The sequence below is a fragment of the Populus alba genome, chromosome 16 (genome assembly GCF_005239225.2).
Source record: "Populus alba chromosome 16, ASM523922v2, whole genome shotgun sequence".
In the NCBI taxonomy this organism is placed as follows: Eukaryota; Viridiplantae; Streptophyta; class Magnoliopsida; order Malpighiales; family Salicaceae; genus Populus; species Populus alba.
In genome coordinates this window covers 6,876,517-6,948,605 of record NC_133299.1, presented here as the reverse complement: position 1 = coordinate 6,948,605, position 72,089 = coordinate 6,876,517, and the positions used below count along the sequence as shown (strand labels likewise).

At 31.7% G+C, this 72,089-nt stretch overlaps 6 protein-coding genes across 8 annotated transcripts; 4 read left to right on the top strand and 2 right to left on the bottom strand.

Moving 5' to 3' along the window:
- Nucleotides 1-10,029: 10,029 nt before the first annotated feature.
- Nucleotides 10,030-11,222, top strand: LOC118038428 (protein GL2-INTERACTING REPRESSOR 1). Of its 2 annotated transcripts, none has more exons than XM_035044774.2 (2): nt 10,030-10,537; nt 10,635-11,222. In XM_035044774.2, exon 2 carries the CDS (start codon nt 10,671-10,673, stop codon nt 11,019-11,021), a length of 351 nt encoding a protein of 116 aa, XP_034900665.1. In that variant the 5' UTR covers nt 10,030-10,537; nt 10,635-10,670; the 3' UTR covers nt 11,022-11,222. The 2 variants fall into 2 exon arrangements, with proteins under 2 accessions (XP_034900665.1, XP_034900664.1); XM_035044773.2 differs by having other exon boundaries at nt 10,033-10,460.
- A 19,414-nt stretch (nt 11,223-30,636) lies between these two features.
- LOC118038430 (ubiquitin-conjugating enzyme E2 variant 1D) lies at nt 30,637-33,535 on the top strand. Its single transcript, XM_035044776.2, has 4 exons — nt 30,637-30,804; nt 31,652-31,791; nt 32,584-32,709; nt 33,180-33,535. Exons 1-4 carry the CDS (start codon nt 30,771-30,773, stop codon nt 33,318-33,320), a joined length of 441 nt encoding a protein of 146 aa, XP_034900667.1. The 5' UTR covers nt 30,637-30,770; the 3' UTR covers nt 33,321-33,535.
- Nucleotides 33,536-36,772: 3,237 nt separating this feature from the next.
- On the top strand, nt 36,773-38,005 carry LOC118038441 (probable CCR4-associated factor 1 homolog 11). The gene has a single exon (XM_035044791.2). It carries the CDS (start codon nt 36,984-36,986, stop codon nt 37,854-37,856), a length of 873 nt encoding a protein of 290 aa, XP_034900682.1. The 5' UTR covers nt 36,773-36,983; the 3' UTR covers nt 37,857-38,005.
- Nucleotides 38,006-43,590: 5,585 nt separating this feature from the next.
- On the top strand, nt 43,591-45,491 carry LOC118038431 (transcription repressor OFP13). Its single transcript, XM_035044777.2, has one exon. The coding sequence runs from the start codon at nt 43,904-43,906 to the stop codon at nt 44,705-44,707; it is 804 nt and encodes a 267-aa protein (XP_034900668.1). The 5' UTR covers nt 43,591-43,903; the 3' UTR covers nt 44,708-45,491.
- A 10,734-nt stretch (nt 45,492-56,225) lies between these two features.
- On the bottom strand, nt 56,226-57,204 carry LOC118038425 (transcription repressor OFP6). The gene has a single exon (XM_035044770.2). The coding sequence runs from the start codon at nt 57,067-57,069 to the stop codon at nt 56,476-56,478; it is 594 nt and encodes a 197-aa protein (XP_034900661.1). The 5' UTR covers nt 57,070-57,204; the 3' UTR covers nt 56,226-56,475.
- Nucleotides 57,205-62,781: 5,577 nt separating this feature from the next.
- LOC118038432 (uncharacterized) lies at nt 62,782-69,503 on the bottom strand. Of its 2 annotated transcripts, none has more exons than XM_035044780.2 (14): nt 69,344-69,503; nt 69,181-69,267; nt 69,027-69,100; nt 68,847-68,918; nt 68,728-68,756; nt 68,590-68,640; nt 68,041-68,091; nt 67,697-67,753; nt 67,507-67,589; nt 66,861-67,008; nt 66,616-66,666; nt 66,047-66,151; nt 64,710-64,848; nt 62,782-63,275 (listed from the first exon to the last, which is right to left on the bottom strand). In XM_035044780.2, exons 1-13 carry the CDS (start codon nt 69,409-69,411, stop codon nt 64,711-64,713), a joined length of 1,014 nt encoding a protein of 337 aa, XP_034900671.1. In that variant the 5' UTR covers nt 69,412-69,503; the 3' UTR covers nt 62,782-63,275; nt 64,710. The 2 variants fall into 2 exon arrangements, with proteins under 2 accessions (XP_034900671.1, XP_034900670.1); XM_035044779.2 differs by lacking the exon at nt 62,782-63,275 and adding an exon at nt 64,384-64,602.
- Between the last annotated feature and the right edge of the window lie 2,586 nt (nt 69,504-72,089).

Below are 72,089 nucleotides of genomic sequence, written 5' to 3'. Positions count from 1 at the left end.
GCATATTTTTCATGATATACATGTTTAGAGGCTTATAGTCTATACTTGTATTTTCTCTAATCTTATATTGGACATCTAATTTAATTAGAATGGTTTTTGTCTTATTAAACTAAGAAATTCTTGATCACTAGTTTTATTAATCCTAATATTTTTAAGAATTACAAACTTAAGCTTTATTCTTAGCATGTTTTTTTTGTTTAGTTTTTACTTGTGCGTATGATATTATGTATGGTTTTTTCATAAATAACTAGTCTTGAAAAATCTTATCATGTGCTTTGATACATGTTAAACATACAACCATAAAATTAATTTACACTGCCAAAATTCTTTATTGGTGTACAAGTTGTATTTCCATCAGTATAAAATCACTGACGGATTTACTGATGGAAACATGTTATCAATGAGTGTCTAATTTGGGATTTTAGATATGTCAATAATTTCGTTGGTGATTTAAATATCAATAGAAAAACCAATAGAATATCTATATCAAAGATAAAAATATGCATCGATTATTTTTTTGTTGGCCTATCCATCAATAAATATTATTGATGGGGCTCTGATGGACTAACCATAGATAATAGATCGTGTATCACCAATGAATTGTTTGACATAATCACTAACATACAAGTTTTGTTGGTGAATCCATCAGTTTATGTCAAAACAATTTGCAACTCTCTGTAATTATTCGAGGAAAATAGGTTTATTTTAGTGACACAATCACCAAAAGAAATTTTATGCAAGTTGATGATTTCTTTAATGTTTTAGTAATTTGTTTTTTTTAATACATTCTTATTTGGATCAAATAATTTGACATTAAATGGTCAATTAAACAACTAAATTAAATTGAAGAGCATATTTTATATTATTAATTTAACTATGAAAATCAATACAAATGTCTATATAAATAAAAAAGAAATTAGAGCTACATGTTGAGGTGGAGGTGGAGGTGGAGGTGGAGGGCGAGGATAATCTTGTAAAGGTTCATAAAGGGAAGGGTAATGACTAGACATGTATGTCATCATCTTCTCTCATTGCTTCCTACTTCATTCTTTATACCGCACCTTTATTTTGGTCATTAGATCTTTAACCAGCTTTTGAACGACTTATGATGGTTGCCTCAAGCTGAATTGTGGGGTGCCTATGATTGAGACACTACAACTTGACTTTATATCTTAGGTCATATTCATAGAAATACCATACAATTAATTCCTATCAGGTTCATTAGTTGATACAGCATCTAAGCACAACTCCAGGTCGTATCCCATATGGGTTGAAACGTCCTCTCTATATTTGGCATGTATGGTGGTGTTATATTGTTCCTACCAAAAAACAAAAACAAGTAAAAATGTCAAAAAAAAATATACAAAAGGTTTCAAAGTTTACTTTCAATAAATGCCTCAACTCGGTTGTCTGTAAATTGTTGCACTATTTTCTGTCTATCCCCCATTTGCATGTGTGTTCACAAGCTATATAGCCTACAAAATAAATCATTAGTTAAACACTGTCACAAATAATCACTACCATTTCAAGAAAAATACCTAAAAATAAACAAGTTCTTACTAAGCACTTTATATGGTTAATGAAAGGAAATGACCCATCGATATATTTGTTAATGAAATCGCAAGTCTTTTTATTTCTATTTGTGAACCCATTCTAAAACCGCCTCCTAAAATCCTCTGACATTAAGAACTCTAGATATCTCTCTCAATTACTTTTAGTGATGTGGGGAGGTCTAAAATTATTTCACAACTCAAAGTCATCTATCTCAACTCTTCTTTTAGCATAAATGTGTACGTCATACCAAAAATCATGTAACCAATAAAATTGTGATATCTACTTCTTTTTTTCATTGTTTAATTTATACTTTGATTATTGAATGTTCTTTACTACCTATTTTTCATGATTGTATCATTTAATTACTAGGAGGCCTTTAGTTTATTATTTGTTGCAATGTATTGTCATGTTAGATATCAAATTCATAATTGTTTGATCTATCTAATCTCTAAAGAAACTAAGATTTAATAATTTGCTACGTTAGAAAATAGTAAATCTTAGGAAGAGTTTTTGATAAAACTAAATACAACCGCTTGTGCTTGTGTTGTTTTGGCTTCATCAATCTATATAACTTTCAATATATATATGTGTGTGTGTGTGTGTGTGTGTTTTTTTTTATTGGAAGTTTTGTTTTTAAACAGAAACTTACATATCTTAAAATTAAGTTTTAATAAACAATAATAAATTAATAATTTTGAAATAAATGTTTAACTACATTAAACTTTTGAAAAATCATAGAAAAATATTTATAGTAAAAAAAAATTAATGAAACATATATTTTATCTGTATTAAGAACAACATCCACATTAGGTTTATATATAATTATTTAGAAAGCAATTGTTAATATTACCATAAAGGACACTAACATTATTGGAAAATGGCACAAATGGATATTTATTTTTTAAAAAATTATTTATAAAGTGTTAAAATAGAACAAAATTCAATGCAAGGCGTGAATGGGTTGAATATGCACGCTTGACCCATATGCAAATGCAAATGAGCCTGGGTCTAGAAACCAAGGCCTATATACATATATTTTTCTTAAGAAGAATAAAAAAAAGGTCATCGATCGAAGGTCCTTACACCACACATATTACTAGAGATTCAGAGGCCATCGAGATGATTCGAATGTCGCCTTGGATTAAGCCATTATTTGGTGATTGAAAGCCTTCTTACATACCACCGAAATAGCGTGGACGCATTCCACACATTGTCATCATTTCAAATTTAGTCTTTTAAAAAATATAATGTCATCTAAATAACACAAACGGTTTCACACATTGGTCATAATTCCAAGTAAAGTCTTTTAAAATGATATTTTATATTTTTTGAAAGACTAAATTGCCAGCATTCAACTTCATTATAACAAAAAAAAAAAAAAACCCATGACGAAAATACAAAAAAAACACTTGTATGCTAGTTAAAGAAATTTTGCTTTTAAAAATAATTTAGTCATTTTATCATGCTTTAAAAAGTGAATAGTTGAAAAGGCCATTTGAGACTATTTAATTTTTTCTTTCTTTCTTTTAAGGGTATCTTAATCATTCCATTATGCTTTAAAAAAAAAGACATACATGTCCTCGATCAAGCTGACAATGACCAATGGGCTATGCAGAAAGACCAAATTACCCTTAATAGTAAGCCCATTATTTTTTTATGAAGGGTAAAATGATAATTACACTATTTTGATGAATAATGATTTTTGTCTAGGAACACAATGAATTTTCCTTGCATTTTTTTTTTGTTATAAGAAGGAAAAAGATTGACGTGTTCTAAAAGAACTTTGGAGAGAATAAAAGAACTATTGCTTTTTAACTCAAAACTACTAAGGTTATTTACTTTAAAAAGTGGGAGATAATTTTGAAATTAATATTTTTTTACAGGGATATTTTAGAAATAAAAATAATATATATTATTTATAGAAACATGTCTTTTCTATATTTTATCTTATAGAAATACACAAACTTACTCTAATACTATTCTATTGACATTTATTTTTATGTTTTTGTTTTTGTTTCTCTATAAAACATGTTTTTATCTTCATTATCTGTCTATATCTCTTAATCAAATGCTATTTTAGATATTTAGATATGTGTATTTAGGTATCATTTTGCTTGGGAGATGTTAGTCTAGTTTAGTTTAGATGTTTTATTAGTGAATAAAAGTAAGTATTCATAAAATATTAATGTATTCGAATTAGTTTGAACATATATCTATCATGTTGAGGTGAAAATATCATCCCTCCAAGCAAGAATATTGGGGCCCTTAGTGGCAGCAGGAAGCTTATCCTTAGAAAATTGCTTAATTTTCAGTTGATAATTATAAATGGGAAGGCATTGAAACTTTCCTTTATTAACCAATGAATTGATTGTTTTGTCCCCGTGACGGCTGGGGATTAAACGTTCACCGATTCTTACATAATTCTAATTAATAGTAAATTAATCCTTAATTCAAACAGGTTAATTAGATTATATAATTCAACCAATCGGCTGCAAGCTGGATTCAAATTAAGGAAGTATTAATTATTTGCAGCAATTAATTACTGCCCTTCCTTATCCACCTCTGACGAAGTCAAATGGCATTCTTCGTGTACTTTTAATGGTCAAACCCTACTCAACTCTTGCATTGATACCAACACCAAATTGCCAGAATTGTAATAAAAAAGGGAGTACTTTCCATACTTTGGCACCATAATATCAACTAGAAATTAACGAAGTAATAAGTTATGTGACGATTAGGCATTGATCATATCATATCCTACAAAGTAAATGTAGTAAACAAGAAAGGTTTTCTACTTTCATGTTAGTTAGGTTCAAATGTGATAAAGAAGAAAGGTTTTCTTCTTTAATGTTAATTATTCAGCTAGGGTTTTGAAACTAGTTTTGCCAACCTTTGCTATTGGATGCCAAACTCAGTATTAATTACACAACATGGACTTATTCCAATGGTAGAAACGGTCGACATGAATACAAACTTATCCAAGATTGCCTTAAAAATAAGAAAGACCGATGAAAGAGCTCTATGCAATTTGGTCTTTGGTGTCCATAATTAAAGATACAACTTCGTACCCATTAACTTAAAGCATTAAAATGTTTTTCATTTATAATTGCATTAAAATGATTTTTTTTTTATTTTAAAAAAATATTTTTGATATTAGTGCATGAAAATGATCTTAAAATACTAAAAAAAAAAATTGATTTAAAATAAAGAAAAAAATAAAATAAAAATTTAAATTTAAATTTAAAAAAAAAAACATTTTTAAAACACAAAGATAAATGTAACCTGAAATTATTTGAAGCAGAAAACTTGCCACCGTAGCTTGCACGCTAGAAATTTGTTATCGGAGAAAAACAAATAGTATTTATTAAATGATTGAGTAATGAGGAAAGGCCATTTTCGGCTTAAAATGATAGTGTTTTAAAATAAAAATTTCATATTGATGCATTTAAAAAAAAATTAATTGTACAAATGCCGGGCAATGTGTAAATGATCTTATCTATGATGTGATTGAAAATAAACATAAAGATATATGACCAATAACTATTAAAACCAAAAACTGAAAGAATAAATTAATGCTACCCTTGCAAACCAAAAGGCAACCGATCATTTGTCATCAAGATATGATAAGTAAATTAAGCAAGGTCACATATATCCTCAAACTCCTGTTTTGAAGGGAAAAAGAAAGAGGTTAAAACAAAGCCTTAATTTATTCTCTACTCATAATCACACCATTACAAGAGTAGTGATGAAGCTTTAAACTCACTTTACTGAATTTGAGCTTGCTTTGAGGGTGATAGCTTATTGATAAGGTACTTTAAAAAAAACTTTTTGATGCCAAAATTAATTTGGGTTTTTTAAATAGTGATAATACAAACAAAGTGAAGAGAGAGAGATAAAAAACCATCTTTCTCTTATTAAAACTTGGCCTTTTATATCTAAAAAATCTAGAAAAAAATCTTTCAGCCCCTAAGATGACACCCTTATTCCTTTGTTACATTTACTAGTAGATTTGTCATAAACCTATAGCTTATGATAATAAAAAGAGATTAAAAAGAGAAGGAGAAAGAGAAAAGAGAAAAAGAATTTGGCTGGCCATGACCCAACCGAGAGTGATTCACCCTTTTATCTTATCATCATCAATTGCCACTCAAAGTAAATTATTAATAGAGTGTTGTTCAAAAAAATACTTTATAATGGGGAGGGGGGACAAATGATATATCTAAAGAATAACATTAACTTACAAATAAAAATGATGAAATTATGGCTGATATTGGTTGGAATTAAAGTTTGCATCTATGTTAGGAATCACATGACATCTTTTACATAGTTGTGTACGTGATAAGACCGAAGAACTTGGTCCACCATAATGATGACAATTATCTAAGGAATGTTAAAACATCTATTATTATTTCACATGGGCATGTTAAAATAACTTAAATAGTTGTTGGTAAAACTACTACTATAAGTAATCATTTCTTCTATTTTACTTTAGCTTCTCATTCTTTTTTCTTCTGAATTCCTTGCGGTGAATCCTTTATGTTCAAATATATAGGCGAGGAACCTTACTCTTATTCTATTAGTTTTTCCATTTGCTTTAAAGTATGTCTAGCTGGATTAAAAAAAAAACTTTTAGTAGAGGTGACTCTAGAGTTGGTACTTTTGTCAGTAGGAATGGAGGGCTAGATCTTCTCATGAGGTGTATCTGCCTACCTTCTATACCTACACCTAATCCACCTCAACCTCATGACTCATATAAAAGCATTGTAGCTAATAATGCTATTAATCAACTAATAGCTAACATGTGGGCAGGGTCTAATTTTAGAGCTTCACTTCCCCGTAAAAGACTAAGTAGAACACCAAAGGTAGCAACCAGAAATATTGAGATCACAACACATATGTGCATGTTTAAACTTGTATATTTCTTTCCTTATTTGGTTTTGTTAAAGATATAATATATCCTACTATAACCTATTTGGAGGTGAGTTACACCTGAATGTGTGAATGACTATAACAACTTTTGACAAATACTTAAAACTTAAAGGTCAAAATCCTATTGTTGACCTACTTAAATATTACTACAACCTACTTATTTCTATTGAAGATATATATGGCATGATTTTTCATCTTTTCTAGGAAAAGAACACAAAATCCCTTAAAAGATATTTATAAGGAAAGTCATTATCAATACAAATTTGGAGGAGTAATTAGATCATGTAATGTTATAATGGTTTTATAACCTCTACTAAGAAAGTGTGGGGATGTTATCTAATTTGAAGATTTTTTGTTGCAAATAATGTTACTCCTCATTTGAGTTCAAATTAAAAGGATGTGTTTTGAGATCTTTCTAATAACTGTCAATATTACCTTTTTGGTTGGCAGAAAGGTGGTACAAGAGATATTTTGTCATATTTCTAGTATTTTGTGCTGCTTAATTGTTATACTGATATTTATCTATGTTGTATACATGTGGGCCCTACTTTTTAAGACGATTAAAGAACCATAAAAAACAAGCCTTGGATGCCTCATTTTCATTATTATCATTGTTGTCCTCTATAAAGGAAGAGAAGAAAGAGTCTCGAGAGAAAAAAAATCTCTTAAAAATACAGCTCAAGAGAAGAAGGAGACTGTAGAAGAACATAAAGGAGAGGCAATAGGTGAAACATAACAAGAGAATGGTGAAATGGACACCGATTTGATATAGGAATAGTTGGGAGTAGGTATACTCTATGTTTGAGGAGCAAGAAAAGACGTAGTTCCCAGCCATTTTTTGGCTTATAATTACTAAAAATAAATTTATACTTTTGTATGATTCACTTTTTTTTTTAATTTCATCCTTCAACATTTGATTAGTTGAAAATTGAGCTTTGAGGTTTTTCAAATTTGGTGCTTTTGTTCAAATGATTCGAGTCACGAGCTTAATAGGTTAACACAAACAAATTTTTTTTTTTTTTTGGTTTATGAATTTAGTTTCTTGATTAAGCTCGAGTTTAAGATCTCGCTAGTTATGATTTTAAAAGATTAAATTAAGGTTACTTTTTTATATTATTAAATTAGTCAAGCTTATTAAACTCAATCAACTTAATAACCCAAGTCTCAAATTTCTTTTACTTCTTTAGAAATCCTAGCATCGCTTTAACTATGTTCTTCTTACGTCCAAATTTTTTTATCATGGCCCATGGTATTGTGTCGATCACTGATATAAGTTTATTCGGGTCATTTTATTTCTATATTTTTAAAATTGAGTTTTTTTTTTTTTTTTTGCTTTCAACCTTCGATATTAGGTTCATTATAATGGAGCATTTTAATTTATTTTTATATGAATTCCATGGCTTTATAACGATCTCACACCACATATCATGAGTTCTCACATGTTAATCATTATTAGCTCAAGTCAACACATAATGTATTGTTGTCTTAATATTTTTTTTTAATATATATCATTTAATATATCATCATTTAAGCATTTTAAAAGTGTTTATGTCATCATGCATAAAATTTGTAACTTTTTAATGTCTTAAAAGAATTTAGGCCAAATAAAAAATAAATTGACTCACAATATATCTCTAAGCAAAAAGCTAGTTTAAAAACATGACAATAATTGTTGTTTAATAGATCAAATGCATAATCTCGTGGATATCTTATAGTTGAATTAATCCCTATTTATTCTAATAGATACGAATGTGAATAATAATAAATAAATAAAAATCCTAATCAAGTTAGGGATCGTATTCTCTACCTCAATGAAGCTGCATATTTAATTTTATAAATAAATATAATACAAAGTCTTCAATAAAAGTACTAACATTTTTTTTCTTGATTTGCTAATATAAAATGCGTTTGTTTTCTTTTTCTTTTTATTTATTTGCAAAGACAATATTATGAATCACTTTTTAATTTTTTTTTGAAAGATTAGCTATAAATAACCTCTAATTTATATTATATTTAGTGTATATGGATAATGAATAATGCATTTCAAATTTGAAAGTCCAAGACTATTTGAAATTATCATTAATTATTTTGCAATTTATCTTCCATATACGGAGGTGGGATGAAAGTAAAATTGAGTTCACGAAGGTGAAGATAGAGAGAGTTGCTACTCCTTTTTTGAGACATAAACAGTATTGACAGCGATAAAGACAATTTTTTTACTTAATTTCTTATAGAGCCATGAGAGCTTCACTCAGCGAATCTCTGATTTTCTCGCGTGAAGAGACGTTGATTTGATTTGTCCAAGGAGGGCAGTGTAAATATTATAAATAGAAAGCCCTAGCAGGCAAGGAAAGGCTAATCAAAGATTTTATGTACGGGGTGTTTGAAATTAGAGTAGAAATGATAATTTAAAATATTTTTTTATTTAAAAATATATTAAATTAAATTTTTTTATTTTAAAAATTATTTTTTTTATCGGTTGTTCGATAAATATTTACACTGTTGATTCAAAAATTCTATGCAGAGTTTGTTTGAAATTATAATAATAATGATAATTCATAATATTTTTTTATATAAAAATATATTAAAATAAAAAAAATTATTTTAAAAAATTTATTTTGATTTTAATATATCCAAATGATATAAAAACATTAAAAAATAATTTTAAATAATTTTTTAAAAATAAAATATGCTACATCAAATTCTCAAGCACACTCGTGAGATGTCCTTAGCCCATGCTGCTATGTTCTTCAGAATTGTGAGACTTTATGTTACAGACTTTTTTTCATTTCTGCCTAACTAGAATTTAAGGTATATTTTTTTAAATAAATATGTATTTTAAAATATTATTATCGTTATTACATACTGATAAGTGTAAATATCATTGTTACTATTAACTCTCCGACAGAATTATAGATGGTATTCTGTAATAACATAAAAAACTTAATTTAAAATAAAAAAATAAAAAAAATTAACTTTTTTAAAAGTATTTTTAAAATATAAAAAACAAACGGGCTCGGAAATAATTTACTCTATGTGAAATGTTTTAGCTTCATTTGGAACTGCCCAAATTAAATTAGAATTTGAGTGATAGAATGAAATGGTAGTATTTATTAATTAAGGGAAATAAAAATACAGTAAAGTAGAAGGATGATTCTGATAATTCACAAAACTTTTTGAAAAGAAAGCGGGTCACACAAGGGAGGGATGGAGGGAGAGGTTTTGCTTTTTTTTTTTTCCTTCTCTTCTCCTCTGGTGGCTAATTAATATGTTGGTGTTTCCTATGTAATTTCTGGGTGTAGCCATTTAATATCTTCTTGTTTTTCTTTAAATTTATAGTGCGCTGTTGGCTATTTAATTTAGGTTTAGCTGTTATAGTTCCTTTTATTCCGTTGACATTTAATTTCTTGGTGTTTTTTTATTAAATTCTACGGTGGCGATAGCTCTTTCTTGAAAATGATATTGGGCTCTAGCAAATTAGCCTTAAAAGCAATTGTGTTTTTTCCTGTGGTCTATTTGCTCTCACACTACACTTTAAAACACCGACCCTTCCTCCTCCTCTAAAGCAATGAATAAATGAATTCTTGCTGCGCTTTTGTAATTGCAACATTAACTCCAAGCTTCCCATTTCTGCTTGCTCCTTGTGATTTTTCCATTCATTAATACATTTTCTGTTCCTCAATTTACACTCTTCTTCTACCGATACTTCAACGCAACTCTCTCTCTCTCTCTCTACACCCTCCACTTCTCTCCCACCATTAAGGTAAGTTTTTAAAATAACCCCACCTCTCCCCCCTTGTTTCCTTATATATAATGGCCTGAGATGTCCAAACCCACCACCACCAAGTTCATGTTGATGGTGCTAGAGGTGCGAGTCTCGATTCAAGCCTAGCCACTCTCCATTGATCTCTTTCATAATACTACCAATCTCTCTTCTACACAAATCGAATTAGAAGAGCCCCCTCCTCTCCTCTCAGGTTGGCAAAACTTCCTTGGCATACACGTGACTCCTTTGGACATGGCATAACTTGGTTTTATGTGACCTTTCTACTAGGCAAAACACTTTCTGTTAAGCTCTGACAAATTCAGTCCAGATTTTTATCAGTGTTTGTCTGTTGAATTAATCTCTCTGTTTGTGTTTTTTCTCTCAGGCAGGTGAGATAGACTACAAAAACAAAACGCCAAGGATGAGTCGAAGAAATGGTAGCCTCCCAAAGCTTGACCTCAAGCTCAACCTATCACCACCAAGGGTGAACCCGAGAGTGGAGTCCCCAGGCCGGTCGGCAACAGTGTCACCAACATCCCCTCCAAGCTCATGTGTGTCGTCAGAGATGAACCAGGATGACACTCTCAGATACTCTAGTAGCCCTGAGGCTACATCAATGGTGCTTGTGGGATGCCCAAGGTGCCTCATGTATGTGATGCTCTCTGAGAATGACCCTAAATGCCCCAAATGCAAGAGTACATGGCTGCTTGATTTCCTCCATGATAACAACACCACCACCACCACCACCATCATGAAGACAAGGAAGAGCTAGAGTAGTGCTAGCTCCCCTTTTAGCTAACTCTGCTACTATTAATTAGGCTTATATAGACTCCCCCCCCCCCCCCTCTCGTTAATCTTCTTTTTATCTCAGGTAGTGCTACTTGCGCTCCACTTTTTAGCTACTTGATTACATGTTACAAGAGCTAAGTATGAAAATCGAAAAAGCGGAGTGCCAATAGCACTACTTCTCTTTTGTTTCAATCTCTTTTAATCGTAGATCAGAGCATGGACCATGGGGGCACAGAGTGGTGTCTCTGTTTCTTCTGTTTTAAGCAGAAGAGAATATAAACGAGTTAACAGCAGCTGCTGCCCAAATTTTCCTATCAAATGCCCAGTATTCTCTGCTGTCTCTCTGTCTCTCTCTCTCTCCCTCTCTCTCTGTCTCTCTGTCTCTCTCTCTCTCATCTATTGATTTCTGGGTTTGATATCAGTGCTCTGTATCCAAACACAGCAGCGCCGCATCCACAATTCCTTGTCATTCAGTTCCCACTGAGATATGTGAAAGTACTCTACCGTTGATGGAAGTGGGCATGACTCGAGTCCAACATAGTCATGAATACAAGCCCACGCCATGGCCGAGTGATCTTTGGGTTGCAAGGAATTAAAATTAAAATTAAAATTAAAATAATCCTAAAACAGAGCACTTTTATGGTGTCTAAATTCATTGTGGATGGCACGATATTCTTTTAATGATCCTCTTTGCTATTTCATTCTCACACCAGATGTTTACATCGATTCGTACGTTATAATTTATATTTATTTACACCGCATGTACAAGGTAACTAGAAGTGCTTTAATATGTGAATTAAATATCAATTTTATAAAAAAAAATATTAATTTGTTGTTGGAAAAATTAAGAAAACAAGGAACAAAATTAACAAAAAAAAATAAAGCATTTTATTTTCGCTGCTCAAGAGACACGGGAAACTATAATTTATCCCTGAAATTTTATTTTTTAACATTTTTAATAATTTTATGCGCAAGTCTTAAATTTTATTTTGTTTATACTTTATTTTTTATATAATAAGGAGAAGAAAAGAAATCCAATGAAAAAAAAGAGAGAGAAAAATATTTAATCAACCATAATTCAGTAAAATAAATATTAATTCTAATATCGGTAGATTTGTTTTAAAATGTGAAGTTATATGGATATGATCTGAGATATCATTGAAAAAAAAAATGTGTTATCAAAAGATTTATTGCTATTATTTCTAGTATGAAATGAGTTAATTATCCACTTTGATATCTTATTGAACAAAAATGATGATATTGTTCCTTCATTAATAAAAAACTTTAATTTTTAAAAAATATTATGATCATCCAATAAAAATAGTTTCTGTTTTTTCAGATGAATGATTTGAAAACATATTAGTTTTTACAGCTGATTGCAGAGTTGATCATTCAGACCTTTTAACCTATATATATGGATCTCGGACCTATGAAATAGAATATTTCCAAAAAATTTACAACTCAAAAATTAAATCTAAGCTTAAGAAGTTCTTATGAACCAACCTATTTTTTTTTTTATTGAACCAATTTTATATTATTTTGTTTTTAAATTAGGTTTGCAACCGTTTTTATGATTTTTTTTTAGGTGTTTTAAAATAAATGTTTTTTAAAAAAATGTTTTTTTTTTTTATTAAAAAAAAAAAAAACTCAAATCTAGCTTTCTTGCCAAGAGATGGACAGCACATGGCCTCTTTTAATATTACCAAATTCCAACCACATCTCATGGTGCAAATACTTATTTTCATTAAAACAAAACTAAAAAAAATCCAATTTTAAAAACTACCCTGCGATATTTGGTGCGCAGAAAATCAGTTTAGAGCTCCTTCACCATGTGACCATGACACAAAAGCCTCCAGCAACAGAGGAGGTGTTAAAAGTTGATACATTCTACACCCTTAAGGCTTAAACTATACTTGGTAATTTCGAAGAATTCTCTTACACTCACAATCCCAATATATATATATATATATATATATATGGAAGTGACAAATTTATGAAACGGTAAATCTTTCTATCCCCATGTACACAATCGAGTTCCACTCTATAAAGAAGCTTCTAACGGTCTTCTTCCAAGATGCATGCACCTTCACTTGACATTTACATTTTTATTCATGGAGTATTTGGAGGTGTGGTAAATAAATTTTTTAAAAAATTATTTTGATATCAAAATAATTTAAAAGTATAAAAAAACATTTAATTTTAAACAAATAATTAATTCAAAATTTGACCAAATAAATTCCTATTTAAAACACAATACCAAACAAAACAGATGAGCATAGTAATATCCATCTCAAATGACAGTCTCGCATATGTCAAGAACACGTCAAGCTTCAAAAGGCTATGTATTTTAAGTAGATGAAGAGGGTGGTTCTAGCATTCAAACAAGGGGGGCTATATTAGATTGAAAGACCATTAAAAACACATAAATGCTAGAGTAATTGAGACAGTTGAGAATAATGAAGGGTATTACGTCAGATGATAAATACAAATTTAATTCCACCTTCATCCCCTCTCTTTAATTTCTGCGTTTTATTTTCTTTAGCTTTCCTTTTCATTACTAAATCTACTCATCACTCACTGCATGCAACCTCTCTGGTGCCATCTTCTCATTTTGGTAGATCCTCCTTGTGTCCATGTTCTCCCCATTCAATTCTCCTCTCTCCCCTTTTCTTTTCAAGCCCTCCTTCCTTTACTCAACGTGTACGAGCTCTTTAATCTCTCTCATGTCTCCCTCTGTCTCATGTTGTTAGTGTTGAGATTTTAAATTTCAAAAAAAAAAAAACATAGGAAATATGAAGGCTACCTAATCCCATGTTAAATAAGGATGTAGCTCAATTTATCAAATTCTAGATTTGCTTTTTATAAATTACCAGTTTGAGTTCCATAAACTTCAGAGTCACTAGAGACTTTCATAATTGTTAATTTCAGGATTTGTATGATTAGTTGAAATATATACAAACTAAATATTTAAACATTCATGTTAATTTTTTTTTTTTTAAATACCATGTATTTAGAACATTATAGGGAAAAGATATGGCAAGCGATACATGTTTGTATCCTCAACTATACTGTAATAGCTTTATTGCGAGGTTGAAAGAACCTTAAAAAAAAAAAAAAAAAAATCAGAGTCAGATAATTTAGCCTAGGCCATGCATACATTAGAATGATCCAAGGAATATAATATAATCATGTCGCAAATCAAAGGCATAAACATGAGAGAGCCCGCATTCTAAAATGAATGCAAGGGACCACAAGCATATTAAGAAGCTGATATTTAAGGATAAGTGTATGGATTAAAGTTTTAATTATAAGAAGAATGGCCGTGTAAAATGAGATTTAATTTTAACGAAAACGAGTAATTTTTTTTTATCTAAATGTTGGGTTAAATTAAGATTTTACAATCATATTGTTCCTTAAGAATTTAACCCTTAATGTTAGTTAGGATTGGGTGAAAAATAATTTTTTTTTCCTTTCGCCAGCTGGAAAACAGAAAAAGATTCTTCCATATTATCCTTTATTTAGTCAAAGGAGTGAACAAGAAGACAAAATCAAGCATTTAGTTACTCCATTAAAACATCTGGCAGAGCATTTAATCAGCATATAGGAAAAAACTGGGTGTATAGTATCTTTATTACAAGGGAGGCACCCCCGTTTCTCTCCAGTTAAGCAAGCATTAATCCTTCGAGCGACAGGTTTCAAGATATGACAAATTACTCCCGACTCCCAAAGCCCATGCAGTTGTCGAAACTTGGTGCTCCGGTGAAACGGAAAAACTTGAATCTATAGTGGGTTTCCCTTTGGTTTCAAGCTCACGACACCTGCTATATCATGGCAGTTCTGTGAAATCCATAGACTGTCTGGTTTCTCAACTTCATGGCTGAAGAAGCGTTTTGCATGGCATACGCAAAAGGAATACTTCTTTAATAAAAGGGAAAGGAAAAACTCACCTTCCATAACACCACAAACCTAATAAACAGCTCTAAACCGAGAAGAGCTTTCCATTTTCTAAATAATGGGTGATCTGAGTTCATTAACATACAGCAACAGAGAGTTGACAAAGCCCGCCGGTCGGGGTGAAGGGCTATCATATTTGAAATTTGAGGCACACATACAGATAACCACTCTAGTTCAACCAAAAGAAAAGAAAAAAAAAATAACTATCTTGCTTGATTTTATTTAGATTCTTGAAAGTTTAGTTAGAAATCCCAAGAATGATTTTTATATTATTTTTTAGCTAAGACTAAGAGATGGAAAGAAGCTGGCAATTTACTCCGAACCAGGAGTCAAACATTCAACGCTGAAAAAATAAATTCGAGATCTTCCTGAGAGTGTATGTAGCTGAAAACATTCAACGCTGATCTTTCACAAATCTTAATCTCCCCCTTTGATCAGGTGAAGCTAAGAATTTCAGAATCTTAAGTCTTAACACCAATAGTACTCTGAAAGCAAACAAATTGATGGATTGGAGACTGAGCATTCCGAACATGGCAGTATCCTGAAAGCTCTACCTTCCTTTCTGTAAAGGTAAATTCTTTGTTCTATAACATTTCAGCAAATAACAACGCAGAATTTCTCCATGCAGACTCCCGCACCTCATCCTAGCAAGTCACCATTTGTGAATTTTGACAAAGCTACTTATCGTATGTTCGAATTAACCTAAGCTAAACTGCACTGCAAACACAAACACATGCCCTGTCATGGCAAATACATCTTCAACAATTACTGTTGGTTGTAGTCGTTCCCATCTCCATTGACTGTTATACGATTCTTACCGATGCTATGCAAGAGGAAAGGAAAACCATTATAAAACAAAATTATGATTCAAAATCATAATGGTTCCCTCCCTACGCACAGCAGAGACATTTCCAATTATTTCTTGATGCATACACGACCTATTCTATTCAATTTTGCATACCGAATTTAGACTTGAACATTGCTGGAGATGACAGTGTAGTTTTTGTAGCAACTATGTCACAGCAAACATATGTTCACAGGATCAACTTTAACCTCAGGACAGAGCAAGTCAGGCTCAACAAATACTTCTGTGGAGGTGAAGAATAAAATCCAGAACTTTGACAGGGACACCAAAAGAGAAGTCATTGAATCAGGAAAAAAACTTCTACCACGGCTCACCACCCCAGCTCCACCCCAGCTCAAAGTCAACCTCTAAAATACAATCATATGATAAATTCTGAAAGTTAATATAGCACCATAATGATGTTCACGTGTATTCTGCATATTTACCTGTTCAACTCTTCTTCTCAAAATAAGAGCAGAGCTAGATGAAAGATGAGTCCAAAATCCTGAGGTTCTAAGAAGGCAAAAATAACCCATGTTTTGATGAACAAAACCTTTAACGGGTTACCTTGTTGTAATTCTCCCCAACCACTTCTGCTTCTAATATACTTGTCACAATACCAAATTCTCTATTCTGATCAACTCTCCTAGCATACTTCTCAGTAGAGATAGAGCCCTTCTTCAACCTCCTGTAGTAGATGATATCCCAAGGGCGAGCAGAACAAAAGTAAGTCCCAGCAGGTAAATGCTTTCCGTTCTCATCTTGGCAATCAAGGCCGTAATGCTTCAGAACCATGCTTAGATCCTCTGCAGGAATGCTGTTGAACGGCCAGAGGATAATTTGTAAGGAGCTTCTGGATCCAATTTCTTCGAAGGAAGTTGCACATGCTCCAATTCAAATGTGTCAGAATATTGACATTCCATCTCTAACACAGGCTCAAGAGAGAGATTTCCAGCTGCAAATGCGCCTCTCTCTAATAATATTGGTGTGCTTGAATTAGTTACTTTGTGAAATGTATCGGACACCATTAGGCAGTCATTTTTATCCTTCTGAAGAGTCTGATTATTTTCCATTTCATCCTCTGCTTTGGAGGATGACTTTGCATTGTCATTCACAGCCACCATTTTCAATCCATGTTTTTCACCATGCAAGCCGGTACCACCTGTCAATATACTCTGCAAAACCAAGAGAAATCTAAAACAGAGCTTTGTTTCTCCAAAAACGCACCCCTTGTGAGTTCCTCTCTTTCCTTATATATTAATTCCATCTATACACGGAAGTATAATTGATTCCTAATAATTAACTTTTATACATGGAAAGATAATCTTATAGCTAATATTTTCACAGTACTAAATTTTATAGTTTCCTAAAATTATATTTTCACAGTACTAAAATTATATACAGCAACATCCTTTTCAAATTAATGCTTGTAAGTCAACCAACAATAATTTGCTAAAAAAAAAAAAAAATGCCCCAGTGGAGTCATAGCTTTGGTGAAGACATCCACCACTTGGAGATTAGAAGAGATGTGAGGAAGAGATATAACCTGACTTTTCAATGTATCTTAAATAGAATGACAATCAACCTCAATGTGTTTGGTACGTTCATAAAAAATAGGATTGGTGACAATCTGAATAGTATTAGTGTTATTAGCATAAAGAGGAGTTGAAGTAGTTTGAGGAAACCCAAGCTCTTCAAGAAGACCACGTAGCCATATAATTTCAGAACAAGCAATAAACATGGCACAATACTCGGCCTCAGTCGAGGATTTAGAAACATGGTCTTATTTCTTACATCTTCAAGAAATTAAGGCAATACCTAAAAACTTATACCAACCCATAGTAGATCTACGTGAATCTAGAAACCTAGCCCAATCAGCCACTATAGGTAGCAAGTTGAAGAGAGGAGTCGATAGGAAAGAACAACTCACAAGTAGGTGAACCTCGAAGATAGCAGATGATGCGTCGAACTACAACAAGATGAAGATGTCGAGGAGAAGACATAAACTGACTAACCTGAAGAACAACATAGGAGATATCAGGTCAAGTAATCGTCAAGTAGATAAGACTCTCAACTAGGTATCAATAAAGAGTAAGATCATCCAGAAGATCCCCTTCATCTTTCCTGTATTTGACATTTATCTTTGTAAGAGTATCAACTAATGAAGTGTCCTCCAAACTAGTCAAAGTGATAATATCTTAAATATACTTATGCTGGTTCACAAAAATACCATTGGCCCGATAATGAACTTCTAATCCTAAGTATGTGAGGTGGCCAAGATCTTTCATATGAAAAGTTGTATTAACAATTGTTGAAGCTTAGTAATCAAACCACAGTCAGTGTCGGTAATGATAATATTATCCACAAAATCCAAGAGACAGACTATACCCGGTGCAAATGTGTGGACGAAAAGAGAAGAATCATATTGACTTTGTGTAAAACTAAAGGAAAGAAGTGTAGTGTGAAACTTCTCAAACCAAGCTTAGAGAGCTTGGCGTCTATTTAAGCTAAAGAGAACACCTTAGCTTATAGACATCATGAGGAGGAGAAGTGGCCATACCCGATGGAAGCTTCATGTAAATCTCTTCCTGCAGATCACCATGAAAAAATGCATTTATTCATATCCATCTGATGCGGTTGCTATGACTGTGAAGTGGCAATAGCTAAGATGGTTCAAACTGTGGTCATTTTGGCAACAGGAGCAAAGATATCCTCATAATCAACCTTAAATTTCTCCTTATTACCTAGGGCTACGAGGTGAGCTTTGTATCGATACAAAGAGCCATCAAAACGAAGTTTTACAGAGAAAACTCATTACTCCAAATAGGTTTGACTATAAAAGGACAAGGAACAATATCCCAAGTGTGATTCTCTTCAAGTGCTTGAAGTTATGCTTGCATTACATTTTATCAACACTCATGTTTCATGGCATGTTTGCAGTAAGAAGGAATGAAAATAGTGGATAAAATAGCAACAAGAGAAATAATAAAGAAAAAACCATACTAATCAAGAGGTCGAGAAGGACGAGTAGACCAATGAAGAGTGGTGGAAACAAGAGTAGGATCAAACGCTGAGTCAAGACCAGAAAGGAGCACAAAGAAAGTGGAACAAGACTTAAGCTGACTATGTCTTTCATAAACAAAACAAGGTTTGAACCTTCCATAATTATTTAGGAATAAAAAAAAACTAGGCAGAAGGGATAAATAGACAGATAGCTACTCAACATAAGATAGAAAGAAATATTGACTTTCAAAGAAAATCACTTTCCTAGAAACTTGTATACGATGAGCTTAGGGATCATAACAAACATAACCCTTTTAAGGGATAGCATAACCAAGAAAAGCACACTAAACAGACTGAGCAATAGGTTTATATCGTTCATGAGCAGAAAGATGCACAAAACAAACACAACTAAATGTATGAAGATCAGGGTATAAAAGAGATTGACCAAACAACTTAAAGAAATGAGAAACATGATTTAATATGGGAGAGGGTAAACAATTGATCAAATGAACTGAAGTAGAAAGGTTTCACATAAAAAACAACGAGGAACAAATAATTCAAGTAAAAGAGTTCTTACCATATCAAGAAGGTGTTGATTTTTTCTCTCAGCAACACTATTTTTTTATGGTATAGAAGGACAATAACGTTGAGACATGATTTCATTACTTTGAAGAAAGTCATTAAACTCATTAGAAATATATTCGCCACCAGAATCAAAGCGCAAGACCTTAATGCTGATAGAGAATTGAGTCTTAAGAAGTGCAAGAAAGTACTTAAAGACTGAAAAAACTTTGGTCTTAGCCCGGAGGAAGTAAACCTATCAAAATATTATAAGGCACGAGATGCATGATGAGGAAAAGATAGAACTTTACTTTTGCCAAGTTTGCATAATGTACAATCAAAATAAAGATAAAGAGAAGAACATGTTTTATTTCCCAATAATCCAGAATTAAACAAGGTATGAAGTACATCGGAGTTTGGGTGGCCTAGATGTTTATGCCACATCTTAGTTCCAGAGCCACCAACATTACATGCAAAGGAAAGTAAAGGAAAACTAGGAATAATAGTGGAAGGAGAAATATGGAGAGGAAAGAGTCGTCCCACTTTAAGCCCCTTCGCAGTTGTCTTCCCTAACACTTGATCATGCACAACACAACCAGAAAAAAGGAAATGGACATTATAGTTATTATCAACCAATTGACCAACACAAATAAGATTTGTGGAGAGGTCAAGAGACACAAAAACATAAGTTAAGGAAGAGGAACTGTTGTAACCCATTTTTGGGTCCCCACAAAAATAATAATAATAACAATAATAAATTAATTAATTAATTAAAAAAAAAAAAAAAACAGTGTCGTTTTGACACTGTTCCTCTTCCCGCGTGCTGCTAGAGCCCCACACCAATGATTGCAGGCTGCTCCCAAAAACCTGCCGCACACCCTGCCGAAATCAAGGGAGCGGCGCCTTGCTGTCGCGCCCAATGGCCGACCAGCCGCCGCGTGACCCGCTCCCTGGCTCCACAGTGAAAAGCCACGCTCACTGGCTCTATAAATAGAGGAGGAACGACGAACAAAAGGAGGGAGGAGAAGAAAAACCGGAGAGGGACAGAAGAGGGAACAAAAGGGAGAAGAGAGGGGGAAGACCGAGAGAAGAGAGGAGAGAAGGCAGAGAAGAGAAAGGAAGAAGCAGAGAAGAAAACAGAAAAAACAGAGGAGAGAGAGAGAAGGAAAACCGCCGGCCACCGCGAACCGCCAGCACTGCCACCACCACCCCTGCCGCATCAGCTGCTGCCAGCATCAACACCGTTCCAGGTAACTTTCTCCACTGTCATTTTTTTTTGCTTCGGCTTCGGCTTCATCTGCATGCAGAACGTTTACGTTCTGCAGCAGATGAAGATTAATTAGCTAGTTACTGTGCTGTGCACAGTAACTGGCTAATTAATTCACGGGTCACTGTGTGCACAGTAACCCGGTTACTATACATGCTAATTAATTCTCTGGTTACTGTGCACACAGTAACCCGGTTACTATGTGCACAGTAACCAGCCCATGCATTTGGGCCAGGTTCGGCCCAACCCATGTATTTGGGCCTGACCCGGCCCATTTCAAAGAAAAAATAAAAAAAAACATTTTTTTTCAGCATTTTATAATTTTTCCGTGTAATTTTTATGTCATTTTGATTAATATTGGGTGGTATTTTATGTTATTAAAAATACAAAAATCTGATATTAAAATACCCGGTTTTCGTCAAAAAAAAAAAAACTTCCAAAAATACAAAAAAATTGAAAAAAAAAATAATGTTTTTGTGCATACGGCCAAGTGTCTCAAAGCTAAAAAATCATATTGTATTTTTCATACACCAAAAAAAACCATGTTTTAGCATATATTTTGGCTTTAATAACCAGTTTATTAAAGTCAAGAGAAAATTGGCCAAAATTTCAAAAACAACAAAAATTTTATTTTGTTTGTCTCTTAGTATTCGGGGTATGACATTACACGTAATGCATATTCTGGATATTTAATTCTTTTTTTGTTTTTTTTGGACAATAGAACCTGGGGTATGACATTACATGTAATGCGTATTCCAAACAATAAGAAACCACAACATGATCTTAGATTTTATCAGACAAAATAATGCAGCTTACCTTAGGTAGGGCGTAGTTGGGGTGCTAATACCTTCCCTTTACGCAACCAGTCTCCGTACCCCATCTCTGAGACCAGTTAGGGTTCCTAGTAACCAGAATACTAGGTGGCGACTCCCAGTCCATTTTTAGCTTAGAGACAAAGAACTCCTTGTCTCACCATATTTTCCATGCCAAATAGACAACATACCACACCCTCACGAAGGGTTGGGGTGGACGATCGCCGCGCTGCCGCACACGTGCGACAGGAACTACCATCAGTGTTGTTAATTTTTAGACTTCCATCATAATTTCTGACATTGGAAAGAGGAACAATATTGGTCATATGGTTAAAGGCTACGGAGTCAAAATACCATGGTTTAGAAGAAACTTGATGATTACTTGAGATCCTAAAAGCAGAAAAAGTATAAAGGATTATATGTTATACCATTTCAGGAGTAAGTGTGTTCGAGTTTGCTAAGGCTGTAGGAGTAGGAATAGGAACTGGCAAGGCAGTAGGCAATGCAAAAAATTAGAAGTACCAGTGGAGGTATGATAGGCTACCCTGCTTCCATTCAGGTCGAATGGGACAAGCAGAGATGATATAACCCTGTTTATTACAGCAATTACAGAACTTTTTGGTACAATCCTAAGCAATATGACCAAAAGCTTTACAACTAAAACACTAGACAACACGTATGTCTCTGCCCTTATTCCTCCTTGTGCTGCATAAGCCACAAAAATAGGTGCACTAACATTAACCTATGTTCCATGGTAACCTAAGGTACAATATGTTGCTCCTTATGAAAAAGTTCACTCAAACAAGCATCCAGAAATGGTACATGATAACAATTCATCATATTAGAATGTGTAGTTTCAAAATCAAAATTGAGCTTTATAAAAAATTGATCTCTCTTTCATGTTTCATACACTGTTTGAACAACAAACAGAGCTATAGTGGGGACATTAGCATAAATAATATTGAACTAACCAGCCTAAAGATTTTAAAAACCAGAAAAATATTCCTTAATGTAAAGACTTCTCTGTGTGAAATTAGACATTTCATACTCCAATTGAAAATGTTAAGCCGTGTTGTCTTGATTGTAAACCTTATTTAGATAATTCCACGTGTCAGCAGTAATTGTATAAGGCCTTAGATTGATAACAAGGTGAGGCTCAATTGAGTTAAGGACTCAAGTTACAACCTAAGCATCCTTGATTTTCCATTTAGACAAAGCCTCAAACTCTTAAGGTGCAAGAGTACTCGCATCAATATAACCCGACACTTTTTTTCATTTGAGAAAAAAATTAAATTAGAATTTCCAATCAGAATAATTTTTGTCAGTATACCAAATATTAAACGAGTCTACTTTATTGTATGACATGATGCAATAGAAAAATAATCACACGTAAAAAATAGTTACGAGAAGCACTGAAATCACGGAGTGCAGATAACACTCCAAGCCCGAGAATAACAAAAAGATGCTAAAAAGAAATAACTCACCAAAATATTGAGTAGATTGCGCCAAAATATTGAGTAGATTGCGCCAAAAAATGATACCCAAACCAAGAAAAAAAAATGTTAAAACAACACAATTGATCCAAAGGAAAAGTGCTGAAATTCAAAGGCCACCAAAATAAGAAGAGAACCCAAAAAACACAATAGAAGTTGCTGAAATCCCAGGTGATGAACCAAAAAGCAAGAACTTCTAAAAATCAACTGAGATAATGCCGGAATTGAGGAACCCATAACTAAGCTCTCTTGAGAAAGAAAAAAAATTCATGAAAGACAGGCAATCTAGTAACCTGCTCTTGATACCATGTCAATATACTCTGCAAAACCAAGAGAAACCTAAAATAGAAAGCTTTGTTCCTTCAAAAACCCACCCCTTGTCAGTTACTCTCTTTCCTTATATATTAATTCAATCTATATACAGAAGCATAAATGATTCCTAATAATTGCCCTTTTATACATAAAAGATAATCTTATAGCTAATATTAATAGAGTCCTAAATTTTATAGTTTCTTAAAATTATATACGGTAACACCACCTTCTATTTATTGCACCTTTTCCATCAAAACTTCCTTGGATTCAGGTGTTGTCGCATTATCTGAGGAACCTTTCATGTTATCTGAAGAGGATGGTTAAGGTTGAACAAACGGAATCATACCAAGATAGGGATGTAGGAGATATTAATCTTGACTTTGTTTTAGAACTTTTCAATCTAAAAAAGTGTGATCTCAAACCAGATTTTAAGCTAGAAGATACTTATTTTGATCTAGAGTGGGAGAGCAACCTTCGTAGATGCTCAGAGGAATGAGATTTCGAAAGCAACCTAGATGTGGTATGGTCAGAATGCAAAGGAGATTAAATTGATTATCTCCTTTTCTTCATGCCATGTGTTTTTAGAGATTCAATTTCCTTCCTACCTCGTTATTTCCTTTCATACTTCTTTTTCTTGACTGATCAGTTTTCTTTGTTGTAGAACATCTTCCTCTCCTTGTCACCCTTTCTTGCCTTCCTTAACCAAACTATTCTTAATCATTCTTGAGTCTATTTCCTTGTATAGCCTTTCTACTTGACCAGAGTTATTCTTGTGACCTGGATCCAACTTTTTCCATCTCGACTTTACCTATATAATTTATATGGATATCATCAGTATGTCTATGGTCAAACCTAGTGACCTTTTTCCATTAAGCATTTTCCCGGGGACAATTATGCATTTTGTGACCTAAATGCCCATATTTGTAGCAAGTTTCCAGGCATTTTGAGTCATTTAGGTGTTTAAAGTTACATTGTTGATGTAATCTTCCCTTACATTCTCTTGAGAGCTTTATAAAGCAAGAATACCATCAGAATAGGCCTTCTCAAGATTTCCATCATTTCAACTATCAAAACCTTGATATGGATTATATCTGTCAAATCCTATCCTATTTTCAACGCCAATTTCATTTGATGGGTCATAAAATTATTTGCCTCATCATCGTTGTCCACTGATTCAGTTCCAACCCTACCTTTTTCATTTAGAAAATCTTCTCTGTAACCCTGATGTTCTTTGTTTTTTTGAATTATTTGATGTTCTTTGTTAGCGGGGCCTTTAATGTCATTTTAACGGTTAACTATCTATTTGTCATGAATGTCAGCAGAACTAGGTATTCTACTACTATTATTTTCTTCATTAATACTCATCCTATAATCTTGTTGATCATTGAAACCTAATTTTCTTTTTACCATTGTTGCTATCCAATTTTTGACCTATGTTTTGATAATTTTTTTGCAAAAAAAAAAAGAGTAATATCATTGGATGAGTAGATCACAGCTCAAACAGTGAAGTCCTTGGTGAGTAGATCACTCAGCAAGCCAAGAAGACCTTTTGTTTCTTTACAAGCTTACTATGCAAAACATTGAGGAGTTTTGCTTCGTAAATATTGTAAGGAGGGGGCATCTGTTGTAACTCATTTTTGGACCCCACGTGCTAGAGACGGTGTATACCTCTTTCGAACCAAGTGCATGAGTGTAGCTCATGTTTACTGAAAAATTGACAAAAATGGAGAAGAAAGAAATGTTTTTCGAACGTTGTTTGAGCTATTTTCTACTCTCATTATCCTCCCTATTTGCTACTGAAAATCATCAGGTTTCCTAGACTGATTAGGAATCTTCATAATGCTAAATTCATTTCTTTTTTATTTGGTTTGTAAGGTTGGATAAACCACTCAGAATTTGCACTAAAAAAATAATTATGTTGTTGTCGCGATTTTTTGTTCCAACTTAGACTTTGATTCTGACTTAGTTTTGTACGATATCTGACCATCGTAGCTATATTCTATCACTCACGACATGTTAAAAAATTGACCTACACCTTTATTGGTCCTAGGGATCACTTTTCTTAGGGCAGACTCTTATTTAGATTTGGATGCTCAGCATTATCAGATCAAGAACCTTTTTGACTAACTAAATTACTACCAGATTCTGTTCTTTAAAATGATTTTATCCCACTTCGACTGCTTCATCAAAGTTATAGTCCTGGACGTGTAGATAAATTTGAGCTTTTGAATCGCTTAATTTCGATATTAGAAGCTCAAGATATTCTTGTTTGAATATCTAACATGAAAGCATAGAATCCTATCACGTAGATGAACTCTTAGCTATATTCCTGTTTGGTTGCAATTCTGTTCTTCAAAACGAATTTATCTCACTTTGAATCCTTCATGAAAGTTGTAGATGTATACGCGTAGATGAATTTGGATTTTTGAATCACTTAATTTTGACAAATGTTTTTTTGTGTGTTGCATACGGCCAATACCCTAACACATTTTGAATTTTTTTTAAAAAAAAAAAAAAAAAACCAATATTTGAAGTTTAAAAGAAAAGGTGTTTTAGCATGGATTCTTAAACACCAAAAAATTATTTTCTTGCATTTTGAATTTTACAACATGTTTGTAAAACTCCAAAGGATGTTAGCCAATATTCTAAAAATATAAAAATCTTAATTTTGGGGAAAATTAATTTATTATTTACCGTTAATGTTTGAATAAAGAAATCCTAAAATGATAAATATCCAAAATATTATTGGTAATAACTTATTATTATTCGTTTTTAATGTTTGGATAAATAAACCCCAAGTGGTTAATATCCAAAATATTTTACTAGGAATAATAAGTCATCATACATCCTTGAAATAAACATCAATTATAATTGAGGACATTTCAATTTCTTTTTACTCCACGATTTACAAACCATGAGAATATGAAACACTATGGCAAAAGAAGGCTTTTAAAGCGCTCTGAATTTTCTTAGATTTCTAAATCTTTATTTCTTTTCCTTGCGATTTACGAGTCATGAACACTTGAAATACTAAGGGAAAAATGAGCTCCTAAGCACATCGAATCTCCTTAGATTTCTATCTTAGTGGCCTTTTAATTCATAAGTTATAAGTTTAGTTCAAATCAAACACAGATTTTGAGAGATTTGCATTGGTCCCCTTGGCACTTTGTAGACATATCTAAAGGTATGATCTATATTGGCCAAGGATTTTTGCTTTTAGACTTTGAACCCAAATAATTCATCATAGTGAACTTATCCTAGAAAAACTAATTAGAGAACATCAATACCATAGTAATCATAAAGCAACCCAAACACCAAGCAACTTACTTTAGGTAGGGCATACTAGGGGTGCTGAAACCTTTCATTTACGCAACCAGTCCCTTGCCTTAGAATCTCTAAAAGACTAGTTAGGTTTTCTGGTGACTATAATACTAGATGACGATTCCCTTATTCACAAAAACAAAAACCCTAAAATCAATCGAGGGTCGCCGCTTCGCTGTGCTCCATTGCAAGGGTGCGACAACCACAACCAAAAAATTGAAAAATGTTGACAGAAATATTTTGTCGATGTTTAGAGAAAAATTTTATCGATATTTGAATTTCCAATGGGAACCAGTCATCGACAAGTTTCTCGTCGAGGATTGTAATTCCATCGGCATTTTAAATACCAAAATAATTTCAAATGGAATGATAACGGACTATTTGTGTAAAAAATCAAATTTTACCGCTCATTTTCCATTAGCGAATCCATCAAAAATTAATTTTTGATGGGATTTTTAGTTGTCGATTCCGTTGAAAATTCTCAAACCTTATGTAACTCTTTGATAAAATATGTGTGAAATTGTCAGGGGCAATGTTGATGGAATGGACTTGTATATCAATAATTTCTTCAGTATTTTCATTATTATTTTTTTAGTTACTATAATGTCCTACCCAACCTAAACAATAAAAGAAAACTAAGATAAGGCTTAGAGATTCTTCATGCTCTATCTAGAATATTCATAGAACATAAAGGAAACATGACAATAGAAACAACTATTAATGGCTTAAAAAGCCTTCCAAAACATGACAATAGAAACAACTATTAATGGCTTAAAAAGCCTTCCATTCAATTAAAAAAAATTATGTTGCAAGCCAAAATCACCAGCAAAATCTATCATTAAAAGTTGACCTCCAAGACCAACATACATGGAAGACAAAAATAAGAAACTTTTGAGTGCTTTATCTACTTCAAAAATAATAATAATAAATAATAATAAGTAAACCACCACCACCAAGCTTAGGATCCTTAGGTACAACACCCTTAGGCCTGAATTGTGTTTTCCATGAGGTCATCAACTCAATTTTCTTTACCTTGTTTTCATCCTTAATTTTCTTGATTCTCTCTTTGATTTCATTGAATAAAAAAGACAAACCATTAAAATGAAAAGCACAAAGAATCCACCTACAACACCTTAGTAAATAGAAACCAAAGGTAACATCTTCAAATTCACAAATAATAAAAGATTAAAAGTGGGAAAGCATATAGTGGAGTAACTTTACAAGTAGCATCACAAACTTTAGGCTTCTCAATTCTCCTCTTTTGCATAACTTCCAAAGTAAACAATAAGGTTTCTTATTAAAATGGATACATTTTTGTTCTTTTGTTTGCATCATAGGCTTAATTTCACTTTTAGTTTTTGAATAATATAACTATTGATTTTTATATCAAATATTGATGACAATATTTATTAATAACATATCTATCAATTTTAAATTTTAAATTTTTTTATTAAAATAAACTCAAAATTCAATAACCAATTATCAGTTCCACAAAAATCAATTTTACTTCAACTCTTAATTTAACAATAAAATCGACAAAATGTAATTGATACTTATTAAATTAACTATTAGTTATTCTATTATAACACATTTAAGTTACCAAATCAAACTCAATTTCATCAAATGAAAAATAAAATCAATTTCCCTCAAATCTCAAACATACCCTAACTTACAAATCATGTATTAATACAATAAAATTATCTAGGAAAAGGTAGTAAAACACTAAAATATATAGGCTAATTACAAATACTATAAAAAAATTCAATAAATTAATCTAAAACATATAAGGGTTATGAAAAATAGGTAAGTTTCTTTACTTGGTGTAAAGAAGGCTAACAAGAAATATAACCAAAAGAGGAAAGCTGGCGCTACTAACAAATGTAGGTTGATGTCGGCGGGTTAGGTAGCTAGATTTGATAATTAATTGGAGGAGAGGGGATATTATTTTAACAGGCAAGGAAGAAGAAGAAATAAGTGGAAGAGAGAACTCTTGGGTTTTAATTCATTTAAATTTACTGATGGAATTTCCATCCCTAATTTTATTAGAATTGTTGACATGTCAAATTGCCCAAAAAAAAAAATTATTTTTCTATTTCATCACAATTTTCATTAGCAATTACCTATTAAAAACATTTCATCACTATTATCATCGCAAATTATCGATAAAAATGTTATGTCGTTATTTACATCAATAATTACTAACAAAATATTTGTTATTAGCATTTTCATTTTTATTTGCTAAATTTCTAGTAGTGTATATAATATCCTCTATGAAAGTTCTTATAAAGTTGTGCCTCATTAACATAAAAAAACTAAAATGTGAGACAGTATTACTACGGAGTGTATTGTGGATAGATTCATTGAACTATATTGCACTATAGATTTCAATAATATGGTTACCTTTTTGTCCTTGAGTTTCTTGGATGGCTAAGTGGTTTGAAAGGTTGTTTTTGGTTTTTTTTTTTTTTTTTTTTTTCATTTTCTTGTTTCTAAAGCTCATGGTGTTTTTAGGTGAGAATGGGTTAAAACATCAATATCCAACCCAAAAAACCCATCCCCTTATTTTTTTTCAATAATCATAGTGGTGGCTAAAATATATGTCTATAACCCAACAAATGACACATTATCTTTCACAACAGGCAATGCATCATTTGTTACCTTTTTAAAATAAAAATATAAGAGAGGGAAAACAACTATTTATCCCTTAAAGAAAAGAAAAAATATGACCAAGGTTTGTGGGTCCATCTTAGGGCCAAACACCTATATTTTTTTTTATAGCCTAATCACATTCGACCACTTAAACCTGCCTTTGGCCTATCTTTTTTAAAATTTATTTTAAATATCATCTTTCAATTAAGGTTTTTGTTGGATTTTTTATTGTTTTGTTTTTAATTTTATTATTCAATATTTGATTAATTTTAAATTAGTCTTCATATTTTGTTATCATATAACTAGATAAAAAAACATGTATTGAACCCAATAAAGTTCATAACCCGGGTCATAAATTTGATATGTTTTCCCTAATTGATCATGATCAATCTAATATGTTTTTATCTTAATATTTAAAAAATATAATCTTGAGATTTTTTCTAGTGAAACCATGATTTATTATTCGTTCATATTGTTTTTGGACTCGTGCACCTGAAGTTTTTTTTAATCTTTTTTTGTCATTTGTTTTTTTTTTTTTTAGACCTGTGAAGTTGAATAAGTCATGTTTAGACTATTCCCACATAATTTAACTTGAAACCTGAGATAAAAAATTAATCAAATTATAAGTTTGATCTATTGAATTGAGTTTATAAAAATGCTATAAGAATTATCACCACTTCAACAATTTTTTAGGTTCAAATTTGTTTTTTCACAACATAGCATGTCCATTCATCTAGTCGAAGTATGAATGTTTATTTACTATTTTCAAGTATTGAGCCCAAAATAGCAACATAAATGATAAACCAACCAACTAAATATGTTTTTAACATTGTAATAGTTTTTGAGGTCTTAAAAAATACTTTTAGTTGTGAATTTAAAAATAAAATTTAAAAAAATATATTTAGTTAAAATTGTTGTTAAATAAATTCTTACATGAAAAATAAATGAAAAGTAATTCTCCATAGATGAAAAACAAATCATTTTAATTCTTAAAAAATTAAAAAAAAAATTTAAAAATTATATACAAGTTTAATATAAAAAACAAAACTATTTTACTAAACAAGTGGTTTTTTCTTTCTAATTTGAAGAAAAAAAATAAGGTACCATAGTAATTTAACGGTTATGTAAAGTTCTGTTTGTTATTGTATTTCAAAAGCATTTAAAAAAAAATTTAATTTTATTTTAGTTTTTTTAAAATTAATATATTTTTAGTGATTTTAAATCATTTTAATATTAAAAATAATTTTTAAATAATAAAAAAATATATTATTTTAATATATTTTTAAATAAAAAATATTTTAAAACATATCCACGACTTTAGCCGTCCTAAGCCCGCAAAGTATTTATTATTATTATAATTATTGCTCAAAGTTTATTCTCCACTTTGCGAAGTCGATTCATTGTTCCCAAGATTCTCCTCTCTATCTCTGACTCCTCGCTCTCTCTTATTCTCTCTTCCATTTCAACCAGATCTCATCAACACCGACAAACAGGAGCCTCAATAGTGAAACCATCCATGACGTTTGGCTCAGGAGGATCCAGTGTCGTGGGTAGTCCCTTATTCGATTTTTTTCAATGATCCGCCGGCTCTGACTTCTGCCTTTTGTTTGATAGCTTATAGATTCTGTTATTTATCCATCTTGTGTGTTTTGTTGGGCTATGTTCAATTCTTTGATTTGGGATTATGGGTACCTGTTGTTAGCCTGTAATGATTGTATTTATCTTGCGTTTTATTGTTATATTTTTTTTTTATTAAATCTGCTTCTGGATTGTTTTTATTTGGAAAATTTATGGATTCTTTAAATTGGGTGATTGCAATTGTGTATGGGTCTAATCTGCTTGATTATCATGGCAGTCACTCTGTTTATGGAAAATGAAATTTATGTTTTTGATGAATTTTTTTTTTTACATATTCACTTCAACGTGTTCAGGACTTAGCTATGATTGTTATAGATTGATAATTTGCGGGGAGTTGTTTTCTGTATGGTTGCCGGAAGATATAGCTAATAATGTTATAATGGTGTTTTCACACTTATTGGGCGTTGCTTTGTCAGGTCTTGGTTTGGTGGATTCTGAGGTGTGGCTGTACTTGTCCAGGCTCGTGTTCATATCATACTTTAAGCAGATTTGTAGAATATATAGTTGTTAAGTTAAACTATTAAGTGGATTCTTCTATCTCTTCAAGAACTGAGCTTTTTACTGTATGAAGGTTATGTCTTTCAAAACAATGGAATTTGGTAGTATCTTTGTAAAAATCTCTAGTTGTCTTACTTAAATAGTTTGGAGCATGAACTTGTTTAGCATTTCAATTATTATTATTATTATTATTATTTTGCTTTTTATCTCATTGATGATGTAGAAGATTGGGTGATATTGACTATTTAAGTTTCTATGCAGTCCCTCGGAACTTCAGATTGCTGGAGGAACTTGAACGTGGAGAAAAAGGCATTGGGGATGGCACAGTAAGCTATGGAATGGATGATGGAGATGACATTTACATGCGCTCTTGGACTGGCACTATAATTGGTCCTCACAATGTAAATTCTTGATATTTATGTTCATAATTGTTAAAACTGTCCATAGGATGAGACATTATGCTTGTGCATTTGCATTTATATGCAGCCTGTTTGAGAATGCCACTGGCCTAGTAAATGATCGTATTTCAAACACAGAAAAAGAAATATAGCATCTGTATGGATCCTAGGTTTGGTGTTCCTAGAGGCCTGAAATTCTGGTGGTTTTTGTAATGCAGCAGATAGGGTCTTTAACAATTTGTTGGACTCTTGACTCGTTATTGCTATGCAGCTGCTTAAGATTTGGTTTTGAGCTAAGCATAGTGATAGGTTTGCTTTAGACTGCAGAGTCTTGGGTGTCATTCATTACAACATGTCATACTCAGTTTTTTTTAACTCCTTTAGTATAGGTGGTGGCTTTCATTAATCATGGCAATGAGCTCATTTGCTTTATTGTTTATTAACTTTGAGAACATAATTACTGTATCTGTGTCCATTGATAAAGTGTTGTGTATTACATGTTTGAAGTGATCTAGATTTGCTAACTGGCTTGCATTTGTTTGATTTAGTTTGCTTAGGGAAATCTCTGAAATAAAGGGGGAACAATTCAGATTAAAATGTAACAATTTTAAAAACAAGGAGTTAGCTTTTAAACTGCTTCTTTATTCAAACAATTGAAGTGAAAAAAGAAAAAGAAAATCTTTTTTGGGTGGAAGCTTACTGCAGAATAAATCTTTTGTGGCATATGTGTTAGTGGGTTTGGCTTCAACAAATCTGGATGCCTTACAGGATTAATGGCTTCTTTTTTTATGTCAGACTGTACATGAAGGTCGAATTTATCAGTTAAAGCTCTTCTGTGATAAAGATTACCCGGAGAAACCACCAAGTGTTCGCTTTCATTCACGGATCAATATGACTTGTGTGAGCCATGAAACCGGAGTGGTATAGTAGCACATTTCTGCTTATCCATCTTATTCTATTCTGTACTGATTGCTTAAGTTTGATTCATGCCGTGGAACTTTCTGGCTACATTATGTACTCATCCATCCCAAAGTGATAGAATTTTGTGTACTTCCAAGTTTGGGGAAATAGAATTTCTAATTAATTTGTGGGGAATGAAACAATCTATTAGTAGAATGCAGAACGTAATTGTTATCTAATTTTATAAATTAATTAATATCTTCTTTTTTATCGTTTTGCTTACTTGACTAATATTATTGGACTGTGGGAGTGGTTTTTTCTATCATGATATCTGGATGCTAATGTGCAAAACCCCATTTTCCACTCCCATGGTTCTGGTTCATCCAACACCCTGGTTTATTACCATACTTTAGTCTATGTATCATAATCGTGGGCATTAATCCAATTTTTTTTTTGTTTGGTAAGAAGCTGACAACATGCAATTCATGCAGGTGGAACCAAAAAAGTTCGGACTTCTTGCAAATTGGCAGCGAGAGTACACCATGGAGGACATACTGACACAGCTGAAGAAGGAGATGGCAGTACCACACAACCGTAAGCTGGTCCAGCCTCCTGAGGGTACCTACTTCTAGCTTCCGAGGTCATATAGATAATGGAGCGTGTTGTTTTTGCAATATGCAATATGTAGTTTATAATCCAGTGTTGGTCTCTGGGGAATGCCCTAAAAAAGTTTCTCCAGTTACCTTTTCATGGCTTCGTTGACATTTTGTCTGTCTTATTTCATGGAACTGTATTAAGGGATGCTGTTTGATTAATGGGATTTATCAGTGTGTCAAATATTTAAAAACGCCCATCAAGCAGTAATTTAGATTTAGCATCATGAGCATGTACTTATCTTTATGGTCTCCTTTGGGTGCTCGCAATGTGCCTTTTGTGAATGTAATGAAGCCTTCTACTTTGAACAAGGGACTCTGGGTGTCGATTTACGTGGAATGGCTAGCTTTTTATCATCGGAGCCCGTGCTTACATAAATTATAGAACCTAAAGACACCATCTGAACTGCATTGTCAAGCGAGAAGAACAGGTGTCTTTATATATGCCTTTCAATGTTTTACAATTTTCTCCGTCGCGTTGAGGAAGTGTTTAAATTAGAGTGACGGTGGTTCTCAAATAATTTTTTTTTCTCATTCCAGGTATGGTATTGTTGGCTCATTTGTTTTCATTAATTATTATCAAATGTTTTTTTTATGATTCATTTGCTATCTTTGCTTAATGTTTAAAACATATTATTAGATTACATAATCTTATTATATGTAGTCAAGTTAATAACAACACGAATATCAAGTTTTTCTTACTTTTTTGTAAACATTATTACCGCTTGACCGTCCCTTTTATATGTAATTTGTTTTTGAATCGGCTAGTATATACTTGGAAACTTATAACTTAGCATGCTTTTTTCTTTTCATTTACATTTTGTGTGTTCAAACCCAAAATGGCTTTATTAACCCAAACAATTTAAACTTGAAAATCAACGGTTAGGCACCCAAGGAAACTTTTGGGGGTGGAGTTGTGGATAAAGGTGAGTGAATCCAAAAGGAGAAGGCAAGTGGAAACCTCTATTTTTTATAATTTGTTTTTTCCCAGTAGATGAAATGTTTGCCTACTAATTTTCCGCCTTTGATTCGTTGCTTGCTTCAAAACTAATGAATCATGACTTGACCTTTATACGTTGCATTCTTGCATGCACTGATATTTTTGCCAACAAAACAAAAAATATATAATAAAATAAATAAACAAGTGGGAAACCTACCAAGTTTATTTATCACTACAATTGTTTTTTAGCCCACGGTATTCAAGTCATCTCCGACTTGTAATTGTCGATTCCGATGTGTATTCTCTCTCTTTTTCCTTTTTAATGATTGTTGAGTTTGGACTTTCGAGGGGAAGATTCTTGGGGACTTGTTAAAGTAGAAGCATGTTCTTGTAGTTCGGCAAAATTAAGAGTGGGGATGAGTTTAATCTCATCCATTAGTTTTATAAAATGGGGATGATTAATTACATGAATAGCCTAATATCCGTATGCTTAAAAAAGAGAGGAATAAAGTGATATCCAAGTCAGAATAATATGCTTTTTTGCTTCAAATTATTTATTTATTTTTAGTATATTTAAATTATTTTGATGTATGATATTAAAAATAATTTTTTAAAAAATCTAATTAGTTTTTTTTTTTTTTTTTCTTTCAACTGGAATTCATAATTAGGTTACTGGGATAAAGGTATGGTGACTGGTGAGGTGTAATTGCTTTTTTCTTTTCTTTTCTTATGTACAATTTATTTAATGCATAAAAAGCTACTATCAAAAGCTAGGTTTTTTTGTTTTTTTACACGAGTCTATCCCAAACACATCCTCAGATGCGCTCATTATTTTATTTTATTTTATTTTATTTTTCTTTTTGGTTTGGGTTTAAAATGCTCTTATGCTTTTTGCTATCAGCAATTTATGCTTTCTTGATGGCTTAGAGCCAGCCAAATTTAATTGGATTCTGAGGAAGTGTGAATAGACGTGGATGGATCCCATATAACTAAAAAGTATCACCATTTCCCATTACTATATTCTACAATCATTGAAAAGGATACAATTTTTCTTGACTAAAAGCCAAGCATCAAAGTTCATTGTACATCCCCCCTCGATTATTTAATCGAAACAATCTTTAATCTATGACTAGCATATTGATAATAATAATTTTTTTTAAAATATACAAAATATATAAAGAAAATAGAGAATTTTTTAAGTATATTAAATCAAGCCGCCATGCTAGATCCAATAGAGATTGGATCTGACAGCCGGATCCAAACTTCTAGGTCCTATTACGGCCAGATCCAAATTTAGAAGACAAGACCCAATGTATAATAGTCATTCAGCATCTGCGATCTCTTTTTACCCTTCTCCTGGAGGTCCCACTCGTCAACAACAACAATTCCATCATCATCGACTGACCTTCTTCTCGTGGCCATCTCTAGCACCACAACACCAAAGCTGTAAACATAAGTTTTCTCCATAGGGATGGCAAAGTATATATATTCTAGAGCCAGATATCTCATCCTTCCAACCGCACATGGGGTCTGATGAAGAATCCCATGGTCAATGAAAGACTTATACAAAGCATTAGAAATTCATTTCTTTGGTAGGATCTTTGAAATCTCATAACTTTATTTATATGGTCAAATGAAAGGGGTTAGAGCCATACGAGAAAAGGCTTAACTTTAACTTTAAAGCGCAGAAGTTGAGATTTGCATTTCAGGTATCTAATTCTAATGTGATTATAAATTATAGGCACTAGATCACGCTGTCAAGTCAGATCTAGAATCTTTTGGACGTGATTTAGATCTAGCTGCTAAGTCAGATCTAACAAGTTTTGGCACAGAAAACAGAAAAGATAACACCCCTCAATAATATTTTTTAACTTTTTTTTTTTTTAAAAAAGCAAATACAATGCCCATCATGGCGCTACAGTGTCATTCACAGTACAAACACTATATTTATAGTGTGATCGAAAATGTAATGAGTGTATTATTCACAGTAAATACACAGTATTTTCCCCGCGTCTTTTAAAGTGTAATATAATTTGTTGGTTAGCCATCGTAATATAAAATATAAATTTTAATTTTATAATGAAAACTCATTTTTTTCTTTTTCTAGAAAATTCATTTTAATAAAACTTGCTCCCATATGAAATAAAAATAATACATAATACTACTAATATTTAATTATTTGAAAATAATCACATATTTTTTTTTATATTTTTTAATATAATATTTGATTAGTGTCTCAAAACAAAATATATACTTTCCGTCAAAACAATTTTAGAGATAAATTTATCTTATATTTATCTCTTCAAATAAATATATTTTTATTTTAAAATATTAACCAAATACAATTTAAAAAAAAAAAAACACACAAGTAAACACCAACCACATCCAATTCATTGGCATTTCCATCATTTAAACCCAAACAAAAAAGAATTCTAATTATATGGACAAACAAATAAAAATAAATAAATAATAACTATATTGCACGTTTCGCTTTACCAACTTGTACCCCCATTTCTGATTCTTAAACAACAAAACCGCCTCCCTTCGTGACAACCCCACGTCTCATCTCCCTATAAAAACCACGGCTAGTGAAATCTCAATTAAATAGAAAATCAATCAACATCAACCCGAAAAAAGCAACCCTAACCATCCTGACCCGAATTTTAAAATTTTAATGCCCTTTTTATAAACGGATCCAAAACATGTCAAACTCCGATGAACAGCCGCCGCAACGTGCGAAGACTGTCGTGATCCGATCTGTCTGGGCAGACAACTTGGAAGAAGAATTCAAGCTGATCCGATCCGAAATCGATAGATACCCGTTAATCTCAATGGACACGGAGTTTCCTGGCATAGTTGTCCGTCCTGCCGCTGGAGATCCGTATAATCGGCAGAGCGGCCCCAGGGCGCACTACTTGAGCCTCAAAGCAAACGTTGATCTCTTAAACCTGATCCAAATCGGACTCACGATCGCCGACGAGGATGGGAATTTACCCGATCTAGGGCTTAAAGATGTTGGGTTTATTTGGGAGTTCAATTTTAGGGATTTTGATGTGGCGCGTGACGCACATGCGCATGACTCGGTGGAGTTATTGAGGCGACAGGGGATTGATTTCGAGAAGAATCGTGACATGGGGATTGATTCGGTGAGATTCGCTGAGTTGATGATGTCGAGTGGACTGGTACTGAATCACTCAGTGAGTTGGGTAACGTTTCACTGTGCATATGATTTTGGTTACTTAGTGAAATGTATGACTCAGAAAATGCTGCCTGAGGAGTTAAACGAGTTTTTCGAAAGAGTGAGGGTGTACTTTGGAGATAGGGTTTATGATATAAAGCACATAATGAGGTTTTGTGGGAATTTACATGGTGGGTTGGATCGGGTATGTAAGGAATTGGGAGTGGATCGGGTTATAGGGAAGAGTCATCAAGCTGGCTCAGATAGTTTGTTGACATTGCATGCTTATCTGAAGATCAAAGATAAGTATTTCTTGAACGATAAAAATGATGGTGGAGGAGGAGGAGGGTTAGACAAGTACGCCAACGTTTTTTATGGTTTAGAATTGTTTGCTTGATTCATCTTTTTCTTTCGAAAGTTGGGTTTGTACACATTTTTTCACTTTGATATCAAGTTCTAGTAGCAGTTCTCGATCATACTCAACTTGTTGAAACAATAGCTAGCATTGTGACAACTCTTTATGGTTATTTTTTTTCTCCCCAGTTACCCCACTCGCTGCAATGATGATTAAAATCTAAAAATAACAAAAAAAAAAAAAAAATCAAAAACATATATATTTTAATGCATTAGCATCCTTTAGTTTTCAATGTGGTTAATTATTAGCACGTTTATTATTCTATGGAGTTATTGTTGATGTTGTATTTTTTTTAAAATAATCAATATATATATATATATATATATATATATATATAAACACACAAGAAAATGAGGACAAATCCAGTTCCTTGAGGAACATGCAATTGTAAAGAAAAGATTTGGCTATAAATATTGAAAAATCTTAGTTATGAGAAAGGGAGCATTAGCATATATATAAAAAAAAAAAAAGGGGGTTAGGAGGAGAAATTAGTGAGAGAATTAGCTTAAAACAAACCTAAAAAATACACTATTAAAGCAACCACAAAACCATCGCTCCAAGCTGCCCCTCGCCTAAAAGGAGAAAAAACAAACATGGCCCCCTAATGACCACCACATAAAAAAACACAACAATTTTTCTCTCTCCATGCACCATTCAACACACATTCTTACATTTTCAAAAAAAGAAGAACAAGGTCTTCTCCTTCAAGAAGAACAAATAAACTTGTCACCTTCATCTTCTCTACTAATGGTTTCCCTCTCACCAGCTCTAACCGAAGTCATCTCCTCACATCGCCAGCAACAATAAGAGCCATCATCATCTCTTCCAACCCGCAACTAATGATCACATCATCTCTCAACCATGGCTACATACTCCTATTTTTCCACAGCAATGTTGCCCTTCTCCCCACAGTAGTCACTAGCCATTGTTTCCTTCTCCATTGCCTACTCACATAGTTGGTGACAACAATTCCAACACCTAATTAACAACATCTCTTCTTCAGCCAAGAACTTTCAAACCACTATGACAACACTAACACCTCCTCCTTCACATCTTAACCATGACAACAACACCAAGTAAAAGTGGAAGAAACTAACTTGAGAGAGAGAGAGAGAGAGAGAGAGAGAAGCAAATTTACAGAGAGAAGAGGAAATAAATTGAAACATTCCTTGTGTGTGTTTCTTTTTGCAGGTAATGGTAACACTCACCACTGGTATAAACATGAAAAGGAAGAGGGGATCTATTTGATCCACCGGGTGTCGGTCGTCCATGAGCGGCAATGTATGAGCCCAAACACTAACAGTAGTAGTGGCGCATGCCTAACATGCGCCAGTGGTAGATCCAATATCTTTCCTAAAGCTGCATCAACTCTTGCACCACATTCTAACCATTTAGGTTTTTTCCAACCTCTTTTAGAAGGTCTATTTTAGATTTTTTAAGAAAGATTTTTGATATGTTTTGTCATGACCTTGATTGATATTTAGGGATGATTTTGTAAATATACATGATTGTAGGGTGTGTGAGTTAATTAGTGAAGAGATGTGGATGTATAATGCATAATATTTTTATTTTAGCATCTGTTAGATAAATGGATAAAAATAAAAAATAAACATGAAAATACAAAAAAAAAAAAAACTTAACAGCATTTTTCAATTTGCATCATGGCAAGGTTCTTTTAAAAAATAATTGTTTTTTAATATCTTGGAATTGTATAAAAAAAATAAACCTTTGTTTTGTTCTTGATAAAAAGGAAAAGCCAATTTTGTTTTTCATACAATAGCATTTTTTTTTATTTCTCATAGCGTTTTACCAAAAAAAAAAAACAGAGAAATACAAAAATATTTTGCTTGGATGTTTGGATTTTATAACAAGTTTTTAAAATTCATTAGAACTTGGTCTAAATTTAAAAAATTCTAAAAAAATGAATTTGTTTATTTTTTATATAAGAATTTAGAAACTTACACGTAAGATGTATTTTCAATATTAAAAAAAAACAAACTAGGCCTATAATAAATAAAGCAATCCCATTCTATCTCTTCTTTTCTTTACTTTTAATATTTGAAAATTACGAACTTATTCGTGGTATTAAAGGAAAGAAAAAAATAAAATATATTTTAACATTAAAAATGCTAGGTTTGGCATATAAAATCATGATACACCTCATAGAGATAAATATGTTTTAACCAATAGACAAACCAATAGTTAGAAAAACGCAATATAGCTTTAGTAATAAATAGACAAATAAACAGTGCAGCTTACTCTAGGTATGGTGTATTAGGGGTGATAATGTTTTTTCTATACATAACTAGTCTCCTTATCCAGGATCTATAAACAAGTTAAGGTTCCTAATGACCAAAATACTAGGTAGTAACTTTAAACTTTTAGATAATTAAAGTATAAGAATTCCAAACAAAACCAACAATGCAGCGTACCTCAAGTATAACACTTAAGAGGTGATTGTATCTTTTTTTTTTTGCATAACCAGTCGTGTACTATATAATATGTGTTAACCAGTTAGGGTTTCTAATGACCATAATATTAGGTGACGACTCCAAAAACCAAACTTTTTCCCCTTTAAGAGCAAGATGCCAAATATCTTTCTTTTTTTTTTTTTCTTTCTAGAAACTTAAAAGTCATCGCAATATTGGGTGTGACATTAAAGATGATTTGGTGACAATATAATAGGTACCCTTATCATTCATAAATTTGACTTGTTTCTTTTTACCTTAATTGACGATCATTATCATTCATTTTCCATCTTGACTTTAGAACTCATGGATAAACCTTTTATTTTCTTGCTTTGACAGCTTGTTCAATCATTTAAACCATAATCAATAAGTCAGTAAAGTGTTGGGCTGCAGTTCTAACTAAGAACTCAAAGTATGGTGTCTTTAACATGTTGATAAATAAGTTAAACATCTTCTTTTCTAGCAATAGAGGATTCACCTAAGTAGCTACTATATGCTACCTTTAGGTGACCTTAAATATATATTATTTGTCACCCATTTTCATATCTTGCCGGTTAATTCTATCAGATGCAATATCCATGTTAAATTTATATTGATTGACAGAGGCATTTATCAAGTCTTTTAATATTTTAATCTTAATGGAGCAACACCACCCAGGCTTTCCTCGAAAAAATGGATTAAGAGTTTATCATCACGGATGACTTTTGTCATCTTAGTTCAATACACTTTCAAATGAGTTATTGGGCACTACGTACTAGTATATTTAGCAAATTTTTGCACTTTGAACTTCTTAAGGACCACTATGCTTGGAGTTAAGAACATTTTAAAGGCTTTAGCTAGATCATATAAATTAGTTCTTTTAATTACCTTTAATCTCTCTTAAATGGAAGAAAACTTATCAAAATCCTTGTTTTTTTTTTTTTATCACCTTTTCCATATGGGTTTTAACATTCAGGTCTACAGTTGGTGCTGACTAAAAAAATAAAAAAATGTAGTAAACTGGGCCTTTAGCGAGGTGTTAATTGCATCCAAACTTTATGGAATGAAAGTGAAGGGAGTTGCTTATTTAGATATGGGTTTCAACATTCATATCTACAGTTGATGCTGACTAAGAAAATAAAAAAGATGTAGTAAATTGGGCCTGTAGCAAGGTGCTAATTGCTCCAAACTCTATGGAATGAAAGTGAAGGGAGCTGTTTGTTTAGGTACAAGTTAGGCGGTAACTACAGGCTGAGTAGAAGTTCCTTCTCTAGGTCTAGATCTTAAGATTTGTTCGAGCAAACCAGTGAGCTTAACAATATCACCCTTCATGTTTTTCATCTCCCTTTATTGGGCTTCCAACTGTGTCATTTCTTCATTTTCCATGAACCTTTTTTTCTAAATTTAGTGTTTATGGATTTTAAGGTTTTAGTTTGTAAGGGTGGACCTATATTTCACTTGTAAATAAAAATCAAACAAGCTTGAAAAGCAAATAATTATGAGATACTTTTGAAAAACAAAAGGTAAATTAAATATAAGTTCACCCTTCGAGAGTGACAATGGTTGTCATCTATAGATTTGTGAATCTGATGTCATCATTAAACTAACGAGGGAATCAATATCCATCTTAGCTAATTTGTAATTGCTTAGACTCTTAAAGAATCTATTTGATAACCTTTTGTCACCCAAAAATCCTAAAATTCTAGATGATACATGTCGGGCTTTCTTTGATACAACTTATAGATGGTACATACACCTTAAGGATAGATTCTATTTATTAAATGAGTATGGGTAAGTTTTCTAAAATGGTCTCAAATCTACCTAGTGATAGTCCTTGTAGGGACAATATAGAAGCATTGCAAGAAACACTTAAAGTATTTATGTCTACCATTACTAAACAAGCACTCATAGTTGAGTTTGGTGTTTTACGAGCCACAACCCGTATCAATAATCATATGTTATACCATTAATCCCTCCACCTAACCAAAAAGAATGCATGCTCTAAAACATTAAAGCATGTGATGCATGAAAGCATTAATTCATATCTAATAGACAATGCATGAGCTTTGTATATAAAATGCATTTTGACAATTAATGCACAAACCAACCAAACTAAAACACAACAATCAGACATGCAACAAAGGTTAGGCTACAAGTAAGTCCCAAGTGGAGTCTCTATTTTGTTGCACTTGTATGACATTGCGACAATCATCCTTCTGGATCAGGTTTTGGGTGTATATTTTTTAATGGATTTGCATCATTTATCATCATTTAAACCAACAAGTTATAGCTTAAATGACTTATCTTGCTGCTAAAACATAACGACTTAATGTTGAGATTGTCGAACTCTTTCGATTGTACATAGAGTTAAAATCATAGATAAGTGGTACATGTGCTCCCTTTTATTAGCCCCACGGTCCAAGCGAAGACTTGTTCCCTCCTCCTCCTTCTTTAACCCCCTCCATTTTAAATGAATTGTATTTGAACTGATAAAGTTCTAAATTTATAATGAATATTTTTATTTTATTTTAATTATTTTATACTATGTTTAATTGATTTTTAAAAAATATATATTTTTAAAACATTAGTAATGCTCTTACCAACAAATTAAGTTCATCGGTATATTCTAGAGAATTGGAAAAGAATTACTGCAAATGTCAGTGTCACTGTTTAATCACCAGCTATTTAATTCCGTTAGTAATATTAAAAAAATCATCAATGGAATTATATATAATTTTTTTTGTCGATGATATGCCATATTCAAATAAGGATATACCGACGAAATAAATTAAGTAAATTTTTTGTTTGACGTGCTTATTTTATCTATACATCCAACGATAATTATTTTACCAACAGAATTACAAATAAAACAAGAATTACCCTGAAATATTTTTCTGATGAACAATAATTATCTACTAGCCTGTCGGTAAAAGTCATCTTAACAGACTAAAAGTCTAATTATCAATGAAATATTCGGCCAGTAAATTTAAAAATTTTGGTAGTGTAATTAATTTAATGATTTATTCTACCCCTCAGTAATTATCATATACATACTTGCGGTAATTTATTAGACTATTTGAAAACTTTCAACATTCAAATATATTCAAGTTTTTACACAAGAAAACAACAAAGCTTAGCTAGGTCACGTAATTGAACTACAAGAACCTAGAAAAGGAAGAGTTTGTGACAGAGAAATATAGCAGTAGATAACTCTATTTAATAATAAAAAAAAGTACCATAATATTCAATGACTTCAACTGAACGACATTTACTTCAAAAGCCCAAAATTTCAATACACAGAAAAGAAGGTGTGAGAGTCCCCACCAGCCCTCTCCAACCAGCTCCCCTTTCCCTCCTTCTCTACTCTCCTCTCTGCATTTATTCTCCTTAATTATTCATGACCACTTCTTCAAAATCTGCTCTCATAATCCTGCCTCTCTGAATCATAAACCCATAAAGAACCTTTCAAAAAATCTACCTTTCTCACCGCCAAAACTCTTTTGAAACCAACTTATAACGTTTCCGTCTTAAGCAATACATTTTAGGCAAAAACCAAGAACAAACGAGTTGGTGGGCAAGAAAATGAAGCTCCCTTTTCTCTCCAAGAATAATGCAAATACGGATCCCTCATCAAGAGCTTTATGGCCTTGGCCTGCTTATTGTCAGCAACCAAGAACACTCTCTTTTAGTTTTAGAACAAGTGATGGAATGCTCAAGACCATTACCCCAGGTTTCTTAGATGCTACTAACAATGATGTGGTGGACAGTACTACACCTGAGTCATGGTTCACCAACTCCTGTGAGTCAGCTAGCTTCTCAACAGCATCAGATGATCAGTCAGGAGCTGGTGAGTCTGTAGAGACAGTGATCAAGGGCTTGAGGTCAGAGAGGCTGTTCTTCAAACCAGGGGAGACAAACTCAATCTTGGAAGAAGCTAAGGCAGGTGGTGAGTTTCCATTTAAAGAAAGCGTGGTATTGTCAATGGAGTCTCAAGACCCTTATTTGGATTTCAAGGAGTCAATGGAGGAGATGGTTGAAGCTCATGGATTAGCAGACTGGGAAGGTCTTGAAGAGCTTTTGTCTTGCTACTTGAAGGTGAATGGAAAGAGCAATCATGGGTACATCATTGGTGCTTTTGTAGATTTGCTTCTTGGTCTTGCTATGGCTTCTTCTTCTTCTTCTTCTTCAAGTACTATCACTACTGCTAGGACTACGCAACATCATGTTGATTCTCCTTCTTCTCCTTTGTCATTTTACACTTCTTCTGCATCTTCTGATGATTCGTCTTCTACTCCTTGTTGTGTATCCTCGTTAGGAAATGAAGTTGATATAATCAGTCCTTGTTTAACTTCATTAGAAGCTGAAAATGAGATTAAAAAATATTAATTAATAGATGATGCTTCTTAATTACTTCTCATATATAAGTTTCTGTTTCATATTTTGTTAAATTTGTGTAGAGCAATTGATGTTAAAAAAAATTCCATGCTCTCTCCCTCTCTCTGGTAAGGGTGCACATGTGTAGAAAGCTTGCACGAGCCATCATGGAAAGGTACTGTTAGGGTTGATATCAGTTTTCTCTCGGTGAATAGAACTACCCAAGGGATTCTAACTTGCTCTTGCTATTTATGGAAAATTATATTTCGTTATTTTTTTATAGCACAGAACAAACGATTTACGTTTACACATTGATATAAAACTATTTCGATTCTGAAATTACTTTACAAGATCTCTCTAAAAAAAAAAAAAAAAACAAGAGGTGTTAATTATAAAATTACCTTACTTTTAATCCCAAGTTCACTTTATTTCTTTTTATTAATTAGAAAAATTTTAAACATTAACCTACACAATTTAAAAAAAAAAACAAAAACAAATAACAACCATAGATATTATTTTTTAAAATATTTTTTAAAAAATTTTTTAAAATTTTTTATAGGAGCAATATTAAAAAATTTTAAAATATTAAAAAATTAATTTAAAATAAAAAATGTTTTTGAAAAAACGATTTCAACGTAAAAATAAAGCATGAATAAGCTTTTAATTAATGAATTTGTTTGGGAAATGAACCACTATTATATTGAAGGAGTTTTCTTCAACGGCATTGTGTTATAAATGTTCTTGGGCTGATTTCCAGCGAGTAGCAGAGTATAATAAATGAGGAGGTATATTTAAAAATTGACCATGAGAGATGATACCATGCAACACAAATCACAGACACGCACGTGTAACCACTTTGATGGAGCAAGATCGGCCATTGAAAGCACTGACAGATGGGGTTGATGATAACTCATAGCCGTTGGTTTTAAATTTGATGGTCATAATCGATTGATAGGTACATTTCCAGCACAGAATTTTGGCGTGTTTCTTACAATCTTATCCTTGGCATCTGCAGCATCTTCGTCCCTGTAATAATAAGAGCACAAATATTGAGCCATGCTATGTTTTCAAATATGCTTGTATTTCATGTGTCTTCCCATGTGATTTTAATTCTTTTACGTTTTAAAATATTATTTTAATATATTTTCAAGTAAAAATTATTTAAAAAAAAACTACTACTATAATTTTAAATGTTTTTTAATATATTTGTCAACCGTTTAAAAGAAGAGAGTATTAATAAAGGGAAACACTTGCATTTTCCATCGTCAGAAATCGGCAATTAATCAAAGTGAAAGATGTTGGTCGTTTTATTAAAGACATTTACGATCTCTTGAACATGAAATATTTGTAGTTCCATGTACCCATGTAGTCTGTCTGAGAATCAAATAATTGGAAATAGCTTTTACAAGAAAACAAAATAAAAAATCATGCCTGCAATTCAGTCTTGTAATGGGGCTAGATAAATTCAGATAAGAACAAATTAAAGGTTCCTCATGATTTCAAAATAACGAACAAGATTTGTAGGCATGCATGCATACAAATCCTATCAGGGAAAAAAGATAATGACCATAAGATTTTGAATCCACTTTCTCTCAAGCAAACAAAATGCTGAGAGAAAAAACAAGAGGCCATAGTCGTACTGCAACCGAGTGAGGGACAATGTTATCATCGGTGACAGCAAGAGTGGTGAAAACGGGTCCATTGAGATATTACAACTTGCTTATAGGATCTTTCCAAATTTGATTAAGGTAGTTAATTACATGTTTAAAATAGTAATTTCTAGCTATCTAACGAGAGCATACTATGCTGTTCGTCGGGAAAAAAAATACCATAAAAAATTAAATCTGCAAGCTTTTTTATTGTAATTTTAAAAATATAACATCAAACTAAAAAAAAAAAAAATTCAACCCTGATATTAAGATTTCAAATAATTAAGATTTTAAATAATTATCATCAAACTCTCCTCTTTAAATTGTATCCATTGAAACCATGAGTAAAGAGTTTTGTTGCTTAAAAGTGATGAAATCTACAATCTTTTCTATCTTCTTATCATTTTTTGATTACTTTCTCTTACCTCTCTCTAATTTAGGAATTAAAATGTTAGCAAACTAAGACTTTGAACCAAAATGAAAATGTTTAGAAACTATAGGGATTGTGTAAGAAAACTAAAAATAGAAAGTATAAGGATGAAAAGGAACTTTTCTCTGAATTTAGATTTAAACTAGTATTTAGTTTTCTTCTTGTTTTACACTTTAGTTTCATTTGTTTCAATTTTATCCCTTTTAAAAACAAATTGGTCACGAATTTGGGCATGAAATGCTATATTTGAAGAGAAGAAAAGGTTTAAAGACAAAAATAAATAAAATTTTAGAATTATGAATTGTTACCGTGAAAATCCGGCCTATATTTTTAAGTATTTGTTGTAATATATGTAATTACAGACTGTGGAAGCATGTTGCTTGTTATAAGTTAGATAAGGACTTCAAGTACTATATATTTCCCTGGATAACACTTAGACGCAATCGTTCAATTTTGATCAAAGGCGCAAACAGGAATTGCCTAACTTTCATGTTACCAGCAATTGATGATGTTAGCTGTGTACGTAGTTCTAATCAACTTTAAGTTATTTAAGAAGAGTTAAAGTGTGTTTGAGAGTGTGGTTGTGGTTGCTTTTTAAAGTGTTTTTTATCCAGAAAAGTATGCCAATAATGTTATTTTATTTTTAAAAAATTATTTTTGAAATCAGCACATCCAAAATAATTTGAAAATATCAAAAATATATTAATTTCAAACAAAAAAAATTAAATTTTATAAAAAGTGTTTTTCAAACGCAATTCCAATGTTATTTTATTAATGGAGAGTGAGTTTGACTCGCCTCTTTGTACACTGACTACAAAACATTTCATTAAGCAAACTATTTTAACCCATCTCTGATAGATTTCCACTGCATGATTAATCACTTGCTCCTGTTTATAGCTGATTTTAAGTTCTTGCCTCGGTGCTGAAGCTTCTAATCCTTGTGCCATGGCTATTTAAACATAATTTCACGACAAGCAACGTGGAGATAATGCTAATTTAATGTTGGAAGGGTTAGGTTTTACATTAATAATAATCTGACGATTCTAATACAGTTGTAATATTGCTCGCAAGATACAATATACATATATTTATTCACTAGTGTGTGTGTGTGTGTTTGTTCTTGATCTATTTGCAAAGCCTAGCAATAGGTTTTATTATCCCAAATGGATCCAAAACTTCTTGCCTTGTTTTCTCCCTGAAGTTTCGAAATCCTATATTAATAAGATCGCAGTTCTCGAGGAAAAGCTTGCATTACCTAAGGAAAATGTTGTTCATAGAGTCAAGTTCCTCTAAATGATTCGTTATGAATTTAATATCTATGAATTAATTGCTCAAAATCCTTATATGTGTGTGTGTGTGTGAATTAAATGGGAAATGGACAATAGCAAATATACTAATCACTTCTAGTAAAACAATATAAATCATAAGATTATTCTTTATAAGATGACTATAAATCTTTCTATTAGCTATTAAATCTTTCTATTAGCTATTAAAGTTATTGCAACTCTAAATTATTTAAAAGTGCAAAATAGATGAATATGTGTAAGAGAATTAATAGATAAACAAATAGAAATTAAACAAAAATATGATAGTAAGATGAATTAATTGATAGAGAAAATACTAAGACTTTTTGGTTAACCAAGCCAAACTATTTTTAAAATATGTTACTAAGTATTTATCTTTTAAATTAATTATAAAATATTATAATCTATCCAAAACCCTCTCTCGAGTATAATTAAAGTTACCTACATGCACAAATTAAATAGAGGTTTTTCATTTAATTCAGGACATGCATCCTAAAAAGATAGTATATATGCATACTCTCTAAATATCAATCATTCAAAGGCATTAGATACAATAAATTGTACTTAATAAATAATAATAAAAACTTTAATAAAATAAATTCGAAATTCAAGAATATCATGGAAAGGCTACATTGAAGCCTTAACAATAATATTTAACTCACAATCAGATTATTTATAAACCATAATATATTCCTATAAAATTTCTTATGAAAAATAAAAAAGAATAGAAGTTTTAAGAAAAAAAAACCTTTGTCTAAGTTGAATTCCTTAATCGTTGTTAAACTCCGAGTCAATCACTCTTTTCTTTTCTTGTGCCTTGTTTTATTGCGAATTTAAATGGTGGAAAACTCTTGCCTATCAGCCCATGATTTTATAAATTAATTTCTTTTTATATAAAAATAGATAAAATTAAAATTAAGAGTGATAAAGATGATACACAAATTTCATGGAAAATCTTAAAGTGTATAAAACAAACAACAGTAATTGTAGCACTCAATAATCAAATTAATATTTAAAATAAACCAAGGGGAGCAACGGTGGACTTTTTGATGACCGTCTCAGACAAACAAACAAGCTGTATAGCCGTTCACTCTGCAGGCTTAGACCTGTCGGCACCTTGAAAGAAGCTACGCTACAAATCTCTTACAAGAAAACAGCTAAGCTTTGTCATGGTAATTAGTGAGATAATTACTCCATTTCACGAGAGAAGATTAATTCCTACGAAATTCTTGACCGAACAGTATAGGAGTTGCCAAGTTGGTCTGAGCCTCGCAGCCCGGTCCTGTTTTCTATCGAGGGCCACTTGATTTTTTGTAAAATAAATTTGATTTTCATATCATTTCTTTAGTTTTTCTTGGGTTTCATGACGTCATATTTTTATAATGTTAAAAGATTAAAAACCTAACAAAGCCTAAAGAATACAATTATTGTTGTGTTTTAAAATGTTTGTTTACTTAAAAATATATTAAAATAATATTTTTTTTTTATTTTTAAAAATTATTTTTAATATTAGAGAATGAAAATGATCTAAAAACAATAAAAAAAATATTAATTTAAAAAAATTTAAATTTTTTAAAAAATATTTTTAAAATACAAAAAAAAAAAATCTGATTAACATTGTTGAAACTGTTATCTAGCAAAAAAATAATTATAGATATACTAACAATCTATTGATATCCTAGAGATCAACTTCAATTTATATCTCACATACGAATTATCAAATTTAAATTTAGAAAACATATACACATACCCATTTAAAAAAGATCAAATTATTTATTTCAATAATATATTTATGTCAACAAAATAATATAAAAAAGAAATGTTATCCTTTTAAAAATCCTGTTTTTTCTTCACCATCAAACTCTCAAAACTCTAGTTTGCTACTCAAATCTTGTTCGCAACAGCTTCTCCTTCAACTCGATGTCGTGGCTAACACTCTTCCACAAGACACAATACTATAAAAACGTTCGGACTTGAAGAACACAATTCACACTTAACTGCTACATGCTCAATAGTCAAATAGATGGCACCAAGATATCCAGTGCCTTTTAAACACACTTACACTTCTGAAACCAATATTTTGGCAGAAAATCTAGAATTTTCCAACTAGTTCCAAAGAGATCAACTCCTCCTCAGTTGGTTAGACGATTCCTATGATGTTTGGCACGCTCTTCTTCAAGCTTTCGGCTCAGGCCTCAGTGCTCGGCAAGTGCAGTTACATCTGACATTGCAAGAGCTCACCTTGGCAGACAAAATCACGTCTCAAATCCTGAAAGAAGAAAAATTGATTGCTGATGAATTAGCTGCAGCAGGTATGCCTCTTGGAAAGGCCGATTTAGTGGCAATATTTTTTGATTGCTTCCTATCATCACTGCTGTTTCTACTCGAAGGGATCATGTGTGTTTTCATGAGCTATCGGGGCAGTAAGTTGCTAATGAAATATTTCTCAAGAGCTCTAAAACCTCTATTAATTCTGGTGGTAATGTTGCAAGACAAGAGCCATCCATCAATTCTGTTCACACGACAAATCAGAGGAACATGAGATTTTCCCAACAGTAGTAGTCCACCAATAAAGGCAATCGCTGGTTCTTTTAAGTCTTCTCGTCAAATCAGTGGCTTACGCAATCACGCTACAAAGTGGTGCAGAAAGCCTCATGACAAGCACGATGACACCCTGGGGCAAATATGGCTGTTTCTAGCAACACTTCTGACTGGTTCCCAAACACTGCTGCTGCTCGTCACATAACTCATGACTTAGCAAGTCCGTACATTTCTGAAGAGTACAAAGGTAAGGATTAGGTTTTGGTTGGTACGTAATGGCAATGGTTTGACTATAAATCATATTAAATAAGCATTTTCCTTTCTGATTCCAAAAAGCTCAATCTGAAACATATCCTACATGTTCCACATGCAAAAACAATTGCTTTCTGTCAATAGATTCACTAGAGAAGATGGTGGCTTTTTTTCAATTTCTTTTTAATTGTTTTTCTATAAAGGACGAGAGAACCCATAAAACCTTACGAGAAGGACCAGCTGAAGATGGAATCTATATATATCTACTTCCTAGGGTTGCACTACCGTAACTTCAACAAGGAGCAAAAGCCTTCATCAGAGTGAAAAATCAGCTTGAAGGATTGGCAGGCGGGTTTGGGAAGTCTGCAATTTCCATCAGTCTTATCTGTAATCAAGAATTTCCAGTTGCCTTGTTCTAATTCCCTAAAAGTATCTAAGCAAAAATGTACTTTATATTGCTTAGGGAAGTTTAGTAGGATTACTCTACCTGGTACAGGATCACTTACAAGTGAACCATTATCCTTGGTTCATGTTGATTTCTAGGGTCCTGCGCCCTTTCTCTATCATTCATCAGAGAACGTTATTTCTTGGCTTTTTTGGTTATGAATGCACCAATTTTTCTTGGCAATATCTTATTAATGGAAACTTAAATGCTTATAATCAGATTGGGGGTAGAGTTTTGCATGTTCATTCTTACTTGCAGAAGTTTGGAATTCATCAATTGATTTCTTGTCCCCATACTCATGGGCAGGATGGTGTGGCTGAAGGCAAATTTTTTGTTTTGGGCATATGCTTTCGCTACTTCTGCTCTTTTAATCAATCGAATGCCCACACCAGGTTTGAATAGCACCAATCCTTTCAGTAATTATTTAAACAAGCTCCCTATTATAGTTTCTTGAAGATTTTTTATGCACTATCTATCTATTACTTCGGCTCCTTTCTCACAGTACCCCGCATCTTAATTCGAGGATAACGCCATTAATTATTGACTTACAAGCTCCTTTCTCTAGCAATGTTATCTTGAATCCTTCAGTTATCAATCTCTTTGTGGATTTGTCATTATCACCCTCTGAATAGTCCATTCCACAATCTGTTGTCCCTTCACATGAAGGTCGCCATCACTCAATTGTTCTTTGCCCATATACCATGCCGGAAAAGGCCAAGCCACCGTCTCCTATTATTTCCTCAGTGGCACGCTCTTTCACTGAGGCTAAATATAGCGCAGTAGATAATGTCTCTACCGAAGTAATTTGGTTAAGGTCTTTACTGAAACAAACGGGGCAGGATGCTTCTCTAGCAATTGAGGTTTGGTGTGGTGACATTGCTGCAGCTCTGAATGCACACTCTAAATGCAACGGCAAATGTATGTTTTTAAATTGTTTTTGAAAAACCAAAGCTGATGGGCTTAGAAATTGATTCGAATATATCATTTAATATTTTAAAAGAAAAAAAGATAGCTAGTGCAAGTGTCATGAAAAAAATCATGAAGCAGAGAAGAAAAGTATGACATGATGTTGTTTTGAAGATGGTGAATAGAGAGCGACCCATGAATGAGACTCACTGTCCAAAATAATAAATAACTTCCATGAGATTTGTGACTAAACAAGAGTGTTGATGTTTGTGCCTGTCATTTTCTCAGGACTTTACATGTTTTTCTTCATTAAATGCATCGTTTTGTTACGGTCAGCAGTAACCTGAGCTGCTGTTACCTAAGCGTTGCAATGATGAACCATTTCGCCTTTTCTGGCTCTCTGATTGTATCGTATGCATCAATTATTACAAATTTTCAAGTTATTAACTGCGCACGCAATGTTTTTCTTACCACCTTAGCCAGATTTTAAAACAGTTTTACTGGTAGTTAATTTTAAGTTCTGTAAAAAAAAAAACCCACATCATTGGGTTCATGGACTTCGACAATCGACCATTGCGAGCATTAGCCCAACTTCTAAGTCAGTCCGGAGAACGTCGAGGCTCTAGACCTATGATAGACCCGTTTATTACTGGGTCATGCCCGACCAACAAGTACCCAGGGCTTAGAATTCCTTAAAGATTAGGCTCGATCATTTGAACTTTCCAAGGTTTCTGGGGTTTTAATCTAGATATTCAATCAGATGAGTGCTGGTGTGTTTCTTTTATACCTTTTCCTTATGAATAAATCTTGCTAGCATTAACATGTGAGCTGTTCGATAAGTTTCAAGGGTTATAATCTGTGGTTAGCCTCCTTGGTTTCTTACTAATGGGACATGGGTGCCCTACGCCACGCACCTGTCTCTCTGTGATCATCCAAAAGGACCCCAAAATCATACATTCATATTACAAATTTGTTTGGGAAATAACAATAAAACATGTACATACACTAACAAATTACATATAATAATAATAATAATAATAATAATCATAAGTTGACATTTTAATGTGAAAATTAAAAAAGATAAATTTACTTACAAAAAATAAAAAAAATCCACAATAAATTAAAACACGAATCTTGTAACTACAAAAGTTAAAGAATGATTGCTTGTGTTAAGAAAATGGGGGTATTTTTAGGGGGGCGGTTATTTGCAGTTGAGGGTGGGGCAGTTTATTTAGATGCAAAGATTGGGGAAGAAGAAGGAGATATATGGGAGGGGAGGCAACATGGTGTTATATTAACTTTTATCGATGGAATCACCGATGGAAATATTTTATTGGTGATTCCATCGGCAATTTAAATGGTGAATGGATCACATCATTGTACGAAGATTCTCATTTGAATCCCTTGATAATTCCGTCGGTAAAATCACCAGCAAAAACTTCCACATCATCGAACTATTTTTTGTTTCTTCAAAATTCTATGTATTTTATATATAATTTAGTTGATATATACCAATAGAATTACCGAGGGATTTACATCCGTCGGTAAATATCACCGTAAATTTTGGTACATTAGCACCGGAAAAAAGAGAATAAAAAAATAACATTATAGAAAATATAGTTTAACGAATCATAGTAACATGTTTCACTAGTGATTCTATTCAATTGTTAAATGAATTTGCACAAATTACAATTAAAAAAAATGAAAGAGAAGAAAACAAGTTTTTGGATGGACACTAAAACTCCAATAATAATATTATTTATATTTTTTAAAAATATTTCAACAAAATAAATTTAACAACTTAACTTCAATAAGATACTTCATAATAATTAGAGTGGAACACATAAACCATTTAAAGTTAACAATTAATTCATTTACTTTTGAATAATTCGTGTAATACATTTCATAACTTGATGTTTTTTTTTTTAATGTGTTATATTTGTCTCATTAAAATTTTTTAAATGGTATCAAAAATATTATCGTCAGAGTTGCAGTATACCATAAAGTGTTTTTTCTTTATTTATTCTCTCTTATCTATGAGCTCTCTTCGTTATAATTTGTACAAGGAGGCTATTTAACAATTAAGAAGAGTTATTAGCTAATGAGATATGCTCATCAGTTATTGGGTGCGTTTATTTATCCTTAGCTTTTATGTTTACGATATAAAAAATATAATTAGATGTTTGATAATGTATTAAATTATAAGGTTTATCAAAATATTAAATTTGAAATATAGTTTTTATAAAATAGTTTTTACATGATTTTTTAACTTAGTTATATAAAATTTTGTTTGTTTTTATATTTCAAAATCATTTTTTTAAAATTTATTTTTTTTATTTTTTTCTTTACTTCAAATTAAATTTTTTATTATTATTTTCAGATCATTTTGATGTGTTAATACCAAAAATAATTTTAAAAAAAATATATAAAAAAAGTATTTGAATTCATTTTCAAGTAAAAAACACTTTTAAAAAAACAACCACAACTAAACATTTTATATATGTTTTTTTCTACACATAAACTTTAACTATAATTTTTATCAAATACTATTTAAATTCAAGTAACAACATCTCACTACATTTTTTTTTAAATTTATCTTTTTTGAACTATAATTACAAAAACTATCTTAAAAAATAAACACACTGATAAATTTTCTAAATATTTTATAAGCTGTTTTATTTTTCTAATTTTTTTTTAAAAAACTCTATGAATCTTCAATTTAATTTGCTGTTTGCTGCACGTTATCATGAGCGATCTTCAGCAATCCACAGATCCTCATTACTGGTGGGAAATAGTGCATGCATCAAATCAATTCCAGACATCGCCATAAATGACAATAAAACCTGAAACTCTAAGCACAGTTGTTTTCCATAGAGATAATCATCGAGGTTCAATTTAATGGCGGTATTGGGAAATGCTCAAAGTCAAGTCACGAGAAACTTTATGAGCCCTAATTTATTTCCCATTAAAAATGCATCAAACCAACTGTCTCCCTCCTCTTCCAACTTACTAATATATTTCAAATCCCAATGCCATTGCCCTGCACCTATCTTTCCCCACCATGAACAACGCTCTCTTGTCAAAACCTGGCAATGATTTTGACCATCTCCGCCCTGGTCTGGTCCCCGTCCCAATCCCTACCTTCTTAGATTTTGAGTTTATCTGCTCTATTAACATGCCTTTGGCTAAAAAACCTTCTCCTATGCTTGGTTTAGAGGTTCAGCTCTTCAGCTTTGACTGTGCCAACAATGTACCCCTGGCTTAGCTGCGGTAGCTTCTGTAGATGCAAGTGATGGTTGTTGAAAACAAAAGAAAAAGACGATGACATAAAAGTTGCGGAAATAAAATTACAAAAGCTTGAAAAAAGTAGATTTTCACTCGAAATGGAAACCCTTAATTTGTGTGTAGAAACATGCAAGTGCACACGAGACCGATTAAAAAGATAGAAATATAAAATATATGTTTGAAGCAGCTTTGAAGTGGAAATAAATTAATGGATGTTTGAAGCAGTTTTGAAGTGAAAGTATAGAAAGACATCTCTTTTTTATTTCCACCATCGCAGTTGGTTATTGTTTAATAGCCTTTTAAACTTCGAGGGAAGAAAAAACCTCGCTCTTGGGGCCAATAGGTGCCTTGAGTGCATATACAACTGTGTTTAACACTGTCTCAACTCGTAAAAAAGTATTTCAATTTAATGATTTAATATAGCAATAAAGAGTTACTAAGTAACTAGCTATCCGCACTTCACTTGTTGTAAATTCTTTTGTTTCAAAAAAATAAATAAAATCGGGTATGTATGCTATCTTAATGTGTTTAAGAATATAATTAAAAAATTCTAATTAAATAAATCAATAATTATTTAATAAAATAAAAAAAATCATTAATAATAATAAATAATTATGCATAGATTTATTCACAGCTTATGAAACATGAGACATTAACAGTCGGATTTGCTTATCCGAAAGACAATTTCATGAGGAGCAAGTAGCTTAGATAGATAAGATTCTACAACTCCAATATTTGTACTCTTGTCATCACATAAACCAACAAAGGTACAAAAGTTAGAAATGTCGAAGAGACATTTTTGCCATTACATACACAAAATGCCTAAACTAAAACATAAGATCTCATGTTAACAAGGAAAGAAGACTTCCACTTTATTAATCGACCGTTCATTCTACAAACGAATTATTTTGTACCCGGACAAGACTTCACGTGCAGAGCAGCAAGAACCATCTTCACAAGTCACGTGACTAGCAGCCATAGTAATAATGCGGCTGCTTCTCGGAACCTGTAGTGGTATTAGACCTCACAGAGAAGACTCCATTCCAGATCTCAGTGAAAGCTCTGACGATAATCCCATGATAATAAGGCGAATTTAGCTGCAAGAAACAATCAAGGAGCTGTCTAAGATCATCCTTTGAGTAAATCTGCTTCTCCAGTATCATTTGCAACATTGAGTGTCTAAAATCCAGATAAGGGTCATCGGAATCTTTCTCAACGGCAACGCTTTCACCTCCAACACGCCCAAATCCTCGCACGGATCTTGAACACGTCCCGCTGTTGTCTGTGTCAGAGAAGAAATAGGGTGGCGTGTCCATTGATGGAGAGAAAGTGGACGGGGTGTCATGATATTCATGGTCGTCTCGAGATTGGTTTGTGGTTATTTTTGTTGAGGAGGTCGAAGAAGAGGAGCAGTAGAGATCCTTCTTGTGTTTTCTGTAAGTGGGGGTTTGGAGTTTTGGTTTTGGCTGGAATATACTGGAAAGTTTTGGTTTCTTGCAGCTGCTACAGCCTAAGTTAACCGAGACTGTGTTGAAAAGGAGCTTTTTCTTGTTAGCGGCCATTGTTGATTGTTAAGAGTGCTTCTGTGAGAGAAGGAGAGGTGAAAGGAGACTGTTGGGATTTCCTTGAAGAGCGCCTGAGCAAGCGAGTGAATAGAGATGAGGCATTTGACTGAGGGAGGGGAAGGAGGGGAGGGTTCTCTATAAATCCTGCATGCCTTTTGATGGGGCCCCGCTCTACTATGATATAACGACTCGTCTGTTGGTATTCATGTATCACAGCATGATCTTGACCGTACACGAGTTATTCTTGATCAGGCAAATTTGCCATGATGGAATGATAAATCCACTGTTGGACATGGCTCCAAAGGCACATTGGTAAGCTGTCATGTTATATACTGTAATGTCACAGTTGTCTTCTTCTTCCTAGTTTAATCCAGGTAGGTGCCATACCATGATTTGAGGACAACTCTAAAGAAGATAGATTCTCACATAAATAATTACAAGAGACGATGATTATTGACCTTTTTCCCATACAGGTAAGGCCTCGAAAGTAAGGGAACTGCTTCATCATGGTAAAGCTAGGAATCTTGTTAATTAATCTCAATTTATTCTTTCATAAATAGTCTGATACCAAAAATAAATTAAAACGATAGTATGTTTAATACAAATTATTTATAACAACTTTTTTGAAGAATATATATATATATATATATATATATATATATATATATATAACTTAGAATCCATAAACCATTAAGTTAAAAATCTTAATTTTTATTAAATTCGAATTTTGACTCAATTTTATAATAAGTTTTTTTTTATTTAAGTTAATAATTAATTCTAATCAAACTTATTTATGATTTTTCTATATGTAAGAAATTTAAATCAATTTACAAAAACCATATCAAACAAAACCTTAATCAGAGGTTAAAATTTTCAACTTTCAACTTATAAATTTTACTTTCACTCTATTTTCTTAATTAAAATGATTTTTATACATATATCTTACATAAATATTTTTAATTAGTTTTAATATAAATTCACATTTAATTGTTCATGTATTTCAAGCAATGTTTTTCTCTAATTACAGTTACAACTGCATTTATACTTATACCCACAATCATACTGGTAGCCACATTCAAAACTACATTAATTTTTATGGTGATATTTGTTTGAGGTTATGGTTGAATTTATTTTTTATTTTTTTAAAATTAATTTTTTTAATGTTTTTAAATCGTTTTAATATACTAATATCAAAAATATTTTTTTAAAAAATATATTATTAAATATATTTTTGAATAAAAAATACTTTAAAAAACAAAATTTCCCACCAAATAAATCTTAAATCAAACACACATCTAATGCTAAACTTCTAACTCCAACCAATTTTGATAGAAGATAAATTTTTTTTAATTTTATTATTGAAAACATAATCAAGTTTTGTTTATGATAAGAGGATTAGTGAATAAAAACAACAAATCTAAACTAATCTTTGCTTCTTTGGCAACTGAAACAAGATAACATACACTGAAACCTATGAAGAACTCGAATGTGTTCTTCATTTCCAAGTAAACTCCTCTAGTTTAATGCAGGGAATGGTGAAAAACAACTTTTCATTTAGTAAAATATAAAAAGTGAAGTTATTATTTTAATAGAAGAACACAGGATCCTTGCATTTTCCTCCCTGCCCTTATAAAAGCAGCAACATCCAGCACCAATCTGTAGAAAAAGTTGCTTTCCAGCTTTAACACTGGTAAATCTTCAACCATGTACCATTGAATGCTTAAAAGATCCGGTTTAAAATCTATGACAAAGTAGCGAATCTCCCCAATTCAAGAAATATATGACGCTATGATTATGAAAGATTCGGAATCATTCAAGATTTTCCAATGGATTAAAGTAAAGCTATAATGGCACGGACTTTATTCTATTGTTCATTAAAAGACAACAAAATAATAATAATAATAATAATAATAATAACCTAAATTATTCAGAATTATCCTGAATTTTGAGTCAAATTGAACTTACTCCCCGATTTTAATTTTTTTTTGTTTGAGTACTATATATATATATATAAACACTCTGTGGATTTTATCAATGTTATTAAATTTAGTTTTGGATGTTAGAGAGTATTTAAAAATGTGATTATATCTGTGGTTTTAAAAAATTAAAACAAATTAATTTTTTATATAAATTAGATTGTTTGATGAACTAAACTAAAAAAAATATATAAAAATATCATTTTAATATATTTTAATATAAAAAATACTTTAAAAAATAATTATAATTACAGTCTCAAATATAGCTATAATCTAGAAAGGGGTTAATTCAAGACCTCACTTTGTTTGAATTTCATATAGAGTAAAAATTGATTAATTCAAACCGATATAACCTTATTATTAATCTATGATCCGATTAAAACTCAAATTAAATATATTTTAATTTTTTTAAAAAAAATTATTTTTTATAATAATATTATTTTAAATTAATTTAAAAATTGATTAATTCAAACCTATACTACCTATTATTAATCTACAATCCAATTAAAACTCAAATTAAATGTATTTTGATTTTTTTAAAAAAAATTTATTTTTTATAATAATATTATTTTAAATTAATTTACCCAACCGTGATCTAGGTAGAGCTAACTCATGAGCGATCCAGCTAGACTATGATTTTCATCTCTCCATTATTTGTTTTTTCAAATCACATGTTTTTTATGCCATGTGCTGTATTTCTAAATTATTAACTATGGTCAAAATTTTTTTAAAAAATCCTTTTTTATAAAAAAAAAATAAATTTAAAACACTTGAATTAAAAAAAAATTAAAAGCTAAGTTAAGTTTTACTCAAATTTCAGGATAATTTTTTATAATTCAGTAAAAAAAATAAAAATTACCCCTACCTTTCAATAATTTAGTTCATATTATAATTACATGTTATAATTTGAAAAATTATATTTTAAAAATATATTAACATTTAATATTCTAAAAAAAACAATAAAAAAACTAATTATTTTCAAGATTATGATTATTTTCTATTTACATATTATAATTTCTCAATTGAATAATAATAATAAAAACACCCTGTTCATCTTCATCCCTAACATGACCCTAGTTGTCATTCCACACATCTTCTTCCCCCGAGCAGCAAACCTAGCCACCACCTTCCCTTCACATCTGATTCCTCACTAGCCGAATGACTAGAAAACAATGTTAGTCATAACATCTTCTGTCATATTAAACCTTTAATTCCTCTCCTTTTCTGCAATTATATTGAGAGAAAAAGAACCTCATCTTCATCTTTTTTTCTTCTTCTATCCTTTTTCCTCTAATTCCCAGTTCGCAAGCCATAAAAGAAAAGGAAATCAAATAAATTCTAGTCAACCCAACAAGAAACCTTAATGAAAAATTACAATTAAATGTATCCTTAAATATCTCATTATATCCTTTCCATGTTGTTGCTCGCTGTCGAAAAAGGAAAGAAAGTCACATCACCCCATGTTGCTTGCTAACGAGGCTAATAATGGTGTTGCAGTCGTGGAGAGCTGCTGTTGTGGTCGCTAATGACTGCTGAGGCCCGGAGAGAAGAGAGCTGGCTGGTGCGAATGTTGGTGATGGTTTGGGTGATGAACTCCAGTGGTTGTATAATTAAGCAGAGAGAGGGAGTTGATGTTCATAAAATGGCTTTACAGCTTTGAAATGAGTTTTCTCGGGGTGATGTGATACAGTCTGTTCTGGGAGTTTTTATCTCAACATAGGATTTATCTGCAATCAAGAGATGAAAAGAAAGGATAGTAAACTAGATCCTAACAGGAGATAAAAATGTTGCTGGAAGAGAGAGATCAATGAATTGTCTGGTCATCTTGTATTTAAGATAATTGCGGATAATTCAGGCTTTATGGAAATCATTTTCTCACTTTTCATAGGTTAACACCAACTTGGAAGAGAATACTGGAATACAATAATGGTGAATATGAAGAAATTTCAAATGAGAAAGAGATATCTTTATGTAGTGCCCAAAAAAGGCAACGTAGAACAAGAAATCATACATATAAAGATGATCTTTGTTAAAAAATTGTTTGAAAATGTTAGAGATGTTGCGTTGGCAATTTAAAATCTAAGCAAAATTTATCTTGATATTAATTAGTTATATGCAGAGATGATGAATACAACAAGTTTTGATAAGATTTATTTTGATGATGCTTTTGATCAGTTGGTTAAAAATGGAATGTGAGCAAAAATATTTATGATAAAAAATGCTAATTCAAAAAAAATTTAGGTTGATGAATTTTATGAATTAACATTACTTTAGTATAATTACTTAGATGATTTTACTAAAATAAAAAAATTTATGTTTATTATTTGACAAGTATATTTATGTTTGTTATTTGGTCTAGTATTTTTATATTTGTTAATTTAAACTAATATGTATGAATATAACATTAAAAGTTAATATTTATGCATGATTATAATTGATATAAAATATTTATATTTATTTCCTAATGCTTAAATGATATTAAAGAGAAAATTAGCTAAACCCTGTGGAAAAAAAAATTATTTATCCAAAAAATCCATCAAAATATTTTTGTATTTATTTACCTCCAATACAAAATTCAATATAAAAAAAAAATGAAATATCTAACTCTTATTTAATATCATTAACTAATTTGGCTTTTTCAAAATGAAAAATTTTTTTTGAGGTTTAAAAAAAAATTAATAGATTTCACTTAAAAATATTTAACAAGGTTATATATCTATAATATTATATTTAAAATATTTATATTATATATACTCATTTTACAAAATAGGCTATATATAATTATATGATATAATAATAATTTTTTTTTTACCATTACACTTTTTATACCGGGATAAAATTGTTATATTTAATGTTTTATATATGTTAGATAAATTTAAAAAAAAATTAAAACATCAATAAATTAATTTTCAGTTTATTTTTAATGATATAAACAAACATTAAAAAATATTTTCAATTTATTTTTTATAATATTACTAAACATAAAAAAATAATATATTTTTTATAAATTTATTTTCTATGAAAATTATTATTTTTAAAAATATATTTTTCAGCCAGTCATAATCATTTGTTAGATTTATTGTTTTTTTTTAATTAAAGATATAAATGATAACATTTCAAACCGCAGCGGATATTCATGCTAAATGTAATTTTCTTTTAAAACAAATGACTTGGTAGTATCGAATAATAAAAAAAGAGTTAGTTTTGAGAGTTATTGTCAGTCTAAGTCTGACAAATGAGATGAAGAGGCACCGGCAATACAGACAAAATTGGGTTCAAAATCTTTCCTCGTCTGAAATCATTGGCATCCAATATCTACGCATTAAAAAAAAAAAAAAAAAAAAAAAGTAAATGCAACAAAGGAAAAAAGGGTACACTAACTACATTTTTAAGGGGCAGACCGATAAACGAATGAGGTTCCATTGGATTTGTTAGGAAACCGAGTGCTAAAATAGTATTTTTTTTTATTATTATTATTTTAAAAAAAATTATTTTATATATATATGAGCAAAACACACTTTAAAAACCCGTAAATATGCTATCGATTCCGTTGTCCAGTTAATTAAATAAATAGATTGAGCAGGCAACTAAGTATTTGGTTCTGAAGATAGGGAGAAGTTTTAGGGTTCGAGGACGCTCTTTTTTCAATGAAGTACGAAATCTGATGCAGCGGGAGTCAGGCATTCTTCATGGGCTGCTGAAACTAATGCTCACAGCAATGCAAGCAAGAAACGAAACCCACAAGCATGGACCGGAATCACATGTGTTTTAGCAGAAATGATATCAATAAACAACTGTGAAAACATGTTGGTATGCTCAACTTTGACCGCGAATGGAGGGAGGAAGCCTCCTCTGCCGTCGAGCAAGATATAAAAATCATGCCCACTTGCACATTCTCCTCGTCCATATTGGTGGTGGCTTTTAGTCGGAGACTTGTGTTTACGAGTGTAAGGACAAAAGTGGCCGTCAAACAATATTTCTTGTCCAGAAAATCGAAGTCACGGGGTGGTTATGGGAACAATCTAAAATTAACCGATTTTCAGCCAGTGATCTTGAGATTCTGCTGACATCCCTGATTTTATTTTTGTTTCGAAAAAATAACTGCTCGGGGGATGATTCTAATTCTTGCTGCAACTACTTTTTTTTTCCCTGCATCAAAGATCCTGCCTGAGTCGTTCCAAGGACCCTGAACAGGAGTTGGTTTTGGAGGCTCCTTAGCCATATAGCCTGGGCAAATCAAATGCTAATTCTTAGAATGAATTATATAACACCATCAATCCCAATAATTATATTCATATCTTCTTACCTGGAAAATATATCTTAACTGGTTAGATTCTAAACTTGTTTTTATAAATTACTAGTTTAAATTTCACAAATCTTAGAGCTATTAGAAACTTACATAATCGTTAATTTTAAGACTTGTGCAATTAATCGAGGTGCATGCAAAATAATCTGGATACCCACATTAATTAAAAAAAATTAATTATATCCATGCCTTCCCTTTAATCTCAAATTCTCAATGAATAAGTGATGAGTAAGCGTGTGTGTATAGGTTTAGCTTTTTAGGATGTTATAAGTGGAGTGTTTCGGGGTTTTCACTTTTTAACTATTAAAATGGTCAAGAATGGATGACTAAGAATCTATTTATTTGTGTTCAAAATATTTTTGACAAAATTAAATTTTTTAATTTTTTCTTTATTTTAAATTAATTTTTTTGAGTGTTTCCGTATTAATATACTAATATCAAAATAATTTTAAATAATAATAATAATAATAATTTAGTATATTACCAAGTAAAAAATATTTTAAAAAATAATTACATTTATAATAACAAAATTACTCCCATAACAGTTGAGGTTTAAAGGTAGTTTTGACATCTTACAAAATTTGAATACCACGGTGAAATGACTGGATCATTTTGCATGAGATGCATAAGATGTGGAGAGAGCCTAATAAAGAGTTTTTTTTTTTGGCTAAAGATGGGCGAGAGAAAAGAGCAGAGAGACCTCGACCCAAAAGATAAAACGACACCACTCAAAACCATGTTCTAATGCATTGTTGAAATATGCAAAGACTTCATCTGTTAGACCAACCAGCAAGCAAATTCGTAGCGACTCTAATTAGCTCAGAAGTCAGAAAGAAACATACAGAAAAAAAACAACGTAAAGGTGCTCAAATTGCCTCTACAGTATATCGAGAAGTTATAATCCGCTCCATCAAACATGATGATGACTGATGAAAAGAGAACGTGAAAGGTTGGGCTCAATGCATCTGGTTAATGGCACATTTGCAGAAGAAATGCAAACAGTATTTGTGCATGACAATTTACTCAGTGTTGAATCTTAAGCTTCATATTTAGATCTCGTTTTCCTGGTTGTATTGAAGATAATAAACGTTCGAGCTAATGTGGAATTTGAATGCCAATCAATGCCATGTACATGGCAGTTGCATAGACAAGTTTTTCAAAGCAAAAACAAGGCTATCACTGTTGAAATTACATGGATGACGAGCCATAAAAAATATAGGAACAAGGTCATCTTTCAAGAGTGATCGCCTGTAAAAGAGTGGGAACCGGTGCGATCAGCTGTCCAACTTCCCTATAAATCAGGGACAATAGATGACTGGAAATCAGAAAAATGAAAAGGCAGGTGACCTTTTTACCTCAGCTCGATAGTTTTTTCTTAATCAAGCTCGCTACATGGTGGGCAACCCATTCCGAGCCAGCCTCAGTGCAACAGAAACTATGAGTATGGCCTTCCCTTTCAATTGATAGCGAAATACCAGGAACCTGCTTCGAAATCTGTGAGCATGAAAGTGAGTTGAACAAAGCCTGGAAAGTGAAACTGAAGAATGCTAAACCAAAGGCAGAAACAGTGTAGCTTTAATATATTGAAGCACAAGCTCAGTTTCTTGAAGCAAGTTGATAAGAAAGAGTAGTAAACATCATGAAGCAGACTCATAGTGATCCATCATCACCATAAATAGTGCAGTGAAGTTCACTTTTTTGCAATCTTTATTCAATCCTACCTAAGGATTTAGTATTGCCCACAACTTGGAATCACCATTCCCCAAGTAAGATATATATCCGCCATAACATTTATCACAATGCATGCTTGCTTAGTGTCAAAGAATCATTTCAACCCAATAGTTTAAACGGTTGGATGAGGCTTCCAGATATGATTTATATAATTCTCTCTAACACACTCCTTCAAGTGAAAGCCTTTTGAACTTGAAACTTGCACAAACACACACTATCTTATGCTTAATTTTTATCAAATTGAATGGGAATGATAAGATTCAAACTCGTGATTGTTTAATCAATAAGGCTCTAATACTATGTTACAGAACCATCTCAACCTAATAATTTAAGTTATTAGGTTGAATTGGTTCTTTGACATAACATTAAAACATAAACTTGCTTTAAGCACTCTAATTTCTTCAGAGGCACAACCCGACTAGTTAAGGTCAAGAGCGTGTCGTTGGTAGAAGGGACAAGGTGACTGATGCACACTTAAGGCGGACTAGCTGATCCAGGTCCAAAGACACCTATTGAAATCAGCATGATAATTGGAGAATTCTTGTTCATAATCTTACTCTACATTCCTTAAAATTCAGTAATATACTCTGCCATGATGTTTCAGAACTGACATACGTAGTCTTCTCTCCTTTGTTCATCTTGTGCTAAAACCCTCTGATTTGAAAATAGAATTTATAGTTTCTCTAGCTCATTGTAGGCTTAGTGTTCATACCAAACCATGGTATCCTAAGGGTCAACTATGCAAGTGGTAGCATCCTAAGGGTCCTAAAAAGAAGAAGGCAAACAGATAGAGGTAGTATCCTAAGGGTCACCTATGCAAAGGCTTCACCATACAAACTTAACATGCTCTCCACGAGCTAAACACGCAGGTCAGTTGTGCCCACATACACAACGAGCTTTCAAGAGGATACAAACATACAACAAGCCATCACAAGAAATCATGAACCCATCCATCACTCACCTCTTCAAACATTTGCAGCGGACCCCAGTGGTCATCAACACCAAATAAGAAAGCAATTTTCTCATGATTCTCTCTCATGAAAGCCCAATCTGGCATTTCTGAAAGCTAACATAAAAAGAACCATGATTAACCCTTGGTTGTAAATGTACTTTAATGCAATATGAGGGGTGACACCCACTTAAACCTTTTTTCTGGATTTGAAGAGGTAACATCAGCTTTATTGTACCTGTAAGTGGATGAATAAAATGTAAAACAAAGGCTTTTTAGTGAAAATTTCAGGGAAAAAAAATAAAAATCCAAGTACTCATAAACTATGTTTTGGCAAAATAAGCATTTGACTATGAGCGTCAGATGTTAAGAAGGCTTTATGAAAAGAAAGAGGTTTTGAAATATGTCCCCAACATGCCAATAATATGGAACACCTTGTTATAGTACAACAGTAACAATAATAACACGACATGATGTTCCAAAATGTCTACATTGCAAGAACATTTCAAGAAGAATTCAATACAATTTAATCCAATACTCTAATATCTTAAAATATTAATCTTGTAAGTAAGCAAAATTACCTTTCTGAATTCCATCAATGCCATGTAAAGCATGTTTCGGAAGGTATGGTACTGTGAACAAATGAAATATCAAATTAATATAAATTAACAAACTCAGAACATGCAGATACCTAGCTTATGTGTTTTTAAAATTAGCTATAAGGAACCATACAAAAACAAAAACGAATAGTTTAAAGCTTGTTGCAAATATGTTTGCAAGTCATGAGGCCCACAATTTAATCTCATATAAAGAATATGACCATTACCTGCAGCAAGTGACTACAAGCAGCATCAATAGCAGTATCAGACCATGAACTCCCAAGAGATTTTGACAGAATAAACCTTAAAGTGCACTGAGGTAGCAATCCCAAGGATGCTACACTGAAACTAAGTAGAGCAGACAAAATGGAGGACCTGAAAGTCACAAACTTCTGTCATAAAATCCTTGTGCCTCAATGCTTCACTAACAAAAGTCAAAACTCAAGCTAGAAACGAGAGCATGATTTTAAACACAGATAATCAGGGTTCCAGGCCAATACAGCATGCTAAAAGCTAATCTCTACCACTGATGGTTAGACTAGATTAATTAATTTATAATTCCTTAAGATGTCCCAGCCAGATTTTTATCAAGTAACCCTAGTAAATATTCATCAAACAGGCAATGATTGTTGAGGGCATGAAGCAACTAGCCAGGAAAGGAAAAGGGTGGAAAAATCAAGAACTTTTGGTTCATGAAAACACAGTCAATTGTTGATGGTTCCAATCAGTGTATCCACTGGAGTGTCTATGTATTTTATCAGCAACTTGAATATAAGGGCCATAGGCTTCCATAAGAGAGCAGAGCATGTAAAGGAAGATTGGAAGGACGATGTAAGTGATGTCACTCAAACTCAAAATAGAAATAAGGCTTACTCTGCGACATTCTCAATATTAGACTGTTGCTTTGATAGTGGATTCAACATTAAAAAAGGGTATAGTCCTATCAAATATGTAACCTGCAACGCCAGAGTTAAATGTCAAGCAGCAAGTTTGCTAATTCAGCATAACATGAGAGATCAGGATACAAACTGGAACTGGAAAATTCACAGAAAGCAGTCATCACCTTCTCTAGAAACCTTAGTATTTCAAGTGATATGTAGGAACCAATAGAGTGCCCAACCTTCAGAGAGAAAATATTAAAGTTACTAAGAACTTCAGTTCGGAAAAACTCATAAATTAATTAGTTGGTTCTTCCACTTTACAACTTGTACATATGGTAGTGATAATGTAAATAAAGCTCCAATTTATCTATTGATTATGATTATGAGAACACATTTTGATCCAATATAATGTGATCTTGGTCAGGCATTTCATGGTACTTTCATCTTTTAGGAATTGAAAGGAACCAAAAGGATTGGATTCCTATGGAAAATATAATATAAATCATTAAGAGAAAATGCCTCCTACCAGTACTATAGGAAGTTCATTATTTTGCAGTTCCTGCTTGATGAAATCCACCTGCACAGTGAGAAGATCAAATGGAAATTATAATTTTCAATATACTATACTTGAAAAACAGACTAGTTTTCACCAAGCATAAATACTTTATATGGGAAAGGGTGGGCCGGGGAAGGAATTAGAGTTCTTCAATTAAGGCAATCAAGACCAAAACTATTGAGTTGGAAATTAGGAGTTTGCATCTAAAAGAAAAGGGAAGTACATTAACATATTGCACTTGTTTTAATTACGTATAACGGGAAATTTCTCACTAAGATGGAATTTCAATTTCAGGTCCGCAGTTCTGTTACTGGTGCATTCTCCAAAGCTCTAGCAGATTCATTAACAAGGTTGCCTTAAGCTTCACACAGTCAATGAGCCTAATTCACCAAGATTCTTTACCTCGTGAGACAAGGGTTTACCACCAGAAATTATATTGCCAAATTCTAAAAGTTTACTCTAACATTATTCACCAAGCAAACAGTCCGCTGAAAGCCATTAAAGTAAGAAGGACGACACCTTATGATCAATTTGATCTTGTAATGAGAACAACTTCCCGTGCTCCCAATTCTAACAAAAACAAAACTTCGTGTAAGAATTATATAACTCTCCACAAGTGAACTAAAAAGAATAACATACACTGACAAAAGCAAGTACCTTTTCAGTGTGAGATATGTGCCCAATAGCTGTTAATGGGCAAAAAAATAATTACCAATCAAGGTTAAAATCATATCTCAAAATTGAATAACAAAAGGGAAACATTTGCAGATAAATGCCTGTAACAGAAGCACTTCCACCAAGCAACTCATACAGGGATTCCAAGAAATCCTTGTAAAACGAAACAACACCTGCATTAATTAACAAACCAAAAGAAGAACAAATCCACATAATTCAGAAATCCAACACTCCATTACTACTACTTGTACACTAACAAACATCAAAAGGTATGGACTGACCTGGGTTTCCAGGGATAAAGAGAACATGAAAGGTGGGTTTATCAGATTGAATCTCTAACAATTCAGTTGTGTGACTGAAAATCAGAGCACCCATTAATGCACAATTGAATACCGAAAACAACAAAAGAATGGAGTTAATAGGAGATGTGAATACCCGGAAACTTTGGAGAGTCGTAAAGTAGCAAGCTTTCTGGGATTAGAAAGCAGCAAATTCGGACAACTCATATCTCTGCCTCTGCTTCTACAGTTTGATGATCATAAATTTTACTGCCCAGTTATTACTTTTAGAGAAAACGGATATTGTAATTGATGGATACCTTCTGGAAGTGAAGAACAGGGAGAATGATAAAGTAGGAGCATGAAGGGAACAAGATGACCAGGTCATTTATTGCCTTTTCTTCTTCTTCGTGTATGATATGAGTGTTGATCAATAATTTGTTTATTCTTTTTAATAATCTTAACTTTTTTATATATTATATTATATTAATGATTGAGTGTTGATCAATAGCTCATAATCGTAATATATGGACGGACAAAATGCCAGCTGTTGGTAGGACTACTGAAATGAGGGTACAACTTCAGAAGTCTTCTTGATATGGATCAAGAGAACGTTTCTTTTTCGTCTTAAAAATATTTTTAATTAAATTTTAAAAAACATATTATTTTAATTATTTTTTATATTTTTAAATTATATAAATAAAAAAATAAATTTTTAAATATAAAAAATATATTATTTTGATATATTATTAAATAAAAATAAAATTAGCTTGCCTTATAGCGGAAGGAAAGGGCTCCTCCTCCACAAATATGAGTTGGTTTGGAATTGGGACATGCCATAAATATTTTTTATATATATTTTTAAAAAATTTAAAAAAAATTTAATTTTTTTATTTTAAATTAATATCTTTTGTTTTTAGATTTTTAAATTATTTTAATGTATTGATATCAAAAAAATAATTTAAAAAATAAAAAAATATTATTTTAATATATTTTTTTAAAAATAGAATGAGGTATAAATAATGTGTTTAATGCTAATTTTTTAGAGTGTGGTTATGGTTACTTTTTAAAGTATTTTTTATTTAGAAAAGTATATCAAAAATATTTTTTTATTTTTTAAAAACTTATTTTTAAGATCAACACATTAAAATAATTTGAAAATATTAAAAATATATTAATTTTTAAAAAAAAATTAAAAATACTTTTAAAACATAATACCAACCACATCGTATTAGATATCCCTAAATCTGGGAGCCTATCCTAAAGCATTCCAAGGGGTTCAACGTTCTTTGAGGGGATGGAAATCTAGAGCCCCGTTAACATGCACAAAGGTCCAAACCAGACGAAATGAAGAAAGAAAATGAGTCCAATTATCAATATATGAGGTGATTGGCCCGTGGATCAATTTTTGTAAAATATAAAATAAAAATATGCAATCTTTTTAATTTGCAAGTAAATTTTAATAATAGACTCAAAATTTGATGGATATAAATTTTTATTTTCAGATATCAATAATATTTTTAATTAACCTTGATCAATCTAAGTTAATTTGCAAAATCTGCGGTTTGAATCATAGATCTAATTGGCTTAATAACATTGTTTTTAAAAAATATATTTTATTTACTTATATGATATAAAAATATATACTATTATAAAAACAACCGGATAAAACTAAAAAAAAATAATGATCATTGTCTATAAAAAAAGGATTTGCTAATATTATAAAAAGACTATTATAATTTTATTCTAAAATAAAGTAAAAATTGAATGGTGTTTAATAAAAATATATTCTTAATTAATTTAATAAATTAATATATTTTTAATATTTATAATTAATTAATTTAAAAAAAAAAAAAAACTATAAAAGTAAACCAGGTGTGTGCGTTTGGACAAGCTAGCATGCTTGACCCTTTAAAAACACCCTAGCTTTCATTTAAAAGCCCAACCCATTATTATTATTTATTTATTTTTTTCTCAAGTGAACAATACATTGTTCACTCCTTTTTCTCTTCTTTTTAATGGGTGACACATCACCTATAATGGCAATTGACTTATCACCTACTGTGATGTTTTATGGTCATCTCTAGTGATTGAAAAATCAAGATTCAAGTTTTTTTTACCTTTAAAAGCAATTTTTCAAGTTATTTTTACTTGAAAACACCTAAAAAATACAATAAGAAACTCCATAAATCACTTACCAACCTTAAAACACCTAAAAATCACTTTAAAAAAAAAAAGCAATCAAATAAAAAAATAAACAAACCCATGTTTATAGAGAAAAAAACCACCACCATTGAACTATTCTTATGAAATAAAACTCAATAACATCAAGATTGATCATTTTGGTTGCCATAATATGGCCAACAAAAGCTTTTTTCCTCTCTTTCTTTATTATCCATTGATTTTCTCTCTCCTCTCATACTTAAAAACTAAAAAATTAACTTTTGAACTGAAACTAAAATTTCAAAACTTGTAAGAACTGGAAAGGAAAAAAAAGGTGGACTAACAAAAAGTAAAATTTGTAATTAGACAATTGGATTCAACAACAAAAGTCATCATTTTGTCCCCCTTTATACATTTAAAATTTCAAATATTGATAATTTGTTTAGTTAAACTCATATTTTAGTGTCATCCTCAGTCAATATGTTTTATTCAATTAAACCTTATGTTTATTAATTATCGTGATAAAGTCAAATATGTAACTACCATTTAAATAGTTTATTAAGTGAGCTAAGGTATTAATGGAGTAACTTCTTGAAACAAATAAATATTTCCTTAGTTATTTTTATTTTTTCTTTTTTAGTTTAGAAATTTTACTTTTTTTGTTTTTTATTCTGTATTATTAGGCCCTTTTTAGTTTTATTATTTGAAGGGAGAAATTTTTCTATTTTTCTATTCAGTATTAATTAGGTTTTCTAGTATTTTCTACATACACAATTGTAATAGCTTTTTAATGTTAGTGAACATGCTCTATAGCCAATCAATTAGTTACATGTAGCACTGATTTTATTCATGTAAAACATATTTATTATTTATAAAAGCTTCCTTTATCTTTAATATTCAATT

What these genes read in the sequence shown, in the direction of transcription:
- LOC118038425 (XM_035044770.2), bottom strand. Translation starts at nt 57,069, where the DNA reads ATGGCCGCTAACAAGAAAAAGCTCCTTTTCAACACAGTCTCGGTTAAC.
- LOC118038428 (XM_035044774.2), top strand. Translation starts at nt 10,671, where the DNA reads ATGAGTCGAAGAAATGGTAGCCTCCCAAAGCTTGACCTCAAGCTCAAC.
- LOC118038441 (XM_035044791.2), top strand. Translation starts at nt 36,984, where the DNA reads ATGTCAAACTCCGATGAACAGCCGCCGCAACGTGCGAAGACTGTCGTG.
- LOC118038430 (XM_035044776.2), top strand. Translation starts at nt 30,771, where the DNA reads ATGACGTTTGGCTCAGGAGGATCCAGTGTCGTGG. An exon ending in CTATAATTGGTCCTCACAAT is followed by an intron (nt 31,792 to 32,583) that starts GTAAATTCTTGA and finishes TTTTTATGTCAG; the next exon opens with ACTGTACATGAAGGTCGAAT. An exon ending in TGAGCCATGAAACCGGAGTG is followed by an intron (nt 32,710 to 33,179) that starts GTATAGTAGCAC and finishes CAATTCATGCAG; the next exon opens with GTGGAACCAAAAAAGTTCGG.
- LOC118038431 (XM_035044777.2), top strand. Translation starts at nt 43,904, where the DNA reads ATGAAGCTCCCTTTTCTCTCCAAGAATAATGCAAATACGGATCCCTCA.
- LOC118038432 (XM_035044780.2), bottom strand. Translation starts at nt 69,411, where the DNA reads ATGACCTGGTCATCTTGTTCCCTTCATGCTCCTACTTTATCATTCTCC. An exon ending in CTTTATCCCTGGAAACCCAG is followed by an intron (nt 68,919 to 69,026) that starts GTCAGTCCATAC and finishes TAATTAATGCAG; the next exon opens with GTGTTGTTTCGTTTTACAAG. An exon ending in AATATTGAGAATGTCGCAGA is followed by an intron (nt 67,009 to 67,506) that starts GTAAGCCTTATT and finishes TGTGACTTTCAG; the next exon opens with GTCCTCCATTTTGTCTGCTC.